This window comes from Camellia sinensis, chromosome 4 (genome assembly GCF_055761805.1).
Source record: "Camellia sinensis isolate YWXY chromosome 4, ASM5576180v1, whole genome shotgun sequence".
In the NCBI taxonomy this organism is placed as follows: domain Eukaryota; kingdom Viridiplantae; phylum Streptophyta; class Magnoliopsida; order Ericales; family Theaceae; genus Camellia; species Camellia sinensis.
In genome coordinates this window covers 143830284-143902372 of record NC_138964.1, presented here as the reverse complement: position 1 = coordinate 143902372, position 72089 = coordinate 143830284, and the positions used below count along the sequence as shown (strand labels likewise).

The window sequence follows — 72089 nt, the reverse complement described above, 5'->3', positions numbered from 1 at the left end:
CGAACTGCAGGTAAGCTGCTCCCATATAAAAAGTGAATATCACATGGGCAAAATTTCCGATTTTACAAAAATTACTCAATTGCCCATTTGTCTCATAATATCATCATCATCATTTCCTTATCCCAACTCACGCAATGCACTCCCCATATATAACTAGTGAATACTATATAGACGAAACTTTCGGCCTTGCAAAATAATTTAATTGATCCTTTGTCTAATAATGGGGGCGTTTGGTGTGGATTATAGGCGATGATTATAACTTATTTTAATTTGAAAATTTGTGTCAAACTGTTTGATGCAGTTTCTGCTTACAATTTTTTAGGCAAAAATAGCTTAAATAAGCTGAGAAAAACTGATTATTTAAAAGTTAGGGAATGGGTGCTTTTGATTTCTATTTTATGATTATCAGCTTTTAGCTTACAATAAGCTGCACTAAACAACACCAATATCATGACCATTTCCTCATCTCAACTCATGCAATGCAATCCCTATATATAAATAGTGAATACCATATGGATGAAACTTTCGGCCTTGCAAAAATTAGTCAATTGCTCCTTTGCCTCATAATATCATCATCATCATTATCATCATCATCATCATCATCATCATCCCAACTCATGCAATGCAATCCCTACATATAAAGAGTGAATGCCACATAGACGAAACTTTCGATCTTGCAAAAATTACTCAATTGTGTCTTTGCCTCATAATAAAGAAGGGAGTTATGGACGAAGTGAGTTTGACCCAAATCCACCACACGTGTGCGCGTTGCGGCCGTTCGTCCAGCCGGCAGGGCTAAGCCGGGGTACATAGTGTGCGTCGGGTCCTAACTTTAATCTCAGTCGGGTGTGGGTTTGTTTGAATTCTTAACGAATTAATTTAAACATTTGCTTCCCAAAATAGTGTCTTTCTGATCTCCTCTCTTCATTTTTCATTGGTTCCAAATTCCACACATGTTCGAAGAGTTTTCTACCTCTCCGAACAAACACCTCTTTGCCTATAAATACAGGATCCTCCAGCAGATTCAATTCATTTCTTTCTTCCCGTTTTCCTTTCCTCCTGCATTTGTTCTTCATCTTAGTTCATAGAGTTTTCAGAGAGTTGTAGAACTCAGGTTTGATTCGCCTGACAGATTGTTTGTAGTGCTACTATAATATGTGGTTTTTGATTATTATATCTTGGGAAATAGACGCCATTAATCCGTGAGCACCTGTGCGGCGGCGAATTTGTCATAAGGACAGAGTGTCACACACTCGACTTGATCGTGATTTTGCTGTTCTAACTTTCTGTTGATTTTGTCGTTCTAACTTTCAGGTGATTTTGCTATTCTACCTTTCTGGTATAAGAACTTCCTATAAGTAATTTATTTGCTTTGTTTTAGTTTTTATTTTATACACAGAAGATTGTTCCGACAATCTTAAGACAGATTCAAATTATTCTGTTTATACAGAATTTTTCATTTATTATCTTTTTAAAATTCTTTTTGATTTTTATTATAGAAATTATTTTCTGTGTGAAGCTTTTAGAAATTAATTCTGAATTTTTAGAAATAATATTCCGAGTTTTCATTTATTAAAATTTTGATTTTCAATATTTTAATTTTTGAAGTTTTATAGAAATAATATTTTGTGTGGAATTAATTTATTTAAATAAAAAATTTATTTTCAAATTAATTTGAAATAAAAGTTACAATTTTGCTTATTTTATTTTTTACAGAATTATATTATGTGTTTTATGGTTTAATTTTTTGTGTGGTATAAAATTCTAATTATAATTTTGTTTTATAATTTAGAATTCATAGTTATTGAAACTGCTCAAACATCTAATCTGACCAGTGTTACAACTGCCCCAATCCTTCCTGTTATTGTAACAGTGCCGGTGAATCATGGGGAAAAGTTAGAAAAGTTATTAGGAACTGACTTTAAAATATCGCAGCAGAAAATGATGTTCTATCTTACTACATTAAATCTGGGCCGTTTCCTTCGTGAGGATGCTCCTGTTCTGAAAAAGGATAAAACTGACCGACAAATGGTTGTTGCGATCGATGCTTGAAAGCATACGAGTTTCCTTTGCCGCAACTATATCTTGAATGGGCTTGATAATGCATTGTACAACGTTTATAGCCCTATCAAGATGACAAAGGAATTATGGGAGTCATTGAAGAAAAAATATAAAATAGAAAATACTAGCTCGAAGAAATTCGTAGTGGGCAAATTTATGAATCTTGTGATGGTTGATTCAAAGATTGTGATCAGCTAAGTTCAAGATCTCCAACTTATTTTGCATGATATCCATGCAGAAGGCATGTCACTAAACGAGTCCTTCCAAGTTGCTGCCCTAATTGAAAAGTTAACACAAGGCTAGAAGGAATTCAAGAACTATTTCAAACACAAGCGCAAAGAAATGGCTTTAGAGGATTTAATTGGGCGTTTGAGGATTGAGGAAGACAACCGAACTTCTGAGAAGAGGGTTGGAAAACATCCTATGGAGTCAAAGGCAAATGTGATGGAACATGCATCAAAAGCAAATAAACAAAAAATTACTGGAGAAAGTTCCTCATGAGGCTCTAAGGGAGGGAACACCAAGAAATTCAAGTTACATCTGTGACAAAGAAAGATATTGGGTCAGAGATTGTCGTAACAAGAGCAAGGGTAAAGGAAGTTCAAGTAAGAAACATGTTCAAGCCAATGTCACCGAAGTGGACTGAATCTCCAATGGTGTTGATGACATAAACCTTTCAGCAGTTGTCTCCGAGATCATCCTTGTCAGAAATCTCAAAGAATGGTGGGTAGACTTTAGAGTCACTCATCACATCTGTGCTGACAAAAGATATTCTTCTCCTATTTGGTGGTGGGCAATGAACAACAATTGTTCATGGGCAACTCCTCGATTTCTAAAGTTGAAGGACAAGGAAAAGTAATTTTGAAGATCACATCTAGAAAGGAACTCATCCTCAACAATGTGCTACATGTACCGGACATTCGCAAGAATCTTGTTTCTAGATCTCCGTTGAGCAAGAATGCGTTTAGGCTAGTTTTTTAGAGTGACAAATTTGTACTTACCAAAAACAAGATGTATGTAGGAAAAGGTTACATGAATGATGGCATTTTCAAAATGAATGTAATGACTATTGTATTTTCTATAATTAATAAAAATACATTTTCTTACTTACTTAAGTCTTCAAATTTATGGCATGGTAGATTAGGACATGTTAATTATGAATCTTTGTGTAGATTAATTAATATGAAATGTTTACCTAAATTTAAAATTGATCCAAATCATAAAAGTGAAATTTGTGTTGAGGCAAAATTAACTAAAACTCTGTTTTATTCAATTGAAAGAAGTACTGAACTACTTGAATTAATTCATAGTGACATTTGTGATTTTAAATCAATTCAAACTAGAAATGGAAAAAAAAATATTTTATCACTTTTATAGATAACTATACTAGATATAGTTATGTTTATTTAATTCGAACCAAGGTTGAAACTTTGGAAACTTTCATTCAATATAAGAATGAAGTTGAAAATCAACTTGACAAGAAAATTAAAATTCTAAGAAGTGATAGAAGTGGTGAATATAAATCACCTTTTAGTGATTTTTGTAAAGAACATGGAATACTTCATTAAACCACCGCTCCTTACTCATCTCAACAAAATGGAATTGCTGGGAAAAAAATAGAACTTTAAAAGAAATTATGAATGCCATGTTAATTAGTTCTGGATTATCTCAGAACTTGTGAGGGGAAGTAATACTTTCTGCTAATTATATTCTTAACAAAGTACCTTCAAAGAAAGTGAATTAAACACCTTATGAAATGTGGTATGGGAGAGTACCATCCTACAAATACTTAAAAATGTGGAAGTGTTTGGCTAAAGTGGTTATTCCTAGTCCTAAAAAGACTAAGATAGGTACGAAAACCGTTGATTACATATTTATCGGGAATGCCAAGAATAATAGTGCATCTCGGTTTTTTATTTATAAGTCAGAACACTCAGAAAAGCATGTAAATACTATTACTGAATTTAGGAATGTATCGTTCTTTGAACATGTGTTTCCTAATAAAACTAGACAAGAGACTAGCACTAACAAAAGATCTTATGATGCTATTGCTAGTCATGATCAAGAACAAGATCAAGTACAAGGGCAAGAGAGAGATCAAATGAAATAGAGGAACCTATGCGTAGTAAACATGCTATAACCTCAAAATCTTTTGGTCCAAATTTTCTGACCTTTTTGTTAGAAAATGAGCCTTCAAATTTTAAAGAAGGTATGTCCAATTCTGAGACTCCTTTATGGAAAGAAGATGTAAATAACAAAGTTGAATCCATCTTGCACAAATCACACATCGGAATTGATGGATTTGCCACCAGGCTGTAAACCTCTTGGATACAAGTGAATTTTCAAGAGGAAAATAAAAGCTCATGGATCAATTGAAAAATACAAGGCAAGACTTGTGATCAAAGGATATAAACAAAAAGAATGTCTTGATTACTTTGACACATATTCACCAGTTACTAAAATAACATCCATTAAAATGCTAATTGCCATTGCATCTTTGTACAATCTAGAAATTCATCAAATGAAAACAACTTTCTTAAATGGTGAGTTAAATAAAGAAATTTACATGGAACAACTAGAAGGATTTTCTGTTTCAGAGAAAAAAAAGAAAGCGTGTAAATTGGTTAAATCATTATATGGTTTAAAACAAGCACCAAAGCAGTGGCATAAGAAATTTGACAATGCAATAAGGTCAAATGGATTTAAAATTAATGAATGTGACAAATGTATTTATGTGAACAAAGGTTATGTTATAGTATGTCTTTATGTTAATGATTTGCTCATCATATGTAGTAATAATGACATGATTAAAACTATCAAGAAAATGTTGAATAAACATTTTGATATGAAGGATATGAGGATTACTGATGTAGTTCTTGGTATGAAAATTACCAAAGCATCAGAAGAATATGTTTTGTCACAGTCACATGATATTGAGAAAATATTTGACAAATTTAGTAAAGATGATAAACATCTGGCTAGAACACCTGTAGATGTTAATTTGTTTATTTCTAAGAATGTACAGGAAAGTATTTCTCAATTAGAGTATGCCCAAATTATTTGAATAACATACATTGTGAAACCTGTGTCGGTGTCTACTATACGCATACATTGTGATAGTCAATCGGCAATAGGTAAAGCACAGAGTCATTTGTATAACGGTAAGTCACGATATATTCGTCGTCGGCATAATACCATGAGACAGCTACTCTCTAATGGAATTATTTCCATTGAATATGTGAAGTCTAAAGACAACATAGCGGATCCACTAAACAAAGGGTTAGCAAGAGAGTTAGTTGAGAATTCATCGAGGAAAATAGGACTTAAGCCTATTAAGTAAGAGTTATCACAACGACAACCTAACCTAGTTGACTAGAGATCCCAAGATCTACGTTCAAAAGGACAACTAAATTGTATATGACTCGTAAGAATCACTAGAGAGTCAAACTCCTACCCATTTTTATGATGAAATAGTGATATTTGTAGCGTGTCAGGATAAATAATGTTTTTAATGATTCTTATATCTCGGAATATTTAGTGGAGTATAGCAGGATACTCTTCATAAGAATCACCTATATGAGTGTAAACTGGGCCGGTTTTTTAAGTTTTGTAAGGGCTACAATTCTTTATAGCACTCATGAAGTACCAGGTTGTTCAGGGCCAAAATGAACACAATCATGAGAACCAAACTGTGTCTGGAAATATACTGTGTGAGTTCTATTGTCTCTGTTTACACAAATGGTTGAACAATTCAAGACATCATGTTCACTAATTAGCTAGTAAATTCGATAATATCTCACAAGGGAAGGTTCAAAGTCAAAAGTTACCTATCATTTGCAGAATATTTCTGATTTCCATACTCTATTTAGAAACATCATATTGTTGCATTTTCTCTCCGTCAATTCCATTCATGTGGGGGATTGTTGGAATATTTGGCTTTATAGGCTTATTTTGGGCTAACTTTTAGTCCAAATTTAAGTGGGGGCCCACACATCTTTTAAGGTGGGTTCAAGTAGTGATGTGTTCCTTGCCGCATAACAAGTTACACAATGAAGACAATTTGTCAAAACCATTTATGGATGAATGGGAAGTTGACGTCATTTTCGATTTCGTGAAATGGAAAGTTGAAGAGACAAATGTGGGTTACCTTGTTTTGGTTGTCCCACATAGAAACAGTAAGAGAGCTTGTATGAGTATATAAGCTCTAAGTTGACATACTTGGGATGGGCCCCAAGGGGCACTCCAAGTTTTGTAAGGAGGAGAGTTATAGACAAAATGAATTTGACCCAAATCCACCACACACGTACATAAGTGCCACCATCCGGCCGACTGAGCCGAGCTATACTGGGTCGGATGTGTGGTGTGGGTTGTGGGTTGGGTCCTAATTTTAATTTTTTGGACAAAATTCGTTTGAATTTTTAAAAATTGTAGCCTGGTTACGCAAAAAGCGATTATAGTAAAACTCTTGGTTTATCAAAAGAAATAACAAAAAAAAAAAAGGAGGCTCATGCTCTCCAAAGACTTCCCACGCTCTTAGTTATGCGGAATCACCACATCTTTTCTTACATAAATCCACTAGGGATGGGCACAAAACCCCTAAAAATATTTTTATAAAGTATATATGTTTAAGCAGTCTTATAGACATTAATGCAATACCATGCCATGCTCCAAATTCACAAGTTTTATTCCTTTGAAAATTAAATGCAATGATCTCTTAAAGATAGTTAATTATCTCAACAAATTTCAAAATTTAAATAGGGGTGGTAAATACGACTCGGGTAATCTCTAAGCTGGTGTCTGCAAGTAGACATACCAAACACTACCAATTTCCCATTTTACTGACTCCTAACCAGAAGGCACATAGTACCTCCTTCGCATGTATTTTCGGTCTTTCATTCTGAACACTCTTAAACAATACCAACTATACCCCTTATCCGGATTTACCAAACGTATTTATCCTAAAATATTTCAAAGTCAACAATTGTTTTTTCAAAACAGTATAACAACTTCCAAAATATAGCCATAATGAACAACATTTCAAAACGATGAAAATGAATGAAGTGGGATACAATTATATAGTTTTATTATGCAAATTTTTACAATTATCAACATTTGCTCAACGTAGAATGCAATATTCAATAATTCTCCAATTATTTCCAAATTTTCATACCCTTGTGACAATATGATACTATTTCATATTCACAATTATATTTATTACCCTTTCATAGTCCAAGCATATACATAATCATGCGATCACGTAAATTTCTTAACACCAAACTCATCATTCTCATGAATATTTCATTCAACACAACAATAAATAAATTTCATCATTTTTCTAAGAAATATCCAACCACCTCATAAAAACTTTCAACTTTGTTGAAATTACTCAATTGCCCCATTTGCCTTCTAATATCATCGTCATCTTTATCATCTCCTCATCCTAACTCATCAAATCCCAATACATAAAGAGTGAACTCTACCTCATAATATCATCATCATCTTCTCATCCCAGCCCATGCGATGCATCATCCATCTGAACTCATCATCAATGCCTCATAACCAAATTTTCGAGTCCATTTGGTTTGATTTTAGAATTATAATTTCAGTGTAGGGTTGTATTTTGAATTTTAAAAAGTGTGTTTATAGATAAGATTATAGTGATCTTAGTCAAAACATAGAATAATAACTTAGCAATTTTAAATTTGTATTGTGGTATATGAATAAAGGATAAATGATAAATTTCTTAAAAATTGAATATTAATTTGAGATTTTGCATGGAGTTGTCATAGAATAAGATTTTTAAGAAAAAAATTAAGTTGTACCATTTTCAGTTTAAAAAAAAAGTCATGCAAATAGGTGTGGTTATTTTAAATTGAGTTGTAATCGATAGTTTCTATTTCTAGACTTTTTTGAATGTTTAAAAGGTTATGCGGGTAATAGATATGTTATTAATTTTAAAAATATAAAAATTAAGATTTTTTTAAAAAGTTTTGGAGCTTACAATCCAAAACTATTATACATTAATGGTTTCGAAACACAAAAATAGCTTTTAAGCTTCTAATCTATACATATTGTAATACATTTTGATAGTTTAAGAGGTAGACTTATATATTTTTTTAATGTAGAAAGTCAAAGTGATAGTTAACAATAATTTAAGAATAATGTTATATGTACTAATTAATGTATTAACTAGTATATTAACAGATGATATGGTATAACTTTAGAAGTTTTGAATATTTGTAATTTGTATAATAAGTGAGGTCAGTAACAATGGTATAACACTTACTGATATACTAGTGTGTACCTTAATTGGTGCATGCATGTAGTACTACCGATAATTTAGAGACTCCCCATTTAAATATTCCTTTATTATATTATTGCTGGGTCGTGTTCACAACATGGGTGGCCCTATAACGCCCTCAATTTAAGACATAAATCATTCATTAACAATTTTCATGAACATAGGAATAAGAATATATTTTCATTCATCAGAGTCTTCTTTACAAAAAATTTACATGTTATCAATAAGTAAATTCCCTATGGGCTTACAACTTTTCAAGTTATCACTTGGTTACAACAAAAGAAGAGTTATAACTCTTTACATATAAAGCCCTCGGCTTGAATTTACATTTAATCCACAAAACAAAATAACAAAACAGGGAGCCTTCAACTCCTAAACCTCCCAAGCTAAGATCTTGGAGGCGGCATATCACCTGTACCTGAAAAATAATATCCCAAGTAGGGTGAGCCAATGCCCAGTAGAGATATACTAAACAACATATGAGAATTAACTAAAACATTAGCATTCGATAAATGTTAACACTTATGAACCATCTTAAACCTTTTCCATAATCAATCAACATTAATACCCACACTTCAATTCACTTCTGGTTATTATTCAAGTCAATTCATTGACATAATTCATTGTCATAAAAATAATTCAAAATGAGACTGCAACTCATTCATCAACACTTCAATTATAAACATCATTCACACACTTCCATAACTTTGCCATTTTACGGAACTACATCCGAGGGAACCGGCACCCAAATATATATACAAGATTTTGGGACTTTCACCCTGAACACTCCGGCCAACTTAATTATCCATGGAATCCATCCCCTATCTCCTCTCACACAATGGAGTACAGCCCCTATCTCCTCCCAAACAAGATACATATACAATATATTTAAACACGTCATCATATGCAACGACCAGTTCAATCACATATACAATGCTTACATCCAACTGTCATATTCAATGACATGTTCCAATTGATTAGTTTCAATTTACCTAATCATCATTCATTTTCTACGACAATCATGGCTATCTTCCACCGATAGCCCAAAACAGATATATCTAGACAGACAAATAAATTTCTCAACAGATAATATATTACATTTTTCATAGGTGAGTGATTCATCAATCCAACTACCATTTAATCACAATTTCCCCCAATTTCATAATTTTCAAGCCAATTTCATATTTCCACAATGATTTCACTATTTAAACAAATAGTTCATATATAACAAATTAGGGCATTCTCCTCCTTTTCTCAAACATTGCACCCAAGGCCAAATTTTCCCATTAAATACAAACAACCCTATTCTCAAGGTCTTACATACATATAGAACCCAAAATAGGAAAGCCCTCTTTTACAAATATCAAAACCCTAACCTCAACTTTATCCAAATCTTCCACAACCCACCATTTATACAAAATGACTAATACTTAGGTTAAAACCCATATAGGATAGTAGAATATCCCTACCTCAAGTGTAGAAGCTCAAAGGAGAAGTGAAGAAACCTCAATGACATCCAAACTTGATTTTACTTGGATCAAATGGAAAATTTTAAGAAGCTCCAACTTTTTAATGAAGACACAAGGGTTGGAAATCACTAGATCAAGGCCAAAATGTAGAGAGAGAGTGTATCTTAGAGAGAGAAGCTCTCAACTTAGGGCTTTGGAAAGTTTTAGAGAGAGAAAAGACAGAAAAAGTGATTTAAAATGTCACTTTCGCGATCTGATATACGTACAGTCTACTTGAGCGGAGAGTTTGACGCTCAAGCGTCAAACACATAAATTAGACCCGCTCGAGGGCAACAAAGGCCGCTCGAGCGCCAAGACACAACAACAAGGCACTACCCGCTCGAGCGCAATAAGACCCACTCGAGCGTAAAATACACTCGTCCAGTATTTTTACAGACTTCAGACAGTCGCTCGAGCGCAAGAAAGACCGCTCAAGCTCAGACCCGTTCGAGCGAAAGAAGCACCGCTCGAGCGTGAAAAACACTTTTGCAGTATTTTTGCAGACGCACAAAATACTGAGTGATTGCAAACTCCGCTCGAGCGCAATAAGACCTGTTCGAGCGCAAGACCAAAATTCTGGGCAACAAGGTTCTAGACCAACTACCAACCAACCTGTTCAAAATATCAAGACATCCCAAAACTCAAATTCAAAGAGTAGGAGGAGGAAGAGAGATAACAACAACATTAAACCATAAGACCTAAGTCCGAAACACCATAAAAGTCGAGTTAGAAACCGGGATCGCTATAGGGCCCATACTATTGAGAGTCTTAAGCTAAAATTAAAAACGGTTTTTAATGTTAAAATAAATGGGAAAATTATAAACACACCTTTTGAGATTTATTTAAATTACAAATTATCCTCTGTGGTTCTATAAATTATATTACGCCCCATAAGGTTTTTAATTTCATAATAAATAAGTCCTTTTATTAATATATTATCAAGTTAATTAACAGTTTTTAATAATGTTAAAATTTTATTTCAATTAATAATTCAGATAATTTTATTATTGTATAGGTGAACAGTTAGAAATTTTATTTTTTCAATTAATTCTGTTAAATAAAAAAAATTGATAGAGAGGTATTTTGTAGTTTTCAAACCACAAGGGTAATTTGTATTTTAAATAAATCTTAAAAGTGTATTTGTAATTTACTCAAAATAGATTTAGGATGTAAAAAGCAGAAGAAAAGAAAAAGTAGAACAAGTTGAGATAAAAAATAGTATTTTATTTAGAAAAATACAAATAAAGTCATCATTATGTTAATTTCTTAAAAGCGTACAGTGCGGCCCATACTATTCAGCTTATTTGGTTTTGATTTTTAGAAAATTATATTTTTTGTATTTTATTTTTTTAATATTTTAAGTAATTTTTTTTTAATTGTTAGACACATAATGTTTGTGAATTTTTTTTAAAAAAAATACAGTAAATATCAAAAAATACAAAAATTTAATATATTTTTTTTTTTTTGTGTATTTAATAATTTTTAAAAATATTTTTTCACAAATATTTACTATTTAGATACATCTAAGTAAGGTGCATTTAAAAAAATTACTTAAAATTTAAAAAATATTCACTAAAAACAAAAAAATATATATATTTATGTATTTAATAATTTTTAAAAATATTTTTTCACAAATATTTATTTAGATACATCTAAGTAAGGTGCATCTAAAAATATATAAAAAATTATTTAAAATTTAAAAAATATTCACTAAAAACAAAAAAATACGAAATACGAAAAACAAAAAACAAAAAACAAAAAACAAAAAACAAAAATCTCAATTTTTAAAATACTGAAACCAAATACACTGATTGAGAGTCTTAAGCAAGGTTTTAAAAAGCGGCCGCAACCGTTACGTAACGGTTTTGGTGGTTACCGCCACCCGTTACGGCCGCTTTTACAGTGTGATTGAGATTCACAGGCGTGTCGGCCGTAGCGGCTGTCATAGCGGTCGTAAGGGTGCCATAACAGCTGTAACGGCCTATTACGAATTGTTACGTAATGGTTCCGAACTGTTTCTTTCGAAAAAAACACACAAAAAAAAGTTGAAAATGGGAGGAAGAGGGATAGAGAGAAGAGGGAAGATAAAAAAAGAAGATGGAGGAGCAAAAGATAGAGAAAGAGAGAAGAGGAAAGATGAAGAACATGTTATTGATTTATTGAAGCTGTAAGATTTATGCTATTCTATTCAACTGCTATCACTCAACAATTTTTGTTTGTGTGCGTCTATCTATATATTGTTTAATAATAATAATAATAATAATAATAATAATAATAAGTGTGGTCATTATCTATTTGGCTTAGTTAAAATATGTATATATATATATATATATATATAAATTTAGGCTCTTATTTATTCTCTTACTTTTGTCATTGTTTATCGTATATATAATAGTTAGTGATTGATTTTTTGAATAATATAAAGTCATTAATTATTAAAATAAAATGTAAAAAAACTCAGTTTATTGTGATTTAGAAATATGAAATATATTGGATTATACTTAAAAATTTATAAAAATTTATCAATATTTATTTTAAACCTAATAAATATGACTATGGAAAAAAAATATGCGTATCGATAAATTTTTTTCAAATTGTGCGAAAAATAAAAAAATTCATGGTTCTAGTTATCACAGCGTTGCGCTACGGCCTATACGCCCCGCAACCGCACTATCGCTACCGTTATAGCGACCGCGACCGCATTTCAAAACCTTGGTCTTAAGCTAAATTTAAAAAGGCATTTATAGTTAAATAAATTTATGCGTTAAAAAGAAGAAGAAAAGTAGATCAAGTGGGGCAAAAAAACAAAGAGTATTTTTTATTCAAAAAAATAAATATCAAAGCCATCATTATAGAAATTTTTTTGGGTCCTGGTAACGACCAAGGTTGCCCAATACTATAGAAAATCTTAGGCTAAATCTCAAAGGGCTTTTTTTAATATTTAAATATTAATTTATGCAATATTTATGATTTTTTTAAAAAATAAAAAATTATTGATCAGTGGGGATCAAAAAAATAATTTACAAAAAGATGAGAAAACATTTAATTTTAATTATTAATATTTATCACTTTGTGTAAATAATTTTTTTATCCACACTGATTGGTCATCCCCCCCCCCCAAAAAAAAAAAAAAGGAAAGAGGAAAAAGTAGCACAAGTTGCCAAAAACAAAAGTTATCTTCTTTTCTTTTTTTATTTTTTTTATTTTAATCAAAGTCATCATTATGTTAATTTATTATGCTCTACAAATTGTGAAAAAATTAGTTATTTGGGTTATGCTGTGGGTGTCTTAAGTTGATTTCAAAGGGGCTTTTTATATTTAAATATTAATTATATAATACTTATTAATTTTTTATATTATAAATAACTTATTTAACGTTCATTTTCTTCACATATACACTTTCACAAATGAGATAGGGGAGGACCTTTGGAATTTTGACAAGGGATTTTTATTTTGTTGGGTCTTTAGATAATAAGTTTTTTTTTTTTTTTTTCTTTCTTTCTTTTTTTTTGTTTTGACTTGGAGCTCATCTACAAGGAATGTATTTATTTTGTTGGCCTTTTGGACATTAATTTTTTGATGCCAACAGTCACCTAAGAGATAGACATCCCTACTCACGCCAATCATGTGAACTATCATTGAGATTATGATAATATCAAAATATTTAGAATTTTAATATATTTTTAACATATTTTCAATTACTTTTACATATTTATTTATTGGGACAGATTTGTCTTCAATTTTAGAGGGTGTTGTTGGGTTCTATAGAGTCCACCATGAGTCTCTCACAGTTTTAATGATCTAAAAGGTTTATTTTGTCAAAATTTCGATATAAAAAAATTAAATTGATTCAATTATCATAATTATACATGATTTTATTATATTTATCTTTTAAAAAATAAAGGGACAATTATTAAAAAAAATCCCAAAGTTTAAGGGGAAAATTGGTCTAGGGTCCCTCTCCCACTTTTCATAATGGAAGAGATCCACAAAATTATTTTTTGATGTCTAAAGTCCCTCCCATCTATCACAGAGAAATTCAGCCCCCTTCCCCTTCTTCAATCACGTGTGAAGCTTGTTGAAGAAGAAACAAGAGTCTCAGTGGGGGCTAGAGTAGAGACCGAGGAGTTGGAAGAGAGAAAAGGAGGTCTTGGAATCAAAGGAGAAGATCTCGATGAGCGAGGGTTGATCACGATGCCTGGCCTTTCCCACCTCCACGAGATGGGCGTTTCCGGCCGTCTAATCCACGAAGCATATGTCACGGTGCCCTGTCTTGACGAACTGTCCTCCATCCTTTTAGAGAGAGAGAGAGAGAGAGAGAGAGTTCCTGGAGTTGAAAATGGTGGTGTTGAAATATTATATCAATGTTCGGAATGTGGATTCTAACTGCTTTAGATGCGGCGTCTTGGAATTGCATGACTTGCTTGAGAGTTGAATCGGAATGTGGATTCTATTCAAATGGTGCTAACCCAGTAAGTTTTTTTTTTTTTTTTTTTTTTTGGCTTAGTTTGCAAACCAGAGAAATTTGTGCAATCCAGAGAAATTTGCAAGCCAGAGAAATATGGGCAAACTAGATGGCACAGTGTTTGATTCTAACCCAAGTGTTGAGATTTGTGTAGCTAATCAAATTGTTGTTCCAAGAACAAATGCCAGCAAATTTTAATGCTTGAACAGTTGATGTGTTTCTGCAGGCTAAGAAAATTGGGTTAAATCCTAGTATTTTCTCTGACTTGAAAATTGGGTTAAATCCTAGCAAATTTTAATGTTTCCAGATATATCATTAATGGTGGTGTTGATATCAGGTTGTTCTTGTTTTTTCTTTTTTAATTCCCTTGGCCTTGTGTTTGTTTGTTTAGTTGCTGCCAAAACTAAGGGAAATTGTTGAAAATTTTTTAGTCTTATGCTATGTCTTGTTCTGATTCTGAATCTTGGAAGAAAGATATAAAACAAGAAACAAAGAGAGAGAGGGAAGGGGAAGGAAGAAGCCAAGCTAGATGAGTCATAGAGTTGTACTAGGCTCAGAGAAATTGAAATTTTCAAACCAGAGAAATTCATAGAAAATTGAATGTTTTGAATTTTTTCTAGTTTGAATCCAGAAATTTTTTTTGGAAAGTCTAGAATTTCTCTGGTTTGAAATATTAAAATTTTTTCTAAGCATTGAAGCAGTACGCAAAATAAAAAAATATCCAGAGAAAGAGTCCCCCAGGTATTTCAATTGACAAATTGATCAAATCAAAGTTTCATAGTTCCAGAGAAAATTCAGAATTTCTCTGGTTCAACCCAGAGAAAATTCAGAATTTCTCTGGGTTCAACTCTCTGGTTTTAACAACCAAAGACGGATTTGCTAATAACATTTATGTAATAAAATTAAATCAATACTGCAGGGAAAACATTCTGCATAACTTGTGCAATTGTGATTAAAAATCCAACCTCTAAAATTGTTAATGACATTCTGATAGAATTAAGGAACAGCTGAATATTAGTGTATATGTTTTTACACAACATTACCTGGTGAATCATCCATGACTGGACAATTAATTTCAGCATGATCTTCAATTTGCATTTTCTCTTCCATTTACACTTCATCCAGTGGCTTACGGTTTTTAATAGTATGATCATCATGATCTTTCATCTCATCATAAGACTCCACAACTGCCAATACATTAACAATTGAAACTGAAAGCTTTGAGGGTTATGGGAATTTTCTCTGGATTTTTCAAATTTCTCTGGTTTTTGAACTAAATTTTCTCTGGATAAGAATTTCTCTGGACCAATTTTCTCTGGGACTGAAATTTCTCTGGATTGGTGTTGAGGGACCTTAGACATCATGAAAATATTTGATGTCCTTTCTACTATAAAATCATAATATCAGGGACCTTAAAAAAAATACCCCAAGTTTAAGCCTTGTAATAAAATAAATTCTAATTTTTTTATTTTGTCAATTTAAACCATAATATTTTGATTTCTTTTTAATTTAAATCATTCATCTATTTTCATTGAGTAAAATTGACGGAAAAAGAATATTATAGTCATTAAACTCAATGCTATACATAAAGTGTTCAAAATATCACTTTTATTGAGTTTAATGACTAAAATATATTTTTTTCATCGATTTTACTTAACCAAAATAGACAAATGATTTAGATTGAAAATAAATCAAAAGTTTAGGATTTAAATTGATAAAATTACAAATTCAAAATTTATTTTGTTACAAAGTTCAAATTTTAACTTTTTTTTTTATAATTTCCTCAAAAATAAATAATATATTTTTAAAAAATTACAATTTATGCCCACTCATCAAGAGCCCCCCTGCCCTGACGTTGAGTGGCACCCAAATATGATTGTAGGACAATAAAACCCTGCTGCTAGCTACCTAGGAGTGTAATTCCAGCCCTGCCCGGCCCACCCGGGCCCAAGCTGGGTCGGCCCGCCACCGTCCTCATGGGCTCTCACCCTTTTTTTATGTTGGACCAAGCGACTGCAGGCCAAAAAGTGGACCCAAGCCCAAGCCCACTCAGATTAGGGCCTGGGTTTAGACTTGGCAGGGCCTTTTTTTTTCTTTTTTTTGCAAAAAATAAACGATAAATATTATATATATATATAGATTATGTATGAGGGATAAAAAAAAAAAATTGTACTAAAGTATTTTAATTAAGATTAATGAGATGTTTTGTTATATTTCAAGTAGTGGTATTTAAATTTAATTATGTATGACTTATTTTTTTGGTTACAACTAAAAAATTATATAATTTTCTTCGTTTGAAATGAATAATTTTATATATATCAAAATAAACTTTCAATATTATAATCATTAAATGAAATCGATAACATTTATTAAATTAATAATTTTTATTTCAAAATGAAATAAATATTACAAAAATTTATATCATTAAATAAAATAGATGTAGGTTATTGATGATGATAGAGCAATTGCATCACTATTGGTCAAGTACGTCCCAAGTAGGTTGGCACCTACTAACCTACCAATCATTTGTATTATATTCTATCTCAATAATCTAATACAAAAAAAAAAAAAAACGAAAAGAAATAGTAAAAAATAAATTGTTTATCAATCATCGAATGAGGCAGATAATTCACTCATGTTGCCTGAGAATATGTTATCCAAATCATTGAATTATCTCATTTTCAATATAATTTTGTCTTCTCGTAAGCTCATGTATATGATCTCTAGATATCATCAGTGCCTTAACTATCTGGGCGAAAGCCTGCTGCGATAATCGCTCAACACCCGTCCACCTGCACTAAAAGTTATTTCAGAAGCAACTGTAGAAATATGAATGGTTAGTATATTATGGGCCATCTATGAAAGTATAGGCCACATAATTTCATTTTGTTTCCACCAATCTAAATTTTCAAATTCTTCGAAATCATCCACTGGTAGGCTTTTCAAATAATGTTATAGTTCAGAACTATTTACACTTGTATGTTGAGATATTCTTCTACTTTTTATTTCTAAAAAAACACTTAATATTCCACCTCGAAATGAGGCTATATAGTGTTTGTATGTATATTCGCAGTTACAAGTTGCCTATATTCTCCAAATAATTTTCTACATGTTATCATAATAGGGCAAGTTGTTCTTGATTAGAGAAAATGCATTCTAAAAATTCTTTCAAACCAGTGTCGTGACATCTAGGATGAACTACGATGGTTAAACCTAAAAGATAAGATAATGGATCAAAATATTTATCAAATTTGTCTTTCATTGCAATAATAATGGCTACATAAAATTCATTACTCATATATTTTGTACAAAATTTTATTATTTCTGCTAACATATGTAAAACAAATTATGAAATAGAAATATATATATATATATATATGAGAAAATAATTTTGTTGCAATATCAAAAACTTTTAAAAAAATCTTTATATAAGGTTATTTGGCACCAATTCAGTTTTGTGAGAGTCAGCAGTCCTCTTATTAATGTTGTTGCAAAAAAAAATCTATTATTTTTCTTTGTTTACAAGTTGTCTTTAACATATTATACGTGGAATTCCACCTGTTGTCTATATCTAAAATTAATTTTTTAAATAACATATTTTTTTGTTGACAAATTTTCCTATATTCCGAAATCCAATTAGCAAAAAACATATTACTAACAACCGCATTTTTTATTACCAGTACAGAAGTGTTGTATACATACATAACTTCTTTAACAATCAAGTTTAAAATATAAGCACAACAACGAACATGGAATAAATCACCATCAACAAGTAATTATAGAGTTGATTTCAAATGTGTTACAGTTTTATTGTAATGTGTTGCATTATCTAAACTAATGATAAATATTTTATTTTGCAAAGACCACTTATATAATACATTTCTTATTTCTACACTAAGCGAATGACCAGTGTATAGAAGTTCAACTAATCTAAATAAAATAATTCTTTTATTTAATTTTCAATCATTATCAATAAAACGTGCAGTGATATATTGATATTCTAAACTATTATTTGACCACAGATCATATGTTAAACAAACTTTTCCATTCAAATTTTTGAAGATGTCAAATAATTCATTTTTAATATCCTCACATTTCTTTAAAATCCTATTTCTAGTAGTATTTCTTGAAAAACCTTAATATTGCAGTGCAAAACCTCCATGAATCATTTCTGAAAAATTGGGACATTCACTAGTAGTAAAAGGTTATTCTTTTTTAATAAAATAACCAACTATAGAATTTTGTGCACGTATAAGATCATATGAAAGTATTTGCAAATGACCAATTGATGAAACCCCTAATTGCATTTAACTTCTAATATCAGGTTATAGGAGACTTTTTAGTATCCCCTGCAGATATAACACTAAGTAAATATGTATAATATTTACATTTTTCTTTAATTATAATTATACCGTCAGGATTATTTACAGATATTCTTTCGAAATGCTCTCAAACACTACTAGTCGTGCCCTTAAAAGATTATGCAACTGTTGAAAGAGGGTTATTAGGTACATTAGAAAGAGAATCAACATATTCATGTTGTGTAGTATATGCATCAATATCGGCATAAACATTAGGAATATTAGGATTCATAGTAATGTAAGTAAAATAATATATAATAACTAACAATTAATTTAAACAATGAGTAAACAATAATAACTAATATATGTTAAGAAATAATTAATGTAAAAAAATGAATAACTAATAAATTTAATTCATATAATTAATGTTACCAACTGATGAATGCGATACAAAAATTAGTTTATTCTTGCGCAATTGAAATTGCCACTTAGGTATAAGACTTCAAAATTAATTGAGAGAGTTGAAAGTTGAGAGAGATTGAGAGTTTGAGAGAGAGAATCGTTTGTGATAAATAAAATGGGAAAGGGATGGTATTGTATAAGAGTTTGGGAGAAAGGGGTTAATTTGTATAAATAAAAATAAAGATAAAAAATTTGGCCGGTGGGTGTAAACGATCAAATGACCATTGGAATTGATTTTTTTTTTGAATTTTGAATTTTGAATTTTGTTACCGTTAGCGCGCAAGGGCCATTGGGGGCGGTGGAGCCAGGTAGGGCTCCATAGGGGCGAAAATTTTCTGGCTGGCTAATAGGCCAGGCTCATAGGCTAGGCCGGGCTTCCAAACAAACGGCCCAGACCTAAGGTCCCGATCCTAGACAAGATTAGCCGGGTTGAGCCCACCCGAGCCATGGACGGGGCTTTGGGTGACCCATGGACGCACGGGTCATTTTTACACCCCTAGCTACCTTAAGTGAACTAACGGGAAAATTTATTTTATGTTTCTTGGGCCTAATTTCAAAGTAGTTATATATATATATATATATATATACATACATATATATATATAATTGGGTAAATTATAAATACTCTCTTAAGTTTTACTTAAAATATGATTCGCTGCTATTATTTTAAATATTACATATCGCCTCTTGAAATTTTAATTTCATAATAAACAGTACATTTTATTAATAAATCATCATGTTAATTAACCATTTTTAATGATGTCAAAAATGTATTTCAATTAATAATTCAGATAATTTTATTATTGTATGCATAAGAAAACAGTTAGGAATTTTATTTTTTTCAGTTCATTCTGTTAAATAAAAAATTCTGACAAGAGAATAATATTTATAATTTTTCAAATCACAGAGGACAATCTGTATTTTAAATAAATCTCAAGGGATATATTTGTCATTTTCCTCGCCCCGTCCTACACCACATGAGTTTTTCTCACCCCGTTGAAGAAGTGAGACGGGGACGAGTTTTGCTTCTCTTGACCTGTTCTACCCGACTCACGCCCCGATTGTATCTATTAAATATATTTATATGTATAGAATATATATAATTTTTTTTTCGTTCTAATAAAATTAAAATACTAAAATATTATACTTAATATTAATTTTTATTCATTTATTTTCTTTCTAATATGTTATAATTGTTATTAAGTATCCATCATTATCCATAATATATTATATTACTTAGAGAAAATTGGTGATAAATCTAATCTGAGTGTTGCGTGAGGCTTTAGGTCCTATGAGTAAGGTTTTTTTTTCTGAGAAGTACATGGTTTGTGAAATATTGTGCTGAGAAGTACATTTTGTTGTTTTGAAAGACATTTTATTTTCAGTTTTGCCCTCTATTTTGACCTATCAGTTTAAATTTATTTTATCTGTTTAATTTTTTTAAAACTTATATGTTCAAATTTGTATCTAACTACCAAAATTATTAACCTATATGTTTAAAAAATTTGTTTGTTGAAATATGTCTTCATTTTTTCTTATCTGTAAAAATTATTTTAATCTATCGTTGAATTCGCCAAGCCTATTTTCCCTATCTGTTGAAATCTATTTTTATCTATTCAATTTTTTTTATCCTATTTCAACCTATTTGTTCAATTTTTTTAACAGAACTGAACCTTTTGGAGTTTATGGGACTGATCTGTTCAAATTCTCAATTTTTTTTATCTGTTTAAATCAATCTGCTATCACAATTATCTGTTTAGATCATTGACTGATTGAACAGATAATATACAACAATATGGTTGAAGATACATATATATCTTTCATTTCTGATTTTAATGGCAAAACCATTCCAACACAGCCACAGCCACAGACACACCATAGAAAAACACAGAAAACCCCCAAAAGTCTGTAAATTTGGTCTGCTTTTCAAGAAAACTTTAAATAATAATATCTTCAACCATCACTATACCAACTACTCCAAGATCGACCAAATCAACGAAAATGCTTAGTGGATGAAGATGTTGCCGATGAAGATGAAGTAGCCGACGCAGAAGCCAATTTGGGAGCAGAAGAAAATGGAGTCGAAAGCTAAGTGGCCGAGGGAGCTGCAGACGGCAAAGTCAAGGTCGCCGAAGAAGGCGGTCTTGGAGAAGCCGCAGCTTGTGAGGACGAGAACGACCGATGAAGATGAGGTATTCGATGCAAAAGCCTACTTGGGGGTGGACGACCATGATGATGAACTCGATTCGCGAGGTCTCTCTTGTGACCAATGGATATGGATGAGGAAGAGCAGGGCGAGTTTCTGTTGGCGGCGGGCGTTTTCCGGAGAAAGATAGCAGTAGATCTGGTCTTTGGGGACAGGATGAGAGGGTTTCAATGGGACTGGCTTTCTCGGGGACGGGGTGAGAGGTTTTCAATGGGAGATCAGAGCGATTGTCGAAAGACAACGCCGTTGATGTTTTACCGGAGGAAGGTGGAGAGTCTCAAAGGTGAACTCGATTGCCATTGTTAAAGAATCCATTCAAACCCTTAAGCTCATAGAGAGACAGAAAGAGTGTAAGTCAATTATCAACGCAAACAGACACAAACGCTTTTAGAGAGAGAGAGAGAGAATGGAATGGGTAGTTTGATCATTTGGCAGAAGTATGTCCTCATTCACAAAAAGGTTTAGCACGTGGACCTTTGGACCATGGAAATCTAAATTTAGATTTATCACCCGAAGGTCCTATTACTTATAATTTTTACTAATATTTTCATTATTTAACTTATAAAATTAATCTGTCTCTGCCCCACACCCGCTGCCTCCCAATTTGCCCTGCCTCTGATATGAAATGGAGAGGGGAAGAATTACGACAAACCCGCCCCAAACCCGACCTATGACCATCCTTAGGTGAGCTTGCACATTGGTAAGGTTGAATGGTTGTAACAGACAAAATTATGGATTTAGATAGAAATTTTAAAAATAAAAGGAGAAATTTCATTGAAATGATTGTTTAAAAAATTATTTTTAAATTAATGATAAAGTTTATGAACATTAAAAAACAAAATTATAGTAAGTTTTTTCATCACTTAGTAATTAATTTTTCAAAATTCACTGACAGAATTTCCCCAAAATAAAAACATAGAGAATTGGAAGGGAAGGGAACCTAATCTAAACACAGCATGAAGGACTGGGGAGCTTCGAAAAAGAGCAAATATGCTTCTACATGGCATCCACATGATGAATCATTGTGCCAAAAAATTTCAATATAAAAAACATAGACAATATGACCATTGCCTACCAGAAAACATTTAATGATCCATAACCTCTAGTAGGCACATACCTGGAAAAATGGCTAATGGAAAAGTACCATAACCGCATCCCACTTTGAAGCTATAATCAACCAATTATTAATTATGAAAAGAATAAAAAGAAACATCAAGCAATTTCAAAACAGAGGCATCTTAGCAAATCAATCAATTCAAATAAACATTTGAATTAAAAATAAAGTTCTCAAGACAATCTTGATCCCTAATGATCCTCCAGGAAAATACAATTTCAAGTATTTTTGACAAGCATGCACGCGCGCACACAAATGGGATCATTCACTCATCACTTGAAATAAGATGAACATAAGCAGTCTAATCCCCCCATGAGTTAATGACAAGTGAAACATGAAATGCTTAGCACATCTGGCCACATAGAAATAGTAATTGATGATACAGTTATGATGGTAGGACGGGTTGGACTGATCCACGTTCTTCAAGCCTAATGTCCAAATGACCAAGTCTACCAGAGAACCTGCACAAGAGTTCAACGGGGAACGGGGAGTCCCCCAGCGAACCCTCCGACAAGCAAGTTAGAGAGAGAGAGTGGAGTATGTGGCTAGATTAGAGATAGAGAAGCTTAAACTTCTTCTTGTCTTCAACGTCTGCTTATATCCTTTGATAATCATTTCGTTGTCCCGTCCGACCTGTCACCTTGGCCAAAAGTCTATGTTGTAGCTTACCTTGTTCAGGGTGAGGGCGTGCTGTCCCGGCGGAGAGGTGTTGTCCTAATAAATGCTGTGAGGGGCTGCATTAATGGTGATGTGCAGTGGCAATAACTTTGTAGATCTTTGTCTGCTGATGTGGCTTGCCCTTTACCTGCTACGTGTTTGAATATCATTGGTCCTTCATGTCATGTTGACTTCCAGCTGTACTGGGCCTCATCGATTGGGTTACGTATTGGGCCCTAAGTGGTAGACTTGGGTTGTTCATAGTGGGTTATGGCCTTTATGGGCCTACCCACGTCAGTAGTCCTCCATTCTCAAGTGCAGCTTTAGTCCAACGAAGAAAATAATGAGGAAGATGGGGGTTGAAGGTCAAGTGGCCGAGTGAAGGGTCCGACCGTGAGGAGGGCCGACCGCGAAGGGTAACCGAGTGGAGGGACCGACCATGAGGAGGGCCAACCGCGAAGGGTAACCGAGTAGAGGGACCGACCATGAGGAGGGTCGACCGCGAAGGGTAACCGAGTGGGGGGACCGACCATGAGGAGGGCCGACCGCGAAGGGTGAGGTGGTGGGGTGCAAGGCTCGAGAGGCGGCGGGTCACGTGATGACTTGAAGTGGAAAAGACAGGGTAGGAGAGGGGGGCAGTGAATCGTGGTCATATACGTGGCAGCATCTCGTGGGGGGGGAGGTTAGGCGTTGGACCAGAAGTGAAACGATAGGTCATAATGGATGTTGAAAAGACAGTTTTAGCGGAAGGTTGAAAATTTTTCAAACTAACGAAAATTAATTGCGACCCTTGGAATACAAGGAAATCTTGGGCTTTTGGGATTATACGTTTTACCTACCTTTTTTCGAAAAATCAAAACATTCCAAGTGTAGACTCCTTTGTTGCAAGTGATACACCCTTGCGACATTTTTTGAATTTCCTTGCACCTGCGTCCGAAGCGATTCATAGACACACTACAGAAATGGCCCAAGAAGAAGCTGGAATTGCCAGGGTTGATCCACTTGGCGATGACGACGCGGTGGAGTTGGCGGAACAGTACAGGACGGAGAGGCAAGTGGAGAGGGTGGGGGAGCTGGTGGTACGATCTCATTCTTCCACCATGATGGCGGCTCCGAAGCCAATCAGCCAAGCGGAACCAGATCACTAGCATACGAAGGCTGACAAATCAACGGTGACTGTGGTGGAATTAGAGGGTATGTGCGAAAAATACCAGGTTCCCGCCAAAATAGAGCTATTGTTGCTAACGTCAACGGAGAGGCCGTCCGACGCCCGGCCGGGGGAATTTGCCCTTTACGAGGAGGCATTAAAGAGAGGATTGAGGCTGCCGCTTCCACAAGTGGTGGTAGATGTCCTAAACCGGTTGGAGGTAGCGCCGGGTCAATTTATGCCCAACACATAGAAAATTGTATTGGCCTATGCGAACGCGTAGCCGAAGGTGAACGAAGGGGCGGCTACGACGGTGGACGAATTTTTCGTGTGTTATAAGGCCTCAGGACAGCAAGAGACCTGGGTGACGTTGCAGGCGACGGTAGGGAGGGGTCTGGTGATGGGTCTGCCGTCATCAATTACGGGGTGGAGGCCGCGGTGGTTAGGGGTATGCATAATACCGCCGAAACCGCCAAAACCGCACCGAACCGCACCGCCAAGGCAAATTCGTTATTATTTGTCAATCGAACCGCCGGTTTTTTATAAGAAAAATAGCAAATTCTAGTGACACTTTTATCAATCCGTCGGTTTTTATTTTTCTTCTAAACCACACCGACCCGCACCGCTATTAAATCATGTTTTATAAGATTCTAAAAATTCTTTTTTACTTAGAATATAGTATTACATTACTGCTCGAGGGGAATTCAAGATGTCAGTAATTCAAAATAAAGTTGAATTCCAATTCACTTTTCAATCTTTTTTTTTTTTTCTAGCCATGTTGCAAACTTGCATCAGCTCACTTTTCAATCTAAATACTTTTCAACAGTAAACATTTTCAATATATTGTAAACCCTGAATGATATTAATTTTATGTATTATATTTGATCATTGTAGCTTCCACAGATGCTTGTAATGAACTGATGGCATAGTCGTTGATATTATCATGTTGTTGCTACACTTGCTGCATCAGAAGAAAGCTTCGCAAGATGCTTAATATCACGGTATCTCTCATCTTTTTTTTACTCTTTGATTTAAGTTTTGTAATTTGAATTATATTTTTTTATAAACCGCCAATCCGTCCGAATTGCCAAGGCAAATCCACCATTATTTGTCAACCGAACCGCCGGTTTTCGATAAGAAAAATGACAAATTCTAGTGACACTTTTATCAATCCGCCACCTGCCATACGGTTTCTATTTTTCTCTCAAACCGCACCGACCCGCACCGCACACACCCCTAGCGGTGGTTCTACGTTTCCGCGAATGGAGGGGTTGGGGTGCGTACAGTGTGGAGAGTTTCCACCAAATCTGTGGAGCCAAAACTGGGGACAGCAGCAGAGGAGAGAGTAAAAAAGGTAGAGGCATGGAGGGAGAAGGAGGGAGTTAGGTGGGACGAACTCATTCAACCTTAGGCCTTGTTTGCTGCGGGGTTGGGCCCTCAGCCGACCAGTGGGGACTTCAAACCGACAGAATTAGAGGCAAGAAGGAAGGCGCAGGAGGTGGAGGATAGGTCCATTCTTGCCAAGGCCAGCAAATTCAAGGAATCGCAGGCAGACCGGCCGCCGAAGCCGATCGCGAAGGAGAGGATCCGACCGCGCCCCAAATCACTGAGGGAAAAAGATTATGGTGAATCTGAGCCACAACCGCCCCCAATTGATCCTTTGAAGCAGAGGGCCAACAAGGAGATGAAGGGTGTGGGAAAGAAGAAGAGGAAGGTGAGGAGGAGTAAGGAGGAACCTGCCTTGAAGAAGAAGAGGGAGGTGACGGCAGAAGAGACCCCTATGGCCAAGGAGGCAGAGATGGAGGGAGTGGGGCAGACCCCAGGAAGGGTGGTTGCCCTAGAAATGGTGGAGGTTGCCTCGGAGGTCATGGAGGTCGTCCCAGTAGTGGTAGGGATCGCCTCGGAGGTCGCAGAGGTTGCCCCCGAAATTCAAGTAGAAGGTGGGGCAAATGGCCTTAAGAAAAGGGGAGAGGGGCAGCCCCAGGGAGGGTCCTACGCCCCAATGAGGGGGGGTGAGGCCAAAGTATGCCATCTACCATGCTCCAGCAGTTTCTGGGCGACTGGAGGGAGAAGGAGGCCCAGCCAGGACGGCTGCAAATCTTCTTTTGGGGGTGGTAGACGAAGGAGTCGTGCGCTCTGCAGCCAGGTTCAATGAGGCTGAGCTGCTAAGGGGGTTGTGCTCTGCCCAAATGGAGGCAACCACCCTAGCAGGGGCTCTACTAAAAAAGGCAACGGCTGCGAAGGCCAAGTGGGAGGAAGCAAAGATTCAACTTACAAGTTTCAAGAAAGAGAGTGCAGGCTGGAAGAAAGCTGTGCGAAGCGCCTGCACCAGGGGGTGGAGGAGGCTTAGAAGGCGAAGAAAATAGAAGTGTTGGCGATTGTGCAGCGTAATATTGCCACTCGAATGGGTGCTGAGTTGCTCGCTGCCCAGTTGGAGTTAGAGGACGAGCGTCGCAACGTAGTGTCACTCGAGTTCCAGCTGGATGGCGAGAAGAAAATGGTAGAAGAAGCTGAAAAGAGCTGCGCGGTTGCCATCGAGCGGTTTGAAGAGCCTATGACCAGTAATGAAGATCTGCGCGCCCAGCAGATCAAAGAAAAGGATAAAACAGACCTGAAGATTGCTGGGCTGCAGAAGGAGTTAGAAGATGAGCGGGAGAAAGCAATGGAGAAGAAGGCGAGGTTGCAGAAGGAGTTGGAGGAAGAAAGAACCAAGGCAGCCTCTGAAAGGACAGCATACCCCGATTTATGTGTCGCAGCAGTAGAACAATTCAAGGGGTCTGCTGAATTTCATATGGCAATCGATGTCGCGGTCGCCAGCAACTTGGCGAGGGAGGTGGCTGGGGGGGCGGGCACGTCGAGGGCGACCACTAGGGGCAGGACTGAAGCAGAAGCTATTGAGAGCTTCCAGCGGTCGGACTTCTACAAACACGAGAAGGCTGAGTTCTGGGACAGCGGGTGGAAGATGTTCAAACGTAAAGCAGAAGAGCTGTTCCCAGACTTAAACTTCAATGGTGTTAGAATCGATGAGGACGGCGTAGCCCAGACCCCCCTAGATGAGGGGATTGAGAAAGGAGATCTCGCCTCGAGTGAATGAGAGGAGTGAATGGAGTGAAAATATATATACTTAAGAGTTTTGGTTGTGTTTTGTTTTGTGTTTTTTTTTTTTTTTTTTTTTTGAATTGTTGTAATGGACTTATGTACAAGTTTGTGAATAAATAAAATTGGAGTTGTGTTTTGATTCCATTGTTTTTGCTTGTGCACCTAGAAATGTAAGAAAAACTGGATGCAGAGTAAAGTTAAGAAAAATTCAATGCAAAATGAAGTTGAACTTGTAATACAAACGCCATGCAGAGTGAGGTTGAAAATGTAATAAAATTATAAATTTGTGTTTGCCACACTGTTGTCTTTATTTTGGTGAGTCTGAAGTGGATGAAGGTGACTTGCAAAAGTTGATGAGTAAGAAAACAATCTAACTTGTAAATGAGACTTATAAAAGCGTCAAAGATGTAAAGTGTCAAATTACCCACAAAATGGAGTTGTAAATCATGTTGTAAGAGTGTTGGTAAATAAAAAAGTAGTTTGGAATTTGACTAAGGAATTTGACTAAGTAAAGAGTGTTGTAACAACATGGACCAGGGATTTTGACCAAGTGTGGTTACTAATACCACAAGCGTGAAGTTTGCGTGAATGACCTTGACCGAGCGCGCGCGCGGTTTCGGAGCGTTGAGTAGTCCAATCTGGCTAATCTCTTCGTGCTCAGTTTGGCTGAGGCTTGTCATGCTTAGTCTGGCTGAGGCTTTGTAGGCTCGGTCTGGCCGAGGCTTTTATGCTCAGTCTGGCTGAGGCTTTGCAAGCTCGATCTAGCCGAGGCTCGTCATACTTAGTCTGGCTGAGACTTTACATGCTTGGTCTGGCCGAGGCTTTTATGCTCAATCTAGCTGAGGCATTGCATGCTCGATCTGGCCAAGGTTTTGATGCTCAGTCTGGCTGAGGCTTTGCATGCTCGGTCTGGCCGAGGCTTTTATGCTCAGTCTGGCTGAGGCTTTGCATGCTCGGTCTGGTCGAGACTTTTATGCTCAGTCTGGCTGAGGCTGCAATCAAAGTGTTATTTGAAAGATCATGCAAATATTTGAGATATAAGCTTGTTGTCATTAAAGTGTAGCCCATTGGATCATAAATTTACACCATATGCGGAGAAAATGAGAACATTCAGGTGTGCAGATTGTCAAAAAGAGCATACATCAATTGGACAATACAAAAATACAACTTTTATTGAAAATAGCGCTTCAAATGCTCAGCATTCCAAGGATGGAGGAGGTCTCGACCTTCCATGTCCTGAAAACGTAAGGTCCTTTCCCATTTGGCTGCCAGCTTGCCCGCAACCGGATTCTTGGTAGCGAAGGTTGTTTCGCGTAAGACAAGGCCCCCTACGGCGAACTCCATTGGTCGGACTCTGCGGTTGTAGTGTGTTCTCATTTTCTGTTGGTAGGAGACCAGTCTGACAGTAGTGGTTTCTCTGAGCTCTTTGATTAGGTCAAGGTCAGCCCGACGGAGCTCTTCAGCTAGTTCTGGGTTCGGATGTAAAACCTTTGGGATAGGCAGACCGACTTCCACTGAGATGACCGCCTCAGCGCCGTATGTTAAGCGAAAGGGGGTCTCCCCAGTGGGAGTCCGAGCGGTAGTACAGTAAGCCCAAAGTACATTCGGTAATTTCTCAGCCCAAAGTCCTTTAGCAGCTTCTAGCTTAGTTTTGATGATCTTCAGAAGAGAACGGTTGGTAACCTCGACTTGGCCATTGGCTTGGGGATGACCTGTGGAGGATAAACAGGGTTGGATCTGGAGGTCTACACAAAACTTCTTGTACTTGGCGTTGTCGAATTGTTTGCCGTTGTCGGAGACGATGGCTTAAGGGATGCCAAACTTGCATACAATTGACTGCCAGATGAATTTGGTTGTGTTCCGTTCGGTAATGGTGACAAGGGGTTCTGCCTCTACCCACTTGGTGAAGTAATCAATGGCGACAATCGCGAACTTGGTCTGGCCTCGGCCGGTGGGAAGTGGTCCAACTAAGTCGATCCCCCATTTGGCGAACGGATAGGGACTACAAAGTGTGATCAGCTTTGTGGGAGGGGCGTGGGGGATGTTGGCAAAACGTTGGCACTTATCACATTTGAGCACAAAATCTGCCGTGTCTTGATTGAGAGTAGGCCAGAAGTAACCGGTGCGAAGTATTTTGTGGGCTAGGGACCTGCCACCCGAATGATTGCCACATACGCCTTCATGGATTTCTCTCATCACGTAAGTCGCCTAAGCAGGATTGAGGCATCTGAGGTATGGGCATGAAAAGCCCCTCTTGTACAAAAGACCATTGACAAGAATGTAATTGGACGACCGGGCCCTGATTTTGGCGACCTGCTGTTTGTCCTCTGGTAGTTCTCCCGTTGTCAAAAATAGAAAGATGTCGGACGCCCAGGGAATAGGTTCATTTTAGAGGAAGTGGACCGCTTGTTGGTCGGGGGAGATGGCAGGGTGGGTCAGGTATTCGAGGCGAACACCATGGTTGAGATCTAACTGATCTGTAGAGGCTAATTTAGCTATCTCATCGGCCTTGGAGTTTTCCGCCCGAGGAATGTGTTTGATGTGGAAAGTATTGAAGAGGCGAATAAGGGGGAGGGCTATATCCCTGTAAGCCCGCATTGTGTCCTCCTTGGCATCAAATTCCCCCGTAATTTGTCCGACAATGAGCTTGGGGTCACTAAACACCCGGATGTGGCTAACACCAATATCCTTGACTAGGCGGAGACCTGCTATCAATGCCTCATACTCGGCCTCATTGTTGCTCGCCTCGAACAAGAAACGGAGAGCACATTTGAAATAACCACCCTCAGAGGCGGTGAGGATGAGACCAACCCCAATGCCTTCCCTGCGGGATGACCCGTCGACGTTGAGAGTCCAAGAGTGAGGGTCTTCTGGGTCGGTAGGGGTTGGTGGGGGTGGAGGGGCCATGGTTGGGGTAGGTTTAGTGAACTCCATAATGAAATCGGCGACAGCTTGCCCATTAATCGTCGTTCGAGGCCGATAGGAGATGTTAAACTAGCTAAGTTCCACTGACCACTGCATGAGTCTGCCAGAGAGTTCTGGTTGCTGCATTACCTTCTTCAAGGGTTGGTCGGTGAGGACCACTATGGAATGGGCTTGGAAATAAGGACGGAGTCGTCTGGAGGCGGTGGTGACCAAGGCCAGGGACAATTTTTCTAACAGTGGGTAATTCTGCTCTACTCCCCTAAGAGCCCTACTGATGTAGTAGACCGGCCGTTGGACAGAGCCATCTTTCCTGATAAGAGCGGCACTGACTGCGGTGCTTGACATAGCTAAATAGAGGAACAGGGGTTCACCCGTGATTGCCTGAGAAATGAGGGAGGGTTGGCCATGCATTGCTTCAACTGCTGAAAAGCCTCTTCGGACTCGGTCGTCCATTCAAAAGTTTGCCGAAGAACTTTGAAGAAGGGGAGACACTTATCCGTTGCGCGGGAAATGAAGCGGTTGAGGGCGGCAACTCGGCTAGTGAGTCTTTAAACTTCCTTAACCGTTCTGGGTGGCCGTATTTCAATCAAGGCCTTGATCTTTTCAAGGTTATTTTCAATGCCCCGCTAACTGACCATGAAACCCAAGAACTTCCCAGATCCTACGACGAAGGCGCACTTCTCCGGGTTGAGCTTCATTTGGTACTTCCGTAGGGTGGCGAAGGTCTCTCGCAGGTCGATCAGATGGTCAGCCGAGAGTTTGCTCTTGACTAGCATGTCGTCGACATACACTTACATATTTCGACCGATCTGATGATGGAAAACGACGTTGACCAACAGTTGGTAGGTGGCTCCAGCATTTTTCAGTCCAAATGGCATCACACGGTAATGGTAAGTGCCTCAGTCGGTAATGAAGGAGGTGTGTTCCCGGTCAGATGGGTGCATCAGAATCTGGTTGTACCCAGATAAGGCATCCATGAAGCTAAGCATTTCGTGACCGGCAGTGGCGTCGACCAGCAAATCTATGCAGGGAAGAGGATAACTGTCTTTGGGGCAAGCTCGATTGAAGTCTGAATAGTCGACACAGAGTCGCCATTTACCATTGTTCTTGCGGACCAAGACCACGTTTGACAACCATCTAGGGTAGTCCACGTTCTTGATGAATTGTGCCTCAAGGAGTTTGTCGACCTCTGCGGCAATGAGAGTATTGCGCTCCGGATGGAAAATGCGCTACTTCTGGCGGTAAGGTCGAAAATAAGGTTCAATGCTGAGGCGATGGGTTATGAATAAGGGGTCAATACCCGGTATGTCTGAGTGGGTCCAGGCGAATACATTGTTGTGCTCGATCAGAAGGGCAGTAAGGTCGGCCTTTGCTTGGGGGGACAATTGGCTGCCGATTTTGGCAGTTTTCGTCAGGTTGATAGGGTCGATGGGAACCTCAACGAGCTCCTCCACAAGTTCCCCTCTGACCAGCTCGTCCTCATCCCGGACGTCAAGTCCTTCAATGATCATGGCTTCCTTCAGTTTGACTTCTTTGAGTGAGGCGACATAGCATTCTCTGGCCACAGTCTGCTCTCCCCTTACAGTCCCGACTCCCAGATCGGTGGAAAACTTAATGGCAAGGTGATAAGTTGATGTGATAGCTTGAAAGGCATTTAGGGTAGTGCGGCCAAGAATGATGTTGTAGGCGGATGGGCAGTCGACAACAAGGAAGGTGAGCAACTTTGTAGTCTGCCGTGGGTACTCGCCGATTGTGATGGGAAGATCGATGGAGCCGATTGAGGTCACCCGGTCGCCAGTGAAACCGACCAAAGGGGTTTGAAGAGGAGACAGACTTTCCTTCCTAATTTTGAGCTAGCGAAAGCAGTTAAGAAAGATGATATCTGAAGAACTGCCGTTGTCGATGAGAACTCGTCTGACCTTATAGTTGGAGAGGAGGGCGGAAATGACGAGAGGGTCATCATAAGGGTAGCGGATGCCTATACAGTCGGCGTCCGTGAAGGTGATAGGCTCGGTCCACTGCTTGGGCTGTTTGGAGGGTCGATCGACCGTGGCAACTGCTTTGTCTGAGTCCTGCCTTATCTTTCCAAGTTCTGCCCTCTGAGCCGAGCCGGATGGTCCCCCACAAGCAAGGCCGCCTGAAATATCTCTGATTTCTCCAACAGGGGGGGTTACCTGGCGGCCGAGGTTGCTGTGGAGGGCGATCATGGCCTTGGTTAGATTGGGCTGGCTACCGGGGGGGTTCGCCGGCAGTTGTTTCTGAGGGGCTCAGTTCTTTGCCTTTGCTGAGGGCGAGTGTCCGTGAACCGGCTAAGACGTCCCTGGTGTATTAGGGTCTCGACCTGATCTTTGAGGTTAACACACTCATCGGTGTTATGGCCATGGTCCTGGTGAAAACGACAATATTTGGACTGGTCTTTCCTATTGGAAGGGGTTCGTAAAGGTTGGGGCCAGTTGAGGGGGTAGTCCCGCTGGATCTGATTGAGGACTTGTTCCATGGGGAAATTAAGAGATGTGTACCGCTCGAACCGACCGGGCGGTCAGGCTGGTGCCGACCGGTCAGCTTGGGGGGGTCGGTCGGTATAGTGCGGTGTTTGGCTATTATACTGAGTGTTTCTGGGTTCTGAGTCTTTTCTCTTTTCTCTAGGGGTCGGGTTTTTGGTTATTGGATCTTGCCGGGCGGCTAGGGAATCCTCAGCATTCATGTATTTTTGGGCTTTGGAGAGTAGGGCTGCCATGAAGGTCGGAGGGTTTTTAAAGAGGAAGAACAGGAAGTCAGACGACCACAGACCGGCCATGAAAGCAGTGAGGATGACCTTGTCATCATTTTCCGCTACTTGCAGGGCTTCGGTGTTGAAGCGGGTAACGAAACTGCGTAGCGACTCCCCCTCGGTCTGTCGAATGTTGAGGAGTTGGGTTGCCAGGCATCGCTGGCGTTGGGCTCCAATAAAATGGTTGAGGAAAGAGTCACTGAGGTACTGAAAAGTGGAGACGGAGTCTGCTGGTAATTGGCTAAACCACAGTCAGACTGACCCTTTCAGTGTCACGGGGAAAGCTCGACACATAATCTCGTCAGGGAATGCATGGAGGATCATAAGGGTTCTGTAGGTCTCTAGATGGTCGACTGGGTCCGTCGTACCGTCAAAAGAGTCGATGGAGGGCATCTTGAACTTGGAGGGTAGGGGTTTGTCCCGAATGGAAGCAATAAAGGGTGAGCTTGCTGTAGTGGAGGATTTATGCTGGATGTTCTGCATGACCCCTTGAAGTTAGAGCTTCATGGCTCGGAGCTCTGCATCCCAGAGGGGAATGTGGTCACTGCCGGAGGGCAGCGGGGGCTGGACGGTACTGGCCTCCCCTTCGGGGGTTGGTGCCAGGATCGACGGGTGCAGGGGTGGAGGTGGTGGATTTATATTTGGAGGAGGAGGTTACACGCCTTCCACGTTAGGTGGATAGGGCTGCTGGATAGTATGACTCGGGGCTCGTTCTTGATTAGGTGGAATATCTGGAAGTGGTGAAGGAAGCATAGAAAGGTTTCTTTGGAGTAGAACATTTATCAGGGCTTGGTTTTGCTCAACCATGCGGTTTATGCTGTTAGTAAGCTCGATGAAATACTGTGGTAGGTTATTTGGATTGGGGGAGTCGGCTTGATGGTCGGCAGCATTTTGGTAAGAAGCCATGGATCTAGTCGTGACCATACACTTTGATGGGGTATCAAGAAAGGGTTATTGGGACAGGGTCTCCGACGACAATGGACACAACTGGAGCAAGGAGCAAAGCGTTCCCACAGACGGCGCCAACTGATGATACAGTTATGATGGTAGGACGGGTTGGACTGATCCACGTTCTTCAAGCCTAATGTCCGAATGACCAAGCCCACCAAAGAAACTGCACAAGAGTTCAACGGGGAACGAGGAGTCCCCAATGAATCCTCCGACGAGCAAGTTAGAGAGAGAGAGTAGAGTATGTAAATAGATTAGAGATAGAGAAGCTTAACCTTCTTCTTGTCTTCAACGTCTGCTTATATCCTTTGATAATCATTTCGTTGTCCCGTCCGACCTGTCACCTTGGCCAAAAGTCTATGTTGTAGCTTACCTTGTTCAGGGTGAGAACGTGTTGTCCCAGCGAAGAGGTGTTGTCCTAATAAATGCTGTGAGGGGCTGCATTAATGGTAATGTACAATGACAATAACTTTGCAGATCTTTGTCTGCTGATGTGGCTTGCCCTTTACCTGCTACGTGTCTGAATATCATTGGTCCTTCATGTCCTGTTGACTTCCAACTGTGCTGGGTCTCATCGGTTGGGTTACGTATTGAGCCCTAAGTGGTAGGCTTAGATTGTTCATAGTGGATTATGGCTTTTATGGGTCTACCCACGTCAAAAATCATCTACCGTCCTAAAAATAACACAAACTCAGACTTCGACTTCGATTGTGATTAAACGGGGATTGCAAGGGATATATTGAACAATATGCTTCCATTCATGTCAAATGCTAATACAGAATCTTTGTTATTGCCAACATGCAAAACACCTCCAGGTAACTCGATGATCACTTCCCTACTTATTGTCACCCATCTGCAAAAATGCTAGAAAGCAACCACGGAAGCACTCTCATAGATGGAAACTAAAACCATATAGAACTAAAATCATATGATTGTGCACTCAATTACATCGACATAGTCAATCTAGTTCACCTTACCTGCCAAATTACAACTTACAAGCCGCAACATGACCAAGTATGAGATATCACATTACAGTTTTAAAATGAACACGCATTACTGAATTTCTGCGATGGTGACGCTTTTTAACTAGTCTGGTCACCCTGTAATTTGCAAACTCCAAACTTCAACAAAGCTCTATTTCATGAGAAATATCACATACTAGTCAAATATTTCCATTCTCAGACTGACAATCTAACATTATGTACAAAGTTACGTAATGACACAACATAAATTTTCAGAAATTCTAAATGAACTGTCAGCAAGAAACCAAAAGTATAACCAAATCAAATCAAATCAACAAACAAACAAACAAACAAATATATACAACATTTCCCATGGATAAAAACACTTCGAAAAACATGACAATTAGATCGAAATACATCAACCCACAATGCAGACCACAAAACTGTCATAAAAACAATCATATCACAACAACATAATGCAGCTAAAATCAATGCATAAATAGAAAACATGAAACTATATACTCCCTCCGTCCCAAAATATTAGGCCCTTATTCCATTGGACCATTATTTTGGGACGGAGGGAGTAATATTCTTTGATATAATGTTATAAATTATATAGAAATGTCTTGAAATTAAATTGAATTTAGAGAAAATTCTCTCTCATCTATGTCTAAGACTATATGTTTCTTTTTTAGCAATTTTAAGTTTCTCTTATTCATCACCAATTGTAAGAAGTTGAAGATCTAAGTGGAGTGTCGGATTCATATCCCACACCCATGTCATATTATATAAGGAGCGGATGTGAGGGTAAGATTGTATATAATATGAGGTGGGTGCCACATGTTTTTTTGTCTTCCTATATCACGTGTTTGATTGCTCCAGATATAGTGAGTCAAAAATAATTACTCTCCTCTTATCCGATCCTATATCTTATCTTAACCAAACATAATATAAGAACCCACAATATATATAATCCATCTCATATCTTACAACATATTGTATCTCATCTTTATCATTAGGAATTACATATACTCCTCAAACTCTTATGTCCAATCCAGACAATCAAACGGGGCAGGAAAATAGAAGAGTTCATGTAACATAGGTGCAGCTAAAATCAATACAAAAGCAGAAAACAATATATCTATAGAGCATTTTCCCATCGAAATAGCCTCAAACAACAGTTCCAAAATAAAATAAATCAAGATCATATTAACAAACCCAAAAGATAACATCTTCCAAACTACTCCAAACAAAAAAACCCAATACTCCAATACTTTGAAGTTCAATACAACCACAAAACACCAAAATTCAAAAACCCTAATCAAGAAATCAACTAGAATATGTAGTGATAGAATCAAACCTAAGCCACAATCGCATCACAACATAGAGCAATTATAATAAACACATCACCAAAACCATAAATATATCTATAGCATTTTCCCATCAAAATAACCTCAACCAACAGATCCAAAAATAAGTTCACATTAAAAGTATTCCAAAAATTCCGACACTTCAAAGTACAACCCGCAATAATAAAATCCCAAAAAAATTCATAAAACCCTAATCGACAAATCAACTATGTTAAAGATGCAATAAAACCAAACCAAACCTAAGCGGTGAGAACAACAGCCCCACCAGCCTCCTTAATCTTCTTCTCAGCAGTCTTGGACACGATCTTGGCCTTGACCACCAGAGGCTGAGTCTGAGGCAACACGCCCTTACCTAACACCTTGAAGTAGCCGAACTGCGTAACATCGATCAAAGGAACGTTTTCGGGAGTGGCTTTGTCTTTGATTTCCTGAGGAACGAGAGACCAGAGCTTGTCGATGTTGACGATGGGGCAATAGAACTTGTTGCGAAGCCTGTGGAAGTACCTCATGCCGACCTTGCCAAAGTAACCAGGATGGTACTTGTCGAAGAGGATGCGGTGATGGTGCATTCCTCCGGCGTTTCCGCGGCCACCGGGATGTTTTCTGTGTTTTCCGATGCGGCCGTGCCCGGCGCTCACGTGGCCGCGCTTCTTCCTGTGCTTCTTCAATCGGGTCGTCATCTTCTCTCTCTCTCTGATTCGCTACTACGGCGATTAGGGTTTCTGGGGAGAGAGTTAGGGTTAGGGTTTGGGGGATATTTATAGATGGGTAGGGAGAGATTTGGACTGGTCCGATTGGGCTAGGGTCCGTCCAAAAAGCTCAAATTGGGCTTGATCCAACTTAACAAATAAATTAGGGCTTTTCATGTTGGTCCGGATTCTCTAGAGTAATTTTTTGTAAAGTGATTTTTTGTATGACTGAGATTTAATTTTACAATAGTTAAGGATACAATAATACTAAGTTGAGGCTACAATAGTATTGATTAAGAGTGCGCGGTGCAATTTGGATGATTTGAGATTAAAATTACAAATCACACTGTAAATGACGGATTGACAAATAATCAAATTGCAATTTGGGACGAAATCGATTTGCAAGTTGATTGAAGAATATTCTTAAACAATTATCAAACATTTGCATAATATTTTTCATATATATAACTACTCATTTATAACAAATTTCACATTTTAAAACTCTCTCACACTCATTTTTACATTGATATTTCATTATAAATTAATATATATATATATATATGTTAACTATAAAGGTGCAGAAATGTTTTGAAAACGGATTATAAATTTTAAAATTTAATTCACAATTAGCGAATAGATCGATATGTTTTGACAAATTATGCAGTATTTTGCATTGCTACTATTGATAATTATTTTTAGATCACTTTGCAAAAATTTTGCGAAAGATAAAGATACTGCAGTTTTAAGTTGTTTATAATCACTTTACAAACAACCTCCAGAGGATCTAGACTCTTTTCATGCACTTTTTTTTTTTTTTTTTTTTAAGGAAAATATATGAAATAATTGGAGAACAGAATTTTCATGGAGCTCAGATCCTCTGTTTTATTTTGATAAAAGTTAAAATTTTAATTAAATTTGATCTTTTCAAATTGAAAAAACAAATACATTGAAATTTTGAAAAAAGTCATGAAACACTACTCACTCTCTCGTAGAAATAGAGTACATGAAAAAGCCTCGATTTATTTGCCTCATATTTGTAAGTAACACCATAAGGTGGTGGTGTTTTTCAAAAATTGCTTCCTAAAAAGTTCTAAAAAATCATTTTAAATTGTTAGTTTTGCACAAAATAGAAACCATGTATGTTGGTGAATTTTATTTTTTATTTTTTTTTCATTATTTTTGCTTCTAAAAAAACAAAAATAAAAATAAAAATGATACCGGGCAATTTATGTGTCCATCCTAACTTAACAGTCGTTGGGGTTCAGAAGAAAGCTCTTAAGTTCAAGCGACGAGGCTATGCTAATTAATTCAATTGACTTTTCTGTCTATAGTTTTACAAGGTGGTTCAACGCGGGAAAAACACACTATGGTTTCAGTATGCATGCCAAGAGCGCAGCGCAGTTGGGCTCTATGCAAATAACAACCTACAGAGTCGACAAATCTAAAAGAAACCCGCTGACACAGCATAGGCATGAAAGTTCAAATCCTATGGACGTAATCCAAACATTTCATAGCTGTATGCTCATAAAAAGCACAAAAGAGTGCATACATAATTGAAAACACCCACACAATCTAAATCTTTTCTGAACCACTCTGCATCGAGCTCCTCATCCGTATCGTTGCACCAGTTTTGTGAAACCCTTCTTTCCAAGTAGAGAATGGTCGGCTTCATCCAGCTTGTTTCGATTAAGTTCTCTGTACTTACTGGAGAAACCACAATCTCATGTGAGTTTTTCACAAAACTGGTTTGGATCTAATTTCCCAAATCGAAAGTGTTTTCAACTTTTTGTGAAAGTGTGTTTTGAAAAACACAACTTCAATGCTACAAGTTCAATGCAAAAACAGTAGAGAAGAATGGCCATGCTTACATGTCACAAAACTGCTTCGCATGAATCCAGTGTACACATTACAAGTCCCTAACATAACCACAATTCCTAATATATTTAAAAAAAAAAAAAAAAAAAAACACCTCCAATAAGATGATCGTACTGTGAAAACTAATGAATAAGTCCGCTTTTCCAAATCCAACAAGGCCTATGGCACCGATGACCATGTAGAAACTACCAAGGCCTCTTGGAACCGAGAGGAATAACATTAGATCCTGAAATCAAAAACCTGTTGCCAAAGCCACCACCACCTCCTCTTCCTCTTGAGCGGAAGTTGCCACCAGAACCTGACAGGAGAACATGGTACAAAATTATCAGTCAATCAAACTAACATGCCACCAACCATTATTATTGAATTAATCTAATATATAATAATGCATCTCTTTCTAGAATAGATACAAAAAGAACAGTCTAAGCTACATCCTGAAGGTAAGAAAGATACGCTTGGTAGAGCATTTGCCAAAATAAATTCATTTCAGCAGCAATATGCTCCATCAATATAATCAATAGAAATTTTTTTATTTAGCAGAAATTATGCTGTTTCATGTATAATGCAAAAAGAATTGAATCGCAATAAATCATAAAATCGTACCAAATCACGATTCAATCATACAATTGACTCAATGTTAAATTCAACCACACAAGCCGAATCATGAATCACAAGATTCTAACCATGCCACCAACCACTAAAAGGGTAATTCTATTCACACAACACACAATATCTCAATAAATACATTTACACAATACACACGGCACTCAATTTGAATTTTTTAATTTTTTTCTCAATTCTCACCATTCATATTCAAATAATACCAAAATACCCTCATCTTCCACAATCTCAAACCCTAATTCCTAACTTCACCACCGGCTTCCCACCCACCCTGTCACTCCTCAGCCCCCTCCCCAATCCACTCCTTAGCCATTCCCCTGTGTGTGTGTGTGTGTGTGTGTGTGTGTGTTGGGGGTCGCAAGGGGGTGGGGCTGCAGCAGTGGTGTGCCACAGGGGTGGGGGGGTTATGAGGGTGATGGGTTGCAGGGTGTAGGGGCTGCGATGGTGGTTGCAGTGGGGCAGTTGGGTTAGAGGGCTGTTGAGGCTACGATCATGGTGGCTGGTAACTGCGGCCAGAGGTGGGGAGCAGGCAGATGAGGAGAGATGGGCTTCATGGTGGTGGCTGGTGGTGTGTACTGAGAGATTAGGTTTTAGAATTTTGTCCAAAAAGGAAATTTGCTTAAGGGACATAAATCTAATAAAAAAAATTGGGCAAGTGTGCGTACTGAGAGAGACGGTGGTGTGCAAATAGAACTACAACTAAAATTCATGGAAGTTAACAACAATTACCTCCAAAACCTGAACCACCAGAACGAGCCAAGGCAGCCAATGTAGGCGGTACAATTTGTCCGGCTTCTTGCAGGATCTTAATGAGATCTCTAGCAAACTTAGCATTTGAATGTGTGAAAAAGGTAAAAGCCATTCCCTTCGCTCCTGCACGGCCAGTTCGGCCAATCCTATGGACATAATCCTCCAAACTCGATGGAAAATCATAATTGACCACGCATTTTATGTCTTTCACATCTACAATCAGTAAATAAAAATAAAAATAAAAACACCCATCAGTTAGAAAGAAATAATTTGCAAAAATAAATGGAGGAAATGCAACGCAACCTTATCCCTGCATCCATAGGATCAGAGTGATCAAATATTAAGATAACACATTCATCATCGAAATGTGCCCACCTTAAAACTTGCAGGGATAAGGAGCAGCTCCACCACGACAACTTCCAAATCCATATATCCAATCAATTGAATAAGCTTGTTTGAGTCAACCGGGCTGTCACGACAACCAGCTCCACAACCGTGGATGGGCAGAGATGACTTCCAACTCTGTTACCTAGACACAATCATAGGAGCAGCCATACCATTTTTGGCAATTTAGTGACGGATATAAAACCCATAAAAGTAGCTCTATCTATTACCATTTCCTGATGAGTAACCAAGAAAAGAACCTAGTCTATTTAGACTAGCCCTCAATCTTCCTCATAGTATAATGGGTGTTTTCACCAAAATCTAGAGACTACAGTCATGGCGACGTCTGTAAAACTGTGCTCCCAGTGTCCATGTAACATGAGCTGTAACCAGATAAGTAGCAAGCAGAGGCATCTTGTGGATCAGTCTAACACAATCCAAGAAACTGGGGCGTGTTTGGTATATTCACTTTTCTATATTCAAATTTTTATGAATTCAATATTTTGAGTACTCATCCAATTTAAAACTACACAAGAAATGGGCTGTTTTAAAAAAATATTGACAATGGTTTTCAAAACAGAAATGAAACCAAACAGACCCCAAAACTTTCCTCTAAAGAATAGAGAACAATTTTCTGAAATGAAACCAAACAGACCCCAAAACTTTCCTCTAAACCCAACTCGTAATCATTTCATGAGTTATGGACACTTCTAAGAATGTGGCATATAAATGTCGTGTCCATGTCAGACACCGACACTCATCAAACAATGTCAGACACTCATCCAAACGTGTCCTATTATTTTTAATTTTTTTAAGACATGTATACTTTTTAGACACTTGGAGGAAACACATATCCATCACTTGGATACACATGAAACTACTTATAAGTATGAACAAAATAACCTAGGGTACAAAGATTTTTAAAAAAAATGTAAATTTACAAAAATTAGTATTTTGTTGTATTTTTTTTATTATCTTTGAATGATATATTCATATATATAATATATAATAAATATATAAAACTATATATTTTGCGTGTATCTCCACTTGTTGCGTCTTGCATTTTTTGAAAACTGTCATGTCCACGTGTTCGTGCTTCTTAGAATAGGTCCATGCTCAAAATAATTTTAAAATTGCAATTTATGCCCTCTTCGCACCCAAGCCACAAATTATATTCTCAGGAAAGTGGACAGCAACCGGCCGACTCGCCTATCTTCAGAATTTAACATGACCTAAATGAACAGAAACTTATTAACTCCTAAGTCCTAACACACAGTGATCCTACCAAGACCACGTGCAGCAACGTCAGTGGCAGTCATTATAAGACTCCGGCCACTTTTAAACTCGGCCAGGACCCAATCTCTTTCGGCCTGGTTCTTATCACCATGGATGGACAAAGCGGGCCATCCATCCATTCTCAGCTGTCGAGTGACTTGGTCGCATCCTTTTTTTGTCTCCATGAAAATTAGTATTCGATTTCCATCCATCACTTCTTTAAGCAGCCTGATCAGCCTGTGGGGATAAAAATATTAAGACATCAAAATCACTGAGGTAAAATTTAAGCGTTTTTATGCTATACCAGTCAAACAAAGTCACACCTGTTATACTTCGCCACCTCTGTTACAACTTCGACGACTTGGTTAATAGATTGATTTGCTTTGAGATATGGGGAACCAATAATCACCTAAAAAGATCAAAATAATTTAAAAGGCAATGCATTCATGCCATTAAAACAATTAAAACAATGAAAAGGCATTGTATTACAAAGTCTTATCCACAAAAGTCATATGAACTTAGAAAGCAAAAATTTGGAACCTTATATGGATTGCGTAAAAACTGCCTGGCTAAAGTTTCCACCTCCTTTGGCCACGTGGCACTCCAATACAAAGTCTGTCTATCAGGTCGGATCTGTAACGGATAAAAACAACATTATATTCAGCTCTGAAGTTCTAATATTTAACAGGATTCAACATGAAAACATAAATAGTCTCAAAATGCAACAAATGAAACTCCATCACACAATAGATTAGACAGCTAGTTTTTAGTACCATGACTCTAAGCAGGAGAGTAAACTACATTGCAAGAAAGACAAGAAATCAATAAGGATTTCGTTCCTCAGTAATAATGGGAAACTATCAGATGTTCCTTGGCAATTGCAATATCATGGAACCTCAAACCAGCAGTTTTGACGTTCTCAATCAAGACTACAGAGATAAGGACAACCCTAGAACAAATGTACTCCATGAAAAAACAACCCATCTCCTGTTCACCCACACTTCCAGAATATTTTCAAATTGCATCCAAGAAAGCACATAAGTGCTAAAATGGAGTTGTTTGGTGCAGCTTTTAGTGCTACTCAGCTTTTTTTATTTTAGGAGTTTGTACCAGAGCGCTGTAAGGAGCACTGTGGTATCCATCAAAGGCCACAGTAACTGCAGCTTATAATCCATTACAATCTTTAAGGAGCGCTGTGGTGGTACTCCATTAAAGGCCGAAGTAATCAATTTTGATAACAAGCCACAGTAGTGCCATCTAACTTAGAGCTCCATATCCACAAAGATCTCTCAGTGCCTGTATTACAGAATCCTCCCAAAAAATTCTCTCCAGCCAATCCCTCTCAAAATGATCCAACTAAAAAAAGTCTACCCCTTACCAATGTTGACTCACCAAAGTTATTTGATTCAAAGGGCGTGTTTGGTTTCTCTCTCAAAACATGTTTTTGGAGAAAACATTTCAAAAACATGTTTGGTTAAAAATTTAAAAAAAAAAAAATCCAAAATCACTTTTCTCTCTACTACACATCAATCAATCATTTTTTCTCTCTCCTCTCTCCTTCTCAATCACTTTTTCTCTCACACCCGTCTATTCAACTACAAAAAAATATCAAATCATCCCAAACTCTAAAACTATTTTCAAAATATACAATCAAAACAAATTTTCAAATTTTTAAACTCCTTCCAGAAAATTATTTTTGAAATAATATCTCAAAACACAAACCAAACAAGGCCAAAATGTTTACAAGTTACATTTCAAAATTGTTTGGGTTATTTCTCCTCGATCTTCACCCAATTACACCTTCAACTTGCCATTCCATTCAAACAGCATCTGCAATCTTATCGAAGAACCTAGTGTCTCCTTATCTTAACCAGAGCGAAACAACTCTTACTTCCAACTATGTTCTCATGTTTTGGACTCACTTTCAACTCCACCTCCAAACCAACTCTCTAGCAACCATTCTATCTAAAACTAAACTCTATGCTTCCATTTAATCCTTCCCTTCTCAACTCAGCCAACCCAAAATCTTCTTTCCTTCTGCAACTTCACCCAACCTTGGGGTCAATTTCTCCTCCTCACTTCTCAACAAAACTTGTATAGTTTGCCATTGTAACTGCATTCTGATTGACAAAAAGACAAATAAGAGTACAATCATCTAGCATTGTATTTATGACTTCAACAAATGCCATAGATTAACAAACTAGACTAGGGATCACTTGCTATCAACCTCTGTGCTAACCTGCAAGTTAACTGGGGTATTTTAAGTCAAATTCATCATGAAAGAGCAGCCTCCTGCAAGACAATATAGTCACTAGGGTGTACATGGTATGAGAGGAGTTTAGTATCAATAAGCAGCCGCACAAGGGCCAAATTATTGTAGGAAGAAAGAACTATTAAAAGGATTTCGTCAAAGAGTTTGTGGATGTCCCACTTCTATTTCATTTTTTAATGTTTTCAAAAACACAAACCAACATTCAGCATAAAGTCATTACAAACAACGTCAAGGGCACTTATACAAGCCAAAAACAAAAATTGAGACTCATCAATGGAAACAGTTTACAAATTATGAATGATGTAATGTAACCTCTTGAAATCTAACAAAAACGGAATCCTTTGCACAGTCAACCTGTGAAATATGGTGAGGAAATAACCATACCTGAGCAACAATTTTCCTGATCTGTGGCTCAAAACCCATGTCCAACATTCGATCAGCCTCGTCCAATACAAGGTAAGTAACTCTTTTCAAGTTTGTGTGCTGTGCTTCTAACATATCTATCAGTCGACCGGGTGTTGCAATGACAATTTCAACACCTGCCATGGCAAAGCAGTACCTAATTAACTCCTGTCCACCAATCTACAAGTGCACAATTTTGCACACAGTTGAAAAAGCAGTCCAAATGAGGATAGTACAAAAACCTCTTTGAAGATCACGAATCTGCGGTCCTTTTGGTGCACCACCATAGATACAGGTAGTTCTAATATTTGCACGAGATCCAAATTTTACAGTTTCTTCTTGAATCTGAACAGCCAATTCTCTAGTAGGCGCTAATACCAGGACAATGGGCCCTTCACCTTTTACTGAAATTTATTCACAATTTATGGTATAATTATAAATAAATAATAATAATAACTGGATGAGAAAAAAGTGGCAATCCATATAAAGAACCATGAAAAAAATACTGACCCAATGGAGGCTGTGCACTAACATGAACCAAAGCAGGGATCAAATACGCCAATGTCTTTCCAGAACCTGTCTCAGCAATGCCAATTAAATCTCTTCCCTTTAAGGCCATTGGCCATCCTTGAGATTGAATCGGCGTTGGCTCGACAAAACCCAATCTAGCTATAACCTCAAGGCAATAATCTATAAAAGTATACAACATCAATCAGCTAATCTATTACATACAGATTCAAAAGTGATGCTAAAATCTACTACCATGTGGTGAAAGTAATACCAGGAAAATTTGCCTCCTCAAAAATCCGAATTGGCTTTGGGACATCGAGGCCTTCAACAGTGATATCACGTCTTGCTCGGTAAAGCATAACATCTTGTTCAGACATGGCTCTCACTGAAGGACTCTCAATGTAAAAATTCTTCTCAAATGGGACTATGTTGCCAAAATCTTGTTTTGGGAGAGTAATATTGTCCAAGTCCCCTCTTGATCCTCCACCATGTCTACCACCCCCTCTGCCGCCGCCACGGCCTCCATCAAACCCCCTTCCACGCCCACTACCAAAACTCCTACCACCACCCCTGCCTCCATCAAAACTTTTAACACCACTCCTACCAAATTCCGAAGTCCCACTGCCCCCATAGCCACCACCACCTCTACCTCCACCACGGCTAGAATCAAATCCCCTCCCACCACTGCCACCTCGCCCGCCCTCACGGCCCGTTCCACCACCACCACCTCGCCTACCCCCCAACCCACCATTGGCCATTCTACCACCAAAATCTCCACCACCACCTCTACCACCCGAACCTCCCCTTCCTCCACCTCCCCGGTCACTAAAGCCCCTTCCCCCACCACCACTGCCACCTCCTCTACCAATGTTAAACCCTCTTCCAACATCAGGCTGAAAAGGCGGGTACCCGTTAACACCACCACCAGGTACAGAACCCGGAACACCACCAACGGACCCAGTTCCACCACCACCGTAAGGCACCGGAGGGCCACCATATGAAACAGGACCACCGCGTCCATACGAGGCCGGTCCACTGCCTATCATTGGCGGCACCACCGGAGGCGGCGGGCCCATTAGGTCACTGCAAAACCATATACATAACACACCATTAAATTAAACTACACATAAATCATATAAAAAAAAAAAAAAATCAGACCCAATTGTATATACACAGAACCCATATACACAACCCATTTTACCGCCCATTAATCACATTATAAGTTCAGACCCAATTGAATATGCACACAAACCATATACATAAACTTAAAACCACCCTTGAATCACAAAAAAAAAAAAAAAACAGACGCAATTGTATATACATAAACCATTTAACCACCCATGAATCACATTAAAAGTTCAGACCCAATTGTATATGCACAGAACCCATATACATAAACCATTAAACAACAATGAATCACAAAAAAGAGTTGAGACCCAGTTGTATATGCACAGAACTCAGATATACATAAACCATTTAACCACCCATGAATCACATTAAAAGTTCAGACCCAATTGTTTGTGCACAGAACCCATACACATAAACCATTTAACCACCCATGAATCATAATATGAGTTCAGACACAATTGAATATACACCAAAACACGTGTAAAAAAGAGAGAAAAAACAAAAAAAAAAACAAAAAAACAGATCTGAATGGGAGTATTTGGCGTACCTTCGACGCTGGCGATAGGAGAGAGGATCGGAGTATCTTTGGTCGTAAGGGGTCATCATAGGCGACCCTAAAGAGATGTTTCTTGTTTCGTCCTCTCCGGTTGGTCTCGCCGGCGGCAGACGAAGCTAGGGTTTGGGAAAACGGAGCGAATTTTGAGGAGAGGGAAAACAAAGTTGCTTCTCTCTTCTTTTTTCTCCTCTCTCTACAAAACAAATTGCTACACAAAAATCGATTCTTTTTTGCGTTTCCCCCTTTTTCTTTTTCAGTTTTCCTGGTAAATTCAGATTCGCTCGGAAAATATCTGGAAAAATCAAGCGTGTGTAGACTGTAGAGACCGCCTTTGTCTATTTTCTGTTTTTTTTTTTTTTTGGTACTTCGGAAAGGCCTTTGTCTATTTTCACCCAAGTATCCAAGTTCCATTTTTTTTAAGTAATAATATAAATATAAAATCATTTTTTTAAGTAATAATATAAGGCCAAGTTTGGAAAGACTAAATAAGTGCATTTTTTTACTTTTCTTGTACTATGTGTAGAAAAAGTAAAGAGGAGATGTTGATTGATGTGACCCAAAAAAAATAAAAAGATGAAATAAGTGCACTTTTTTAGTTTAGCCAAACTTGATCTAAATATCATTTTTTTAAAACTATTTTAAAATAAAATATTTATGAAGATGATTTTTATTTATAAGTTTAATAGTATAGTAGGACACTTCATCCATAAATCTAAATTCCAATTTTGTTTGGTGAACAGTCCAAGCGTTGAAATTATTTAATAAAAGATCAAACTCAAGTAAAATAATCAAAATACCCTTGTATATATATCCCAAACCTAACAGTCTCACACACACACACACGCGCGCACGCTCTCTCTCTCTCTCTCACTCTCATCTGTCTCTTGCGATGGCGCTAATGTTATCGCATCGTCCTCCGCTACCATAACTACCACCATCGTCACCCTCTATCTCTCTTCTCCTCTTCTCATCACAGACCGACTGAAGCGACATTGCGATCCTTCAATGATGATACTACGACTTTGACCTTCTCGTCAACGACTCATCATCTACTTCAATCACTTTTCATCTGCCACCATCGACGACGGTGCACCATCGCCTATTTACTATAGCAACGACAACTTCAAATCTGCCACCGTAGATCATAACCTAGATTGGTCTTGGCCGATCATTTGATTCAAAGTTAACAAGCTTAGAGATCTGAAGCGATGGTGACCACAGATCTAAAGCAGCCACACATCCTAATCTCTCTCTATCTCTATCTCTTTCTCTCTCTAGTTTGATTTTCTAGATTCGATTACTGTTCTTCAATCTAAAGGTGTTTTCCAGATTTTTCAAGTCACGAAATAGTTATTCAATTTTTTAGATTTTTCATATTCAAACACAATTCTTCGATTTTCCAGATCAATCGCAAAATCAATAATAATGATCAACATTAAAGAGAGAGAGAGAGAGAGAGAGAGAGAGAGACTTATATCGAAAGAAGTGTTGATAAGTTCACGGAAAAAGATCTCCTTGTTGCTGTAAAACGTGTTGATGATCAGACTCAACAACTAGTTGATCTTAGCTTGGAAAGCAAATGTTTCTGTTTTTGTCATTTTTCGATCTGTAAACACACGCGCTCTCTAGGAATTGAAAGGCGATGAAAATAGTAAGAAGTTCTAGGGTTTGCAAAAGCAAGAGGCATGTAGAGCAAAGTGGGAAGCGGTCTTGATGAGAGATTCACTTTGTGTGTGTGTGTGTGTGTGTGATTTTTCATTTTAATAGTGTTGTTATGTTCTTAAATTGATCTATTGATGAGTTGATAAGTTATTGCTATGTTCTCTCAATTTTTTGTATATAGTAGTTCATTGACTTCATGTATGTATTCAACCTTTTTTTGTGAATTAATGTAGGACTAATTTCATTTGTTGTTTGTTTTGTGATCTACATTTAGAAATGCATACCTATATTCATACATACGCTTGCATATAACATCACTAAATAATTGATTTTCCAGGATCTTTAGACCAAATCTGCAACTGGAATCAAAGAGAGAGAGAGAGTGAGCACCAAATCTACGAGAGGATAACCCAACAATGTAGCGCGTGCGGTGGAGCTCCGATTGCTTCTTAGTTTTCTCCTCTCTTTTGATTGTTGATGTTATTATAGTGGTGGATGAACAAATAAAAATAAAATAAAAATTGAAAAAATATATGTTTATGTATTGAAATATATTTGAGTGTTGATGGTAGGACATTTCAACAGATAAGGGTTGGTTTGGCTATCTATTTCATTTGAGTGTTGGTAGAAGGAAATTTCAATAGATAAGGGTTGGTTTGGCTATCTATTTCAACATATAGAATTTGGTTTTGCTTGGTATTTCAATAGATAGAAAAAAAAATTAAAAATTAACAGATACAATTAATTCAGGAGAAAAAAATTAAACAAATAATAAAATTTGGACAGATAGTCAAAAAAATTTAAACAAATAGAAAAAATTTAATTTGAAGAAATAGAAAAAAAAAATTTTGAACATATAGATATGAATTTGAACATATAGTCAACGAAAAGTCAACAGATCAGAAAAAGTCAATAGATAAATTAAGGGGTAAAATTATAAACAAAATGTCCTTAAAAAAATAATTTTTCCCCAAACTATTTCACAAAGGTGGACCTCGCACTAATAAAAACTATTCACTGTGCCTAATACCTTATACCCTTAGTTTTTTTGGTGAAATTTTTTAGGTAAATACCTTATACCCTGCTTATCTTGAACTTTTCAATAATTTTCTCATTATTATATCATTTTGCGATATTTTATACATTTTTTTTTTCTATATGAATAGAGTTTCTTTTCTTTTTTTTAGATGGGGAGAGTTTCTTATTTCTTAATTGTGCTAATTAGTGAATTATAAATTAAATTTAGGGGAATTATATTTTATTGGGAGAAAAAAGATTATATAAATTTTAGTGGGGTAAAATTATAAAAATTTATATAAACTATTTTAAAATTTAGGGTAAATTATAATTTAATCCCCCGTGGTTTGCCTCAAAAACACGGAGCCCCCCTATAGTTTCATTTGTAACACTTAAACCCTCTATATTTCATACCAGAGTGCAAAATCCAACGAACGTAACAGAAGTTGTAAAAAGTCAAGAATGCCCCTAGATATTTTACATCTCTCAGTCGTTTCGTTTCATTTGACTAACACTAGTATTCGCATCTCTATCTGCTCTCTCTCTCTCTATCTTCTCTCTCGGTGTGGTTGATTGGATTGAACTAGGGTTTCATCATCAATTTTACCATCATATCGCGAACACCATTACTAGATTAGGTATGTGTTGTTTACCCTAATTTATTTTGATCCTTAGATGCTGATTTTCCCTAATTTTGATTCATAACTGAGTGTGTGTTGACTTTGATTTACAAAATTTGTAATGTTTTAGGCATGGTATGCTTGTATTGCTTTAATTTTTGGAGATTATGGTTAAAGTGGAGCGCCGGGGGGGGGGGGGTATAGAGCTTCATAAGTAAGTAATGGGGAATATTTTTCATGATGTTAACTTTGAGTATTTTTTATTCACAGATTTGTTTTTGTATACTTTAGTATTCATGCCTTTAATTACTTTATTTTTTGGGGGATGTTGGTTAAAGTGAGGTGGGGTATAAAGGTTCATAAACAACATGTATTTTTTTATGATGTTAACTTTGGATTTTTTTATGATTGTTGTTATGTGGTTCCAATGAATTTGAGTTTTTGTAATGTAATATTGTGAAGTTTTGTTGTTTTCTGCAGTGAGGTAAAAAACAATGATTTTTGAGATCAACTATAATGGGCACTTCAGTAAGCCTCCTGATATTGCTTATAAACAAGGGAAAGTGGAATATATATATGATATTGATCCTGACAAACTATCTTTTATTGAGATACATACCATATTGAGGGAGATGAAAATAGATGTCTATAGTACTTCTGTTTTGTGGTATAGGAAATCTGGAAAAAGTTTGGATGATAGGTTGACAATAATTGAAGAAGATGTTGATGTATATACCATGATATGTGGGTATGAAGGTTTAGATGTGATTCAATTATATGTGGAGAAGGGACAGGACCCATTACAAGTGGTGAGTCCAAAAGGGAAACATTTGGTACCCCCAAGAGTACCAGTTAGTGCTAAGCAGGCACTGACTTGGAATGACATGGAAAATATAAGTGAAGAAGAGATGGATTGTAGAGATGGAATGCAAGATGTAGGTGATGAGGAAATGCATAATGAAGATAGGATGACGGAGCAGCAGATGAAGATGCCAGAGATGAGAAAATGGATAATAGAGCTTGGGATGAAGAAGATAGTGATGATCCTGATTACATGGATGATGGGAATGTTGATAGTGGTTCAGAAGATGAAGACTATGAAAGTGATGAACCTGGCTGGTTGAATGAGGGTTTAGAGGGGCCAGAAGATGATGATATTTTCTCACCAAGAGAGACTGCAAGGAAAAGAAAGAGGCAACCTCCTTCATGTGATCAAGAGGCAGATGAAGGGTGGTATTCTGATTCTGAGGATGAAGATCTACATAGTGTATATAACTCATCAAATAAGGAATGTGAAGATAAATATCCTGAGTTCATTGAAGAAGTAGACATGAAGAAGCCACAATTGAAACTTGGAATGAAGTTTGCCACCCCTCAAATTTTTAGAAAGGTAATGAAAGAGTGGAATATCCAACATGGTTATGACATCAAGTACATAAGGAATGACAACTCTAGGATTACTGTAGTGTGCAAACATGAATGTGGATGGAGATTGCATGTTTCTCCCATGCAAGGTGAGAGAACTTTTCAAATAAAATCATTCCAGCCAAAGCATGCATGTGGAAGGTCATATAATAATCACTTGGTGAACTCAACTTACTTGGCACACAAGTATATGGACAAGTTAAGGAATGACCCTAACATCAAAGTTGGGCCTACGTAGAAGACAGTTTAGAGGGAGTTAATGGTTGATGTTAGTAGGCCTCAATTGTATAGGGCTAAAAAAAAAGCAAGAGAAGTTATTAAAGGAGATCAAAGGGTCCAATATGCAAAGGTGTATGATTACTATGAAACAGTGAGGCTGTATAATCCAAACAGTGTAATACAAGAAGTGGTGGATAGGCCCAATGAAGACATGCTTAGGCCCAACTTAGAATTGCCCCCAGTTTTCCAGAGGTTATATGTTGGGTTTGCCGCCCTCAGAACAGGGTTTGTTGGAGGATGCAGGCCCATTATAGGATTGGATGGGTGTCATTTGAAAGGAATTTATGGTGGACAATTATTATGTGCACTTGGAGGGGATGGGAACAACAACTATTTTCCAATTTCATGGGCAACTGTTGAGGCAGAAAGTAAAGATTCTTGGGTGTGGTTTTTTAGGCAACTCATGGATGATATTGGTAATGCTGATGACATGGGATGGGTCTTCATTTCTGACAGACAGAAGAGATTAGTATCTGCATTTGAAGAGGTAATGCCAGATGTGGAACATAGATTCTATATGAGGCATATTTACTCCAATTTCAGAGCAAAGTTCAAAGGGATTGAATTGAGGGACCTATTGTGCAAGGCAGTTGCAGCTGGGATTGTAAGGGAATTTGAATTTCACATGAACAAGTTGAAGGAGATGGATCCAGAAGAGAAAGCATACAAGTGGCTAAGGAAAATAGATCATGCTTTATAGACTAGGTTCCATTTTAGCCCAATAAGTAGGTGTGATACATTGGTCAACAACATGTGTGAGTCATTCAATAACAACATCTTGGAAGCTAGGGACAAACCCATAATCAGCATGCTTGAAAGGATTAGAATGAGGGTAATGCACATGATCCAAATCAAGAAGGAAGGAATGGAAAAATACACTGGTGAAATTTGTCCCAACATTGTCAAAGATTTAGAAGCACTGAAAGTGCAAGCTAGGATATATTTTGCAACCTATTGTGGTGACAGAAAATTTGAAGTAGATTGTGGTGATACCACGCACATTGTTGATTTGGAGGAAAGGAAATATAGTTGTAGGATGTGGGGTTTGACTGGAATACCTTGTAAACATGCAGTAAGTTCCATATTTGTTCAAAAAGAGAAGCCAGAGGACTATGTGCACCCTTATTACAGTAAGCAACATTATCTTGTAGCCTATAACTCAATGATGCACCCTGTTCCAGGACAGCATGATTGGGTTGAAACAGGACTGCCAGCAGTGGCTCCTCCATTGTACAGAAAGCAGCCTGGAAGACCACCAAAAATGAGAAAGAAGGGTATAGATGAGCCAATAAACCCTGTCAGAGTTTCAAGGCAGCATAGGTTCATTGTTTGTGTTAGATGCCTTCAGAAAGGTCATAACCAGAGGTCTTGTAAGGGTCTTGTCCATCCCATGTCCAAGCTTTTTAAGCCAACAAGACGTAACCAGCAACAACCATCTTCAGCAGCAACAGCAACAGCAATTGCAACTGCTTCATCAACACTAGCAACAGCAACAACAACAGCATATCAAGTAACCTGAACCTCCAATTTCATTTCATTTTGCAATACATTCTACAACAATGACTTAATACAAATATAAATCATTGCAGTCCAGAAGGAAGCTCCCTAGTAGGAGGGCCAACACATCTTCATCTCAAGTAAGATCTGTCCACTTTGCATATATTGCAGCCCAGTTTTATTGTTAATTTGCGTACTTGTTACATCATTGCAGCCCACTAGAATTGGCCATATATTTGAAGAATTTCCAAGTATGACAGGCAAGACATCAGCATCTCAGGTAAGCTCTCTGTCCTATGGGTGTCATTTGGTTTTTGACATAGTTGACAACATATAATTGCTTACTTGGACCATTATCATTGCAGCCCAGTAGAGTTCAATACAGTTCTCCAGAATTTGATTACTCCTCATCTCAGGTATAGTCAAATTTCATTTGCAAGTTCATTTGCTTTTATAGTATTTGACAAAATGTAATTGGATACTTGTGTGTGTTATTTTGCAGCCCACTAGTTATGGCAAAGGAAGGAGTGAACCAGTTGGCGGTGGCAGGGTTATGTCTAGATCTACATTGGGAGGTAGCTTCATTAGAAGAGGTAGAGGAGGAGGTGGGTCTGCAAAAGTTACAACTCAGAGGCAAACTGACAAAGGCAAAGGGAAAGCGTGATGGCAGAGAAAGCTACAACTCAGGTTTTGTTGTGTTTTGAGTAGTTTTCAACTTGTTAAACCATTAAGTGGCTTGTACCAATTTGTTTTTTAATTTGAAACTGGCTAGTATCTTAGTTTACTATGTTTTGAGAAGTCCAGTGGGTTGAATTGTGGCTTGTATTAAAGTAATGTGAACTGAAGCAAATGACGTATGTTTTACAGGATCCAAATCAAGCATGTTTTTGTGTACCTTTATTAATACATGTATCTTAGTTTACTATGTTTTGGGGTTGAAACATGTTTTTGAATTATGTTTCAAATCAAGGAAATGAAGCATGTTTTTGGGTTGAAGCAAATGAAGCATGTTTCGCAGGATCCAAATCAAGTACAAGTAGGTTAACTTTCTTCACCAAAACATTCTTTCATTACAAATGAAGCATGTTTTACAGGAGAAGAATAGGAACCAATATGTTTCTATTCTTTAATGTTCTTGGAAGATGTAATGAACAAAACATTCTTTCATTACAATTTCTTTAGTTTATTAGATGCATACATTTCTTGACCAAAACATTCTTTCATTTTACACCTTCATTTTTCATTACAATTGCTTCACAGACCATTGTACACCTTCATTTTCTACCTTGACTATATTTTTCATCTCTCAAACTCTATGGCCCAATAACAACCAATTTTTCTTTACTCCAGCAAACTTCACCCAGAACATTGTCATGATAAAGAAAAAAACCCATGTCCCAAACAGAACTTTGCAAAACATTTTTTCCCTTCTACGACTTCTTGCTAGTTCCTTCTCCAATCTGTTCATCTTTGCAACCATCTTTGGCAACACCTCCCTCCCACGTTAGCAAATGGGTGGATCAACCCATTCAAAGTAGCCACAAGTTACATCAACCTATAATAAAAAAATATGAGTCCACAAATTCCTTTTCAAAAAAAATTCAATCTTTTTTTCAAAAAAAAAAAAAAAAAAGAAGTTTTGCTTACCCCATATCTTGCACAACCATAAAACCTTCTACCTATATTTCTAGATGTCATTGAAGTCTTCACAGGGGATCTCTCTCCACAATAACATAGTCTTGGAGCATTTGTCATTGACTGTCCACTTTCGGAAGCAAATAAAGAAGCCATCCAACAATAATCTTCAACTTTGAAAAAATTTGGACAACTTTCGGACAATCTGGGAACATTTTAGTTTAGGGTTCTATCTTATTTGGGTCTTGATTTGTGTATATATATGGCAATAATGGTGTTTTGGTCATTTGCCATATGTTTTTGGGCAAGAAAACGTGCTCCACTCATCAGTTTTGGTCGTGCAACACACGCACTGTTTAAACAAACAGTTCCGTTGGATTTTGCACTCTGGTATGAAGTATAGGGGGTTTAAGTGTTACAAATAAAACTATAGAGGAGTTCTGTGTTTTTGAGGCAAACCACAGGGGGTTAAATTATAATTTATCCTAAAATTTATTTCAAAAAAATGTATAAATTTATATAAACAAGTCACACTTGCACTTTTACAACGTTTTACTTACACCCCATCACAAAGCCGTTTTCATCTCACATGTTTTTATAAATAAAAAAAAAAATTGTCTGTTAAACAAATATCATGTTATTGTAATTGCATTTTTTTTTAACATGCGAGTCTGAGAGTATTTTAGACAAGAATATAACCCAATTCGATTCTAGTGTTCTTTTATTGTTTTGTTCTTCACTCAAGCAGACATCAAATGATCATTTCGCCCTTGTAATATCTCAGTCTTGCTTGACCGAAAGTTGCAAAGAAACAGGTGAGTAATGTTAGAAATTTTAAATATTTTATTAATATTTTTATCAAACGTTTTATATGAATGTGATATTTACACGAGACTCACATAATATGGGTCTCACACCTATGCGAGTAATTAGACATTTGATAGATATGTTGGTAAAACGTTTGGGGTTCATAATATTTTTATTTTCGAATTGGGAATAGTTTCTTTGTGTACTATTATTTTTCATATTTCTTCATACTCTATTTTGTGGACTCATCTCGGGCCTATAATGATAATTCAAATAGTTCATCTAGTTCCAACAAAAAATCAATTTCATTAGATATCAATGAATATATAAACAAAACATATTTTTTTTTATAAAATAGATAGTTTAAATTTAAACTCATAATTGTTGTCTATCTTGAAAAATAAAATGTAATTTATTTGCGTGTCTACTGATGGCCAATGACATTGATTTCTTTCATAATTTATCTTTATTATTGGACTTACGAAATAAATATTTGAATTATCGTTATACTTCCAGAATGAAACTCACAAAATAGAATATGAAAAAATATAGATAATAGGGATGTAAACCTGAGTCATTTCCAAGTGTAGATAATAGCGATATAAACTTGAGTCATTTCCATTTTGCTCATTCGTAAGAGTGCTTCTATCGTTTTCTTTTTTTTCATGTCTAGCATTTTCCTTTTTTTATTAGATTTATTTCCATATCAGCAATATTATACACCCATAAAATTTATGCAGAAAAATACATAAAAAATCAAGTTTGTTTGGTTTGGATTTTTAGGATTTACCTTTTAAAAAATTGAAAATTTTAATTTTTCATATTTTTTTATTTTTATTGAATTTTTTTTAATAATCTAAGTAATTTTTTTAATTTTTAAATACACCTAACATAAATACACTTAAAAAAATCTTTAGAAAATTGACTAAATACCCAAAATACAAAAAAATGCAAAAATTCAATACATTTTACATATTCTTGTGTATTTATTAATTTTTTTAAAAAAATTATAAATATTTTACTTTTTAAATACATCTAAATAAGGTATATCTAAAAAAATAAAAAAATTACTTAAAATTTTAAAAATATTAGCTAAAAACCAAAAAATATGAAAAATAAAAAACTCAATTTTTAAAAAATTGAATCAAAAAATTTGAAATCAAACATATTGAATATTGTGGTTGTGATTTATTCTAAATATGGATCTCATAATATAAAAGTAGAATCCAATCCACACACACCATACATCAGCTTTTAATTCAATGTTCTGTATTTGTAGCTTTTCTGTTTCCATATTAAAAATGTTTAACATACAAAAATTTTATTATTAAAAAAAAAAAAAAACATAGACAGAATGAGAATACATGTGGTTTTGTGGCCAATGCAATGTGTATTTGGATCTATATTGTTAACATCATTCTGGACTGTGTCCTCTGCATACTCCATCCATGGTATGCAAAACCAGAGAAGTCTTTATATTTTTTCTCTCTATATTTTTAATTTTAATTTTTTTTTAAAATTTTAAAACTCAATCAGATTTGGTGCCTGAAGAAAGGCATACACAGTGAAGGAAGTTCTTTTGGGATAGCAGAGTTAAGGCCGGTCTCCTCCGGCGACTGGATGCAAGAGCAGAAGGAAGTACTACTACCTGTTGTTGTTGGGAATCATCCACAAGCTTCTTGCCATCATATACAATGCTAACCTCACAAAACTCTGGTGCATTCTTCTTCACATACTCCCCCTTTCCCATTCCCTTCATCATCAACCTCCTGCACACAGAAAGAAAAAAAACAGAATTATACTACCAATTCCTCATTTTCAATTCAAGATGCAAAATCTGCAGTTACCCATTTTTCTTGACAAACACATAAACTGGCCACAGAATCAGATACAAAGAGCATGGTGTTGGTGTTCTGTGACCAAGTGCTGTGTTCTTAGTATTAATCTTTCATGAATTTGAAATATGAATTTATCTACTTAGCCTTGAGGTCAAGTTTTGCTGTGACATATCAGCATTATAATTAGCATGAATTGAGCTTATGCAACAACATTCTTGTACATTTACACATATTTATAAATAATTTTTTACATGTGTATTGAGACTAACAGTTGGAGATTAGACCATCATTAACATTTCCCAATAAGTATTTCATAGCTATCCTTAAAACAATTTGATGGGTTTTTTTTTTTGCTTTAAGATGATAAAATCAAGGGTAAACTACATTTTTAATTCATCTAATTTGATTCAAATTTCACTGTGGTCTCTAATATTTTAAATCAAATAATTTGTTCCTTACACTTTATTGTGGTCATTTTATTCAAATTAAAAGTTTAAAATTAATGGTTTGACACATTTATCACTCTCTTGAGATGTACACTTGTCTAAGTTTTTTTATTTTTTATTTATATATTCTTTTTAAAAAAATAAATAAATTCAATGGCATTATAGGCCTTAGTATATAATTTTTTGATTAATTACACTTTTCACTCCTATAATTTGATTCAAATTTTACTTTAATCCTTATAATTTGAAATTGAACAATTTGGTCCCTACACTTTAAGTGTAGTTTCAATTTGGTCATTCCGTCTAATTTTCTATTAATTTTGTTTTTGTGTACACTTTAAAAAATTGTGAATGTTCAAAAATTGTTAATTTTAACTTCCAATTTGAACGAACGGACCAAATTGAAATTGGACTTAAACTATAGAGACAAATTTATTTAAATTGAAATAATATGAACTAAAGTGAAATTTGAGTTAAATTATAAAGGTAAAAAGTATAATTAACTTTTTTTTTTTTGGGATTGTATATACATTTGCACTTAAAGTTAGAATAATGTGTGTGTACCTATCCTCAGCATTAGAAAAGTGGAAGGAATTCCAAATGCAGCAAGAATAATTGCACATTCTGTGTAGTAAGTACATTTCAGATTCAATCAGCAACAAATCAAGCTATATATATACATGACATTGCAATGGGGAGGTAAATAGATAGACACAAAGCAAGAACAGAGACTGTATGTACCTTGAGGAAGATGGGCGTTTGGTTCCAATGACGAGGTTAGTTATGTTAAGGACAGGAATAAGATCAAGAATTGCTTTGGCTGTTGTATTGCTGTCCAGCAACATTGTATCCACTGTCACCTGTAAAAACCAAAACCAAACATGCACAACAACTAAACATCAACTTTCCGAACACGGATCATCTGTTTTATCTCATATTGATCTTATATTGTCACGTTGCCATAATCAAAAGCTAAGATCAATTCTAGTTGTGTAGTATTTAGGTATAGCAATAATAGCACAACATAAAACACTCACTCTAATAGTGTATTATATGTTTTGCTAAAATAGCACATTGTGTTATATATTGGGCCAAATTTAATACAGTATATATCACAGTGCTATTTTATACTACACGAACAATTTGTAGTAAATCTGTATAAAGTGAATTATACAAACATGCAACTATACTACAGGAACAATTTCTAGTAAATCTGTATGCAATCAGCTATACAAAATGCACCTTGGCATCGTTGCAAAGGCGAATGTATTTCTGCAAGAGGTGTCTCCGCCTGTTGTTATCTTCATTGATATACACTCGAACTTGTTCTTCACTCAATTGACTTCTAGATAGCCTCCCAACTATAGGAGAACAACATTCAATCAATAAAATTCCCTCACTATTAATATGAACAAAAAGAAGTGAAAATGGTACAAAATTCACTTGTGAAAATGGCTATTGATTTATCTAATATGTACGGTTTTATGGCAAACTATGGTTGTAATTTCTATAATTTTCCTCTTATATTATTTTTGATTCTTGACATTTCAATTGTATCATTTTTGTTTTTTTAAATTTTTTTATTATATTGTATCAATTTTAGTCTAATTGATAACTTCTATTAAAAAAAATGAAAGAAATCAATGGCAAAAATGGTTCATTCAAAAGTGAATGAACCATTTTAAACTAGATTGCCAACTCATTATCGGAGAGTGAATGAACTATTTTGTCCATTAATTTCAATTCAATTTCTAAAAGGGCATTGGACTACATAATGTAAAAAATATTTAAGGTAAAACCGATATGATTAGAATTAAAAGAACTAAATTGATGCAGGACAAAATGTAAGTATTGTGGGTGTAATTTGACCATGATTTTATAAGAGGCTAGGCAGCCTGGCCACAATACTTGAGTTGTGGAGATGGATGTCGTGGTTGGATATAGCGTTAGAGCAGCTCCAATAGTCACACCAGAAGGCTTGTTAAAGTGTTAAAAAATGAGAAAACTTTTCGACGGTGAGTCAAATCCATTGCTAAAAAATGACAAAACTAAATCTTATGCCAAATTTAGTGTAGAGTTTGGCAAAACTATTTTTTACTACATTAAATTTTCTGCTACAAACCTCAATTGTTTTTTACCAAAATTGACCATTTCCACAAACCAAAACCAAAAAATACTTAAAATTATATTACAAAAAGTTAAACTAGCGAAGAATCACAAATTATTCATCTTCAAAAACTAAGAAATCAAAATAATTGAAAAAAAAATTGATATTCATCTAGATCAGTGAGAGTTGATCTAGAGTGGGCATGCAGTTAATTAGATAATAGTGATGTTGAATTTGATTGTGTCAAAACGACAAACCACTATTCGAGTGGAACAGTTAAAATATAACTCTTTTTTTGCACGGTAACAAGCTAAAGAAATGGTCATTCTGACTTTGACTATTAAAGTTGCGCTTGTCAAAGAATTAGGTAGAAATTGATCAGGATTCCCGGCAATTATTTTCTTTTCATTGCATCGTGTAGTGATACAACGGTCCAAGTTTAAAGTTAAATAGACACAACACAGCTCAATCTAGCTAGAATTTTGTTAAGAAAACACAATTAAGAGCAGATGATCAAGTAAAAATAGAAGTGTTACCAGGGGTAGGGATGTAGGTGATGGGAGGGAAGACATGAACAAGAAAAACTCGAGCACCGGGAGAGACAGCGTGATCAATTGCCCATTTCACCACACCTAAGTCATCTCTTCCAACAGCTACATAAACATCATTCATGTCTCTATCTTTGTTGCTGCTGCTGCTTACCATGCTCTGGCTCTCTTCTCCGATCTCTACTATCTCCGGCGACATCACTCTCCAACTACTCCTGTGGTACTGTTGTTGATCTTCTGCCTCCACTGCGATCCCTTCTTCCATATCTCTCTCTCTCTCTCTCTCTCTCTCTCCTGGTTTATGGGTTTTTCTTGGTTTCTTTCTCTTTCCAGATGGAGAAAAGAACGAAAATGGTAATAGAATATAGGAAGAGAGAGAGCGAGTGTGTGGGAGAGAGAGAAGAAGGAACGAAGATAACAAAGTGGGAGGAGCTATGGGGATTTGGCAGTTTACAAAGAACAAGTCGTTGCTCTCAAAGCCATAGAGAAAATGAAAAAGATTAAATATACCATTGATTCTTTAAACTATCATTTTTTTTTGTTTTAAATCTTTTGTGTTAGTGTTATAATTGTGTTAATTGGATTCTTGACTTATTTAATTTATGTTTGAATAAACCTCAACATGACAAAAGATTTTATTATCAGATTTTCAATAATACTACGGTGATTATATTTGTATACAACAATGATAGAGATCACTAATTTTGGAGCTCTAAAAAGACCACTAATGACATGACACTCAATAAAAAAAGAAAAAAATACAACACCAAGGTCAAAACATCAAATTATTTATGGTGGGCCCACTGCCACATCTTTAGTGATAGCACTAATTAGTGCTCTTACTTATTTTCCATTTGTATATTATAAATTAAATATTTATTTTATACAAATTTTATGATATATAAATTTGATAATTGTGATATTATTGTCAAATGCTTTTGCTTTTATTTTATTATTTTAAAGCGAGCTTACTTAATTACTAATAAAAATATTTAGGAGACTCAAGCTCAAAAACTTGTTTTGACCTCTACAACTTTAGAAATCAAATCAAAATTTGCAACAAACATAAAATAGCTGTAGGCATTGAGTCAATCAACAGGAGGGCTAAGAAGGTCAGTCTAGCCTTTCAATGTCTCGTTACTATCCTTAATGCACCATAAAACATTTTATCATGTCTTGAGATATCTACATAGGCCTGGCTCTCTTTCAATTTCACATTAGGTTGGAGGGTGTTGTTAAATTTGTGAAGATTCACCATAGGTCTCGTTTTGATAATTCGAATCGTTCAATATGTAGAACTCGTCGAGTAATATATGTTTGAAAAATATTACGTTGATCAGATATTGACAATTACGTGATCAAATCAGTTCTGTATAAAAAAAATGGATAGTGAAAAAATAAACGATTGATAGAAGACTGATCCAATGAGATAGCTATCGATATCCGATCAACGTGATTTTTTATAAGCATATCGTACTCGACGAGTTCCATACATTAAACGGTTCAGATTATCGAAACGGAACTCATGGTGAACCCTTACAGGCCCAACAGCACCCTCTAATTTGATCTAGGACCGAAGGAAAGCCACTACCATCTAGATAAAAATGCATATAGGGTATAGAGAATAGAAAGTTTTGACTGTTGATCTCTTTCCATTCAAATTTCAATCTAAATTTGGACAAAAATGCTCTTATCATAGAAACGACATTGGCATCATTTAAACATAATTTGAATAAATTCAGAATCAAATTAATATGATTAAAATAATGTGAACCAAAACTATAAATAACTATATTTTGAAGAACAACAATATATTTATTTAACCTAAATGAAAAAGAAGAGAGATTCTCCTTTGGTGTTAGAGATGATTTTCTCTCTTTTTTTTTTTTTTTTTTTTTTTTTTTGGGAAATGTTGTGTACTCAAAAAACAGTCCCAGGATGAGATTTAACTTATATTTTATACAATTCACATATAAAATAAATCTACACAACTTATTATTATTTGTGAGTAAGAATTTTCGATTACTATTAGGATGATTTTTCCCCCCTCCAAAGTTGCATAGTTTGTACAGTACTTGCTCGTTCAAGCACTTAACTTATCCTGACATTTGAGAAACATTGTAATTAAAGACACTTTAGTTAGGCTAAGTGCAAAGTGAACGTCTTGGAGGACCAAATCTTTATAGGTCACTTACATATATGAAAAATTACTTGGTGCTCCATGGACGCCGTTTATCCATATCCCTCACCAATCATCAAATATCATGTTTTATGTTAATTTTTGATTATTCAACATAAAATTGTAAACCTCACATTCTCCTCCAATCAGAAAGTTCTTGGGATATTACGTAGCCGTGTCCCAAAACCACCAAACAACTTCTTCCATCATACATAGCAATCCAAAATGATGGAATGATTATAACCATTAAAATTGTATGTCTTTTTGGGTTGAAAACTGCTCATCAGTATCAAACTGGGACAAGGAAGATCTAGCAGCTTCTAGGCATTTGATCATCTTTATTTATTTATTATTATGTGAGCATGTGAAGGAAATTCTATGGTTGTGGATACACCTAAGGGTATGTATCATATACACTGTCATATATTTTTATAACATATATTACAAAATACATAATATATCATAAAAATATATAATAAAAATACATATAATATATATCTTTTGGGGAGTATTTACCATAGCACTACCTGTGAAATTGATAGTGAGACTAGCCTAAAAAGATTTCTTCAAAAATGACTTGAAAATGAAATGTATAAGCTAAATTTATTTTGAATTTAACTCATATCATATTAAGTTTAAATCTATAATATAGATTTCATTTGCAGTCACTTCTCAAAATATTTTTCTAACTCTTTAATTTTTTTTCTAAAACAATTTGAAGTTGGAAAAAGGTTCGGAGTAAAAAATTAGCCCCAAAAATAGCTAAAAAATAAAATGTATAGTGTAGGTTTAAATTTGAGAGAGTAATTCACAAATATAAAATCAATATAGAATTATGTACCAGAATATGTGACAATAATAATTTTAAAAATATAAGTCACATTGGTGACTCTTCATTCTGAATCAAAATTGAGTATATATATTTTTGGTTTGTATGGCACTACTATTTAAATTTAATGAAATGTGAACATTTAAAATAAATATAATTTACACGCTTTAAAAAAAAAAAAAAAATCCTTATTTTATAGGATTGATGTTTTTAAGTTTGGGATTGTACCCAACTTTCTCTGTTACCACCAAAGGTGTATGTCACAATGAACTCTCTTTTTTTAAATTTGTATTTTTATTTTTATTATTTTTATCACCATAGGTGTCTGTTTCAGTGGCCGCAACTTTTGGGGAGACTACTTTTCATAGGAACCACTCAGTCCTTCCCCTCTAGAATTATTGATGAATTTGAGTTTTTTTTCCATCAAACTATGCAGTACTAAAAATCATAAACAAAACAATTGTGATGCAAAGGTTCAAATTGTAAGACTACAAAAAGCTCTTTGTTGACAAGTGAACAAAGTTACCAAGATAAAAAATAAAAATTGTGTGAGGAAAAAAAATGAAAAAGTTCATTATAGAGTCATTGAAGTGTTTTATGAAATCAAAAGAAGAAAAAAACTACGTAGAACTTTGTGAGGTAATAGTCATAAGGAAAAAGACTTAGACCCCCTTTTTCCCCCCCCCCACCCCCTTGACCCTCTCTGTCTTTTATTGGTCAATTTTTTTTTTTTTTTTTTTTTGTTTTTCTTCTCCTCCAATCACCATCTGTCATGTGTCTGTGGGGGGTGATAATTGGAAGAGGTCTCTATCAATGCTCGTAGTCATATATATAGTTATTAGTTCACCATTGTTTTCTATTGCCAATATTGCAATATTGTTTTATGATCCAAAATTTAAATCTTTCATTTTCTGTTTGTTTGTTTAGAAATAAATAAATAAATAATTTAGCATGACAAACATAACTAAGACAAACATAATTAACTTAGATACAAACAATATCTCGTGCACTAAAGAGGAAAAAAGTATTGTGTAATTAGAGTTTGATAGTATTATTGTACACTGAATCATGTGTCTCATGAATCCAACATGGTTTAAGGGTATTTTAGTAATTTCTCACATTTACAATATGTAACTCTAATTATATCTCTTATACCGATAGGGTTACTAGATTATAACTCATTCTTCTACGTAGTGTGAAACAATTGCAATAATTATGATAGACATAGTTCAGTTTTTAATAAATTATATAAACCTTATATTATTTTTATATGATTGATTTTTTATTCTTTTATTTTTATTTTTTTACATAGGATGTTAGGTGTTCTGTCCTTTTATAGCGCTATTAAAATTGTCATTATCATTACAGATAATTGTTTTACTTGAGAATTTGTTGTATTTAAATTATAAATTTCAGTAGAGATTTAAAAAAAAATGAAATAAATATAAATTATTATTATTTTTTAAAAATTTTATTAAAATCTAGTATCTAATGACAACGTAAATTGATGACAATGTCATAATTGAAAAGACATGTCCCAAAGACAGGGAGAGCATCGCTAATTGAGCAATGTTGTTTCCTAACATTTTTGTATTGTGTTTTATTTTTATTTCTATTTTAAACTTGAAAAGAAAAATTGCTTGATATATATATATATATATATATATATATATTTTAAATAAAATATGTCAAATGAGGAGAAATTGGCAATAATTTTCAAGCAAAATTTTATTATTTTCTCACATAATGTGAAATGAAAATGTCATTTTGGAGCACCATTATAGAGGGGTAGAGAGAAAGTCCTACCAAATTTTATAAATGTTATAATTTGACAACTATTATGTTAAAAAAAAAAAAAAAACTTACCACTTAAAAAGAGATTAATTATAAATATAAAATTTTTGAGGAAAATTACCAACCAAAAAAAAAAAAACCTCGAAGTTTGGCTTTGGTAACAAAATAAGTTGAGTTTTTAATTTTATTAATTTAATTTAAATCTTAAATTTTTTAGAAAAATTTAGTCAAAACCCCTCCATTAGACCCTTATTTGGTTTATTTTTCTTCATAAACCCTTTAAGGAGAAAGTACATAATTGAGTAAGGACAAAGTAATATATATATATATATATATATTTTTCCCCTTCTTGGACAATATTACCAAAGTAACATCTTAATTACCGTAAATCAGAGTAACATGTTACTATTAAACAGAGTAGCATGTTACTATTAAACAGAGTAGCATGTTATTGTGAGACAGAGTAACATATTGCTGTTACTGTTACTGTTTATATTAATTTCAACAGTAATAATTTTTTTTAAAAAAAGAATTTTATAATTAATATGGATCTTATTTGATAGATCTTAATGAGAGAATTTTAAAAATATTAATTTTATTAAAAACTGACATCTACATTAGAAGTTATATTATTTTAAAGTTTAATGTTTTGATAATAGTGATATTTGTTGGACTTCTTAAATTTTTTTTTTGTACTTGTCCTTAATACATTAAAATTTTATTATGAGGGAATTTTGACCAAATCTCCCAACTTTTTAGCCATTAAACTCAAGGTAGGTGTACAAAAAAATCTAAAATACCATTTTTGTTGAATTTAATGACTATAATATAATTTTTTTCATCAATTTTACTTAATGAAAATAGACAGATAATTTAAATTAAAAACTAATTAAAAATTTAAGGTTTAAAATGATAAAATTAAAAATTCAAGATTTTTGGAGTCAAATTATGGAGTTTTTTTTACGTAATTTTTTTTTATCAAATTAAATAATTATAATCTAAGAATATATAATTAGCTGCAAATGATGTTAGGGTGAGCCATTTATGCTATAATAAAATAATTGAGATTTTTGGGTCTCAAGGCTCACTAATTCTAAAGTTATGCTTGATTTATGGATTTAGAGAGGGATTTGAAAAAGACAAAAAAAAATTAAATAAAATATAAATATACTTTATTCATATTGTATTTATTTATTTTTTTTTCTTTTTTCAAATCGCTCCTCAAATTCTTGACGTAAACATAGCACGAAGGATGGCAATTTTGACTTATAGTCCAATCTTCCATACCATGTATAAGTCAAAAATATAAAGTAAATACTAAATAAATATTTTAAAAAAAACTATGGGTTGGACCACGAATCCATTATTTAAATGAGGACAATTTGTTAAAGAGGAAAAAGATGTTCAAATTTTTTGATAATGTCCTTTCGAAACAATGAAGGATCAGTCTTGAGACCAAAAGGGATAACTGTCCATTAAAAATGTCAATTCAAAATGCAGAAAACCGTTTTAGGTCTTTCAGCAGGATGAACACCAAGCTGCTAAAATCCATTATAAGGGAAAGGTAAAAGTAGCAAACAGTAATGAGTCACACTAATACTACAAATTTACTCAGAAATTATTTAAAAATATTAATGTATAATTCAGATTCATTTTGTACATGAATTTTATAATACATATTTTTAATTTTCACTACACACTATATTCTTCACCCAAATTTGGGATAGTGAGTCTGGGTTCGAGACTTATTGAAGAGTAACATTATAATGATTCATTTTTATAATTTTATTTTATTATTTAATGTGTTTATTTAATGAGATTTTTAGTTTAAGATCCTTGATATTAAAATTTATAAGATAAAGGACATGTAACATTTTCATAATAGTTAGGGCCTTTAACATTTTCATAGAAAAATTTCAGCACAGAGAAATTTGTCTTCATAGAGAAATTTCAATTTGTTACAAAAAAAATTATTTGTAACAATTTAAAATTTCTCTAATAATATTATTGAAGAACTTTAATTAATAATAATAAAAAAACATATTGAACCTCTCCTACTATAAAAAATTGGAGAAGGGATGTTTTACTAATTTTCTCTTATTTAATTGTTTGTATTATATTTGAAATAAGGGCTTTGTGGGTCCATCATAGGCTCAACTCGATAATTTAAATTGTTAATAATTTAGGATCTGTGGAGAATATTAATCTCACAACAAACCAAATTATTTAGACAACCGTATCCACATGATTAGATTATATTTGTTATAAAAAAAAAAAAAAAATAGACGACACTTGTAATTTTGAAAATAAACCATCCATTATTTTGAAAACAAATATAGTCTAATAATATATCTATAGTTGTTCAATAAATCTATTTTTTAATAAAGATAATATTTTCTGTGAATCTAATAATATGAACAACTCAGAGCATCCTTATGACTACTTAAAATTTAACTTAAAATATTATTAAAAAATTCATTTCCTATTTTAGGAATTACTTTTTTATCTACTTCTCCCTAATAAACTCCCTATTCTTTCTCTATTCTATTAAAATAATATTTTTAATTACTTTTAAATTTAAATATTTTTAATAATAAAATAATAAAAACAAATGCAACAGCACAACATGCTCTAATTCAAGAAGCAGCAGAAGATAACAAACAGGGGTGGTCGACCGAGCAGAAAATCAGGCGGTCGACTGGTCAAGCTAATTTTGGACATTTTTCTTCTTTAGATCCAGGACTCTCACAGGACATCTGGGGAGACGTCCGGTAGGATATCCTTCGTGCCTTCAACGAAATAAAATAAGAATTTATCAGATATAAGGGAGCTACAGTGACTCCCAACAAATAGGGAGTCACTGTGGCAATACTTATATTTGGAGGGTTGGATAGGAAAACTACTGAGAATGTGTTTTGACAGAAAAATTCTTTATTTTGAGTAATATAAGGGAAGAGATAGGGATGTTCTCATATTATTGACTTACCCCCAAGTTGGCCCAAGTAGAGAGAAGTGGCACGCTTTTCAACTTCTCATTGAGTAATTAAGGGATGAAAGCAAAATTTATTAAAATGTAGAATAACATAAAATCCCATTTTATTTTGCAATGCAAACAACAGAAATTCTCCTAGCACATTATTTTTTCCCCCCCTAAATTCTTTTATTCCTGTGTAGTCTGTCTCAATGTATTTTTAATTATTAAATCATACTCTAAAATTTTTAAATTCCTTGCTTTATCAAAATTTTAATTATTGTCCTTATATTTCTCAATCCAAATAATAATAATAATAATAATAATTGTCCTTATATTGTGAGGAAAAAGGCTACTTTCGACTTTTTTTCAAGCCACAATGGGTGCAAAGGCATCGTGGGGTTGGTCTAGTTTGTTAAAAGGGCGTGAACTTCTATTGAAAGGGACTAGATGCCATGTTCAAAATGGGAAATTAACTCGATTCTGAGAGGATAAATGGCTTAGTCTCTTCACATAAACCTCCAAATTGTTCGATTGAGCTTGTTTCAAATGTTATCAATCAGGCCTACAAACAGTGGGATTTGGAAGCTGTTAAAGACACTTTATCAAAGGAGGAAGTCCAAGCTATCTAGGCCTCCCCAATCTTCTTTGAAGAGAGAGAGGATGTCATGGTGTGACACCCCAACAAGACCGAGATCTATTCGGTTAAATCAGGTTATGATCTAGCCTAAATCTCAACTTGATAATATATTTGTATATATCTGTTATAAAGTATATTCTTTGTATATCTTCTCTCCTATATAAAAGAGTGTGTACCTATTCATTCATAATATTTATTGAATAAAAGAGTTTCTCCTTTCTCTTCTATTTCTACTCTCATAACATGGTATCAAAGCCTAGGGTTTTCTCTCAGCCTCCTCTTCTTCTTCATCGCGTTTTTTTTTTTTTTTTTTTTTTTTTTTTTTTTTTTTCTGTCTGGCATATTGCTTTCTTCTCACATTGGTTTCTGCGTATTTAATCATTTCCTGTTTCATCGATTGGACTATACCAGCTTCTTTGTCTCTTCAAGACGAAGCCAAGCCACCAGAATCATCTCCATACGACGTCCTAGGCGCCTCCACGCGTCGCTCGAATATTGGCCACACGTTGTGTCATTTTTCCACTCGTCATACGCGCCTCTTACTCGTCCCCGTGCTATTGTCACGACCCAAACCTGCCCCTATAGGTTTAGCATCGTAACCAGCCAGTAATCCTGGGATTACCAAAGGCCTCTGAACAGATTAACATATAATAAGGGGCTGGCGGAAGTAATAGTAAACATACAACATCCATAAAGCTGTGTTGACATACATGGGACTGAAATTATTAAAACCTAATTCACATAATTAAGACGTCATACCTATGTCACCATTCATACAAACAGACAAACAAAAGGCTTGTTCAAACTTAACAAAAGAAGTGCAAAAGATCTTGATGAGTCGTTTCACACACCAAAAATAAATACTAAACTATACTAAATTCCTTAGAATAATGGTAAGTCCAGGTATCGATCCACAGGGACAATTGTGAAATTAAACTAATTTAAATGCTAAATTCATAAATTAATTTTGATGAAAAAGATGGTTGTTTGGTTCATAACCTAATAATTAAACAAAGCGATTAAAATTGAAATTGGAATTACTGGTTGTGGAAAAACCTAGGGTACTGAATTCACCACTAGTTACATAAATAAGGTTTAATTTGAAAATCAATTATGTTACGGTTCGAACAGAATTGTACTTCGCAACTACAAACTCGAAGCATTTATCAAGAAAATCATCACGTTCAATATACGGGCATGAACCATCTCAAGTAGTACGAATTGTTCACTCTAAACTAGGGTAGCGACACGACTTGTCCCTCGTAATATGGTTCGTCTCATACCTTGAATATGAAAGAATAGAAAACCATTGTATGGAAAGTATTCAACAATCACGGAAAGTAGAATACTTAAAGAGATAATGGAAAAAATATATTTGAAACTTCTTAAACACCGTAAAATTTATTCAAACCTTTACATAATCAAAAAGTAAAGAGAAAACTCTATTTATTTGGCTAGGGTTTTATCAAAACCCTAGAAATAGTAGCCTAGCCACTCATGGAGGCGTAGGAAGAAGTAGAGGAAGAAGAACCCTCCATGGAAATTGCCTTTAAAGCTTGGGAATCACCTTTTTCCAAACCCTAGCCTCTTCTCTCTCATGAAATTTTTCAGAACCCTAATCCAGCCTATTTTTTGACTTTTTATACCTCTGCTGTCTTTCAATCAGGTTTAAAACAACATCACAATTTACGAGGTACGACCACACGTGCAGAAATGGTCACCGCACGTGCGGGAAGTGTTCCGCACGTGCGGGAAAAACCCTCTGCACGTGCGGGAAGCTTAGGCCCTGTTTGGCTCCGAGGTAAAGGCCGCACATGTGGGAATGGGCCTCCACACGTGCGGGAAGGAATTTTCTCCACATTTTTGCTCATTTTATGCTCCCACTGTGTACAAACCTGATTGACATTAAACAAGCATAAAATGTATAATTTGACAAACAAGTAAAGTTAAAAGATCCGAATTAACAGCCTCAGTTTTGTACAATTCAGCCTTAATCACATCCCCTAACATACAACTTCCTAGTTCTCAAGCAAGGAATAAAGAAAGAAAAATAAACTTGAATGAAATCTAACTATCTTCTCTTTCGTGGGAAGAACGGTTGCATTTAGCGTATGCAACAAGCCTTTAAACCACAAAGTTACCCCAAGTGGACGAGTAAAGTCTCGCGAGAGTTTCCAAAAATGATACGCACAAACATTAACATATTCACATCTATCCAGCAATAATCAATCACACTACACCACTCAAGAATTAACTTATATGCCACTACAATGCAATGTTAAGACATGATGAGTCATTGAAGGCAAGGTAGACAAGCATGAAGGAATCTATTGAGTAGAGGCTGCAATTCAGTATTACACAAATCAAGTTCTATGTACTTGTGAATGCTAGTAGAACACATCATCAGTAACCTCGGTGTAACGTGCAATCTCCATAACTAGTTAACGGACCACTATAATAGCCCAGTGTAACTCATAATAACCCCCAACATATACAGACAAGATTAAACTTTTGTAACCAAGATTCTCAATTTTTTTTTTCTTTTTTTCTTGAAAGATTGTGCAATGTCTTAATCCATTAAGCTTTCTAATAAACCCATGTAACAACCATTAGGCCAATAACTCCCAAACCAGACAATTTTAGGGCACTAGGTGTGAAGACACCCCTACGGGCTTAATAACTCAAGCTGAAAAGGCTACGAATTCGAACAAGTTATTTTTCTTATTTTTCCTTAACTGTGCAACTTCTAGGTCTCTTAAGCTTTCTAATTAACACATGTAGCAAGTATTGGGCCAATGACTCCCAAACCAGACGGTTTTAGGGCACTAGGTGTGAAGACACCCTTACGGACTTAATAACTCGAGTTAAAGAGGCTACGAACCCAAACAAGTCAAGTGTTTTTTTTTTAAAATTTATTTTGAGAATCAAGGTTAGTCATTTATTCTTTTTTGCAGCACTAGCAATTATCAATGATGTATACTAGGGATTATAATAGAGAGGTCACCACTATGATAGTATGTTTATGTGAATCAAGACA

The 72089-nt window shown here is 35.6% G+C and overlaps 4 protein-coding genes and 1 long non-coding RNA gene across 7 annotated transcripts; 1 reads left to right on the top strand and 4 right to left on the bottom strand.

The window, feature by feature from the left end:
- Positions 1-36390: 36390 nt before the first annotated feature.
- On the bottom strand, positions 36391-37048 carry LOC114322946 (large ribosomal subunit protein uL15x). Its single transcript, XM_028270412.2, has one exon. The coding sequence runs from the start codon at positions 36974-36976 to the stop codon at positions 36536-36538; it is 441 nt and encodes a 146-aa protein (XP_028126213.1). The 5' UTR covers positions 36977-37048; the 3' UTR covers positions 36391-36535.
- Positions 37049-38830: 1782 nt separating this feature from the next.
- Positions 38831-47160, bottom strand: LOC114322947 (P-loop containing nucleoside triphosphate hydrolases superfamily protein). 2 transcript variants are annotated; one of them, XR_003650958.2, is made up of 10 exons: positions 46750-47160; positions 45346-46157; positions 45075-45254; positions 44807-44968; positions 44547-44701; positions 42431-42523; positions 42214-42299; positions 40607-42127; positions 40211-40444; positions 38831-39158 (listed from the first exon to the last, which is right to left on the bottom strand). XR_003650958.2 is itself a non-coding variant. In XM_028270413.2 (10 exons), the coding sequence occupies exons 1-10, from the start codon at positions 46806-46808 to the stop codon at positions 39046-39048; spliced, it is 2121 nt and encodes a 706-aa protein (XP_028126214.2). In that variant the 5' UTR covers positions 46809-47160; the 3' UTR covers positions 38831-39045. The 2 variants fall into 2 exon arrangements, 1 of the variants encoding a protein (XP_028126214.2); XM_028270413.2 differs by having other exon boundaries at positions 41901-42127.
- Positions 43460-44262, bottom strand: LOC145789563 (uncharacterized). The gene is made up of 2 exons (XR_014327618.1): positions 44130-44262; positions 43460-44010 (listed from the first exon to the last, which is right to left on the bottom strand). It is a non-coding gene; the product is annotated as an uncharacterized LOC145789563 (long non-coding RNA).
- A 4581-nt stretch (positions 47161-51741) lies between the features above and the next one.
- LOC145824105 (uncharacterized) lies at positions 51742-52461 on the top strand. Its single transcript, XM_082923694.1, has one exon. The coding sequence runs from the start codon at positions 51742-51744 to the stop codon at positions 52459-52461; it is 720 nt and encodes a 239-aa protein (XP_082779820.1).
- A 4491-nt stretch (positions 52462-56952) lies between these two features.
- LOC114322948 (U-box domain-containing protein 52) lies at positions 56953-61251 on the bottom strand. Of its 2 annotated transcripts, XM_028270414.2 has the most exons (5): positions 60628-61236; positions 59227-59345; positions 58726-58844; positions 58549-58608; positions 56953-57469 (listed from the first exon to the last, which is right to left on the bottom strand). In XM_028270414.2, the coding sequence occupies exons 1-5, from the start codon at positions 60902-60904 to the stop codon at positions 57229-57231; spliced, it is 816 nt and encodes a 271-aa protein (XP_028126215.2). In that variant the 5' UTR covers positions 60905-61236; the 3' UTR covers positions 56953-57228. The 2 variants fall into 2 exon arrangements, with proteins under 2 accessions (XP_028126215.2, XP_028126216.2); XM_028270415.2 differs by lacking the exon at positions 58549-58608 and having other exon boundaries at positions 60628-61251.
- Between the last annotated feature and the right edge of the window lie 10838 nt (positions 61252-72089).

What these genes read in the sequence shown, in the direction of transcription:
- LOC114322946 (XM_028270412.2), bottom strand. Translation starts at nt 36,976, where the DNA reads ATGACGACCCGATTGAAGAAGCACAGGAAGAAGCGCGGCCACGTGAGC.
- LOC114322947 (XM_028270413.2), bottom strand. Translation starts at nt 46,808, where the DNA reads ATGATGACCCCTTACGACCAAAGATACTCCGATCCTCTCTCCTATCGC. An exon ending in TGAGGAGGCAAATTTTCCTG is followed by an intron (nt 45,255 to 45,345) that starts GTATTACTTTCA and finishes ATACTTTTATAG; the next exon opens with ATTATTGCCTTGAGGTTATA. An exon ending in TTTTACGCAATCCATATAAG is followed by an intron (nt 42,300 to 42,430) that starts GTTCCAAATTTT and finishes TGATCTTTTTAG; the next exon opens with GTGATTATTGGTTCCCCATA.
- LOC145824105 (XM_082923694.1), top strand. Translation starts at nt 51,742, where the DNA reads ATGGTTGATGTTAGTAGGCCTCAATTGTATAGGGCTAAAAAAAAAGCA.
- LOC114322948 (XM_028270414.2), bottom strand. Translation starts at nt 60,904, where the DNA reads ATGGAAGAAGGGATCGCAGTGGAGGCAGAAGATCAACAACAGTACCAC. An exon ending in GCCTTTGCAACGATGCCAAG is followed by an intron (nt 58,845 to 59,226) that starts GTGCATTTTGTA and finishes TGGTTTTTACAG; the next exon opens with GTGACAGTGGATACAATGTT. An exon ending in TTTTCTAATGCTGAGGATAG is followed by an intron (nt 57,470 to 58,548) that starts GTACACACACAT and finishes TTCTGTGTGCAG; the next exon opens with GAGGTTGATGATGAAGGGAA.